Source organism: Saccostrea cucullata, unplaced genomic scaffold, assembly GCF_032062105.1.
Source record: "Saccostrea cucullata isolate Sc308-1 unplaced genomic scaffold, CSIRO_AGI_Scuc_v1 ctg46, whole genome shotgun sequence".
Classification (NCBI taxonomy): domain Eukaryota; kingdom Metazoa; phylum Mollusca; class Bivalvia; order Ostreida; family Ostreidae; genus Saccostrea; species Saccostrea cuccullata.
In genome coordinates this window covers 247-72,335 of record NW_026935190.1, presented here as the reverse complement: position 1 = coordinate 72,335, position 72,089 = coordinate 247, and the positions used below count along the sequence as shown (strand labels likewise).

The 72,089-nt window shown below is 32.9% G+C and overlaps 2 protein-coding genes across 2 annotated transcripts; one reads left to right on the top strand and one right to left on the bottom strand.

Annotated features, from left to right (window-relative positions):
• Nucleotides 1-16,159: 16,159 nt before the first annotated feature.
• On the bottom strand, nucleotides 16,160-16,969 carry LOC134242148 (complement C1q tumor necrosis factor-related protein 3-like). The gene is made up of 2 exons (XM_062724180.1): nucleotides 16,755-16,969; nucleotides 16,160-16,648 (listed from the first exon to the last, which is right to left on the bottom strand). The coding sequence occupies exons 1-2, from the start codon at nucleotides 16,930-16,932 to the stop codon at nucleotides 16,200-16,202; spliced, it is 627 nt and encodes a 208-aa protein (XP_062580164.1). The 5' UTR covers nucleotides 16,933-16,969; the 3' UTR covers nucleotides 16,160-16,199.
• Nucleotides 16,970-26,443: 9,474 nt separating this feature from the next.
• On the top strand, nucleotides 26,444-34,735 carry LOC134242145 (protein artichoke-like). Its single transcript, XM_062724177.1, has 4 exons — nucleotides 26,444-27,442; nucleotides 31,180-33,002; nucleotides 33,108-33,223; nucleotides 33,338-34,735. The coding sequence occupies exons 1-4, from the start codon at nucleotides 27,130-27,132 to the stop codon at nucleotides 34,086-34,088; spliced, it is 3,003 nt and encodes a 1,000-aa protein (XP_062580161.1). The 5' UTR covers nucleotides 26,444-27,129; the 3' UTR covers nucleotides 34,089-34,735.
• Nucleotides 34,736-72,089: the final 37,354 nt, after the last annotated feature.

Sequence of the window (72,089 nt, the reverse complement as noted above, 5' to 3'; positions counted from 1 at the left end):
CGTCCATCTGTTCTTCCGTCCGTCCGTCTGTTACGCTTTGGGGTACCCATCTCTTATCCGCAACTCCTCTCATAACACTGAATGAAATTTGATGAAACTTTCACAGAATCTTTATTACATACTGTCATTGTGCACCTCCTATTTTACTTTTTGATCCGACACATATTTTGGGTTTTCCGGCCACAGCAAAACATGGACTTTGCCATTATTACTATATGGAGGCGGGGGGTATCATTTAGTGAGCTCATCGCTCACAGTACCTCTAGTTTATTTAAAAAGAAACAATACAATTGAAAGAAATGTTTATATGTTTAACCCTCTATCTCAAATGTTTGTAACTTCTTGTCACAGATCTCCGGCGTCAATCAGAAAAAAGATCCCATGCACACAGGAAAATAAATTACAGGGGTATTTTTAACCCTTAAAAGTATTTTTAAAAAATATATTAAAACTGATCAAACTCAAAAAAAATTATTCTTTGAAACTTCCTGTATATTGTAATTTAATGAAAAACATGAAAGCTGAAAAAAGGAGCTCCCTGAAATCACGTAAACTTTTGTGTGTGCAAAAAGGCTTCTTTATTGCCTAAAAATTAATCTGTTCAAAAACTTCGAATTCAATGACTGACGATTTTGAGAAATCATATCGACTATACGACAACTTTTTATGTGGACATGTCGATCTGAACTGAACTGATTTTGAAAGAGACAGGTCAAATTTTTATCCCATACGACCCCATTTATCTTAACTTTTCAGATTCTCTCGTTACCCTGGACCAAAAATATATTTGAGAATTAGTGTAAATCAGATGTAGATACTTAAAAAGTAACTCCTAGGAATTTTGAAAAAGTTTTACCAAAATCAATAAGTTAACACCAACACGTACGACTTTTCAAAACTTCCTACAATTAGTCCCCACGATAAATTAAAGTATCAAGTTTTTGACAGCTTCCTTTTTAATATAAATTTACTTGAAAAGAAATTGTCTTTTACCCTGGCCTGAAATTCAGCATTAGGATAAAAGGAACAGTATTCACGTTAAACATCATTCAAACAATGCAAATAAGGAGCAGAGCAAAGATGGACCTCTAAAACATCAGAGGTGGGATCAGGTGTCATGGAGGAGTAAACATCCAGTGCCTACCGGTCACACTCGCCGTGCTCTCCTTGTTATAATCGGGAAATAACGGGAAAATTCGTAGACAATGCAGTGTGTAAATTTTGTCCTAACAATTGAGATGAAAGACGGCAGTCAGCATTTGATTCAATGATAGATTGTATTTGCTGATAATGTCATTGTATCGATCATAGAACTTTCGAAACGATGATTTTTAACGAGACTGTTTATTCTTTTTCCAAAAACTTACTTGTCATTAACATACCTCATTTTAGAAATTGTTTAAACAAGGAGAATGGCCTTTAATATATACCGAATCAACTGAGAGATACCCTGTATAGTATGCAGTTTGTAATGGTACCGGTATATTACTGCAAAAGTAAGGGAAGTTGACAATTGAAAAGGTTAAAATCGTTGTTAGGTGACCATTAATGTCTTTTTTTAGTAAAATATCTAAACATGAAATAGATGTGTCGGACTCTAGTATCTTGAATTACAATCTCACTGGGATATGCCGTACCGCTAGCTCAGTGATACGAAGTTCGATCGTGGGTGCGAGTCTCGGCTGCGACTGACCGATAATTTATCGCTATATCTTCCGACTTAGAATAATAAATGCAACAGAGACTGATACATCTGTTTCATATTTGGATATTTTGCTGACTATTAACAAAAAAAACTTAATGTGCTGATTTCAACTTTTCAAGATCCCTTATTTACAGTGTGTGTAAGAATATACCTGTATTACCAGCATTTGGAGTTGTGTCCGTTTTGATTTGATACTCAAAAGTATGCTCTACTTACAAACAGGTTTTAAAACGAAGCAAGTTATTGGCAAGTTAGTTAACGAAACAGTCTCCCTTATGCAAATAGGGCAAAATTTGGCTGACGAATGGTACCTAATCCCTCTTTGGACATTCATAGAGGTCCATGTTTGCTCTGCTCCCAAATTCTTCTCAAAGGTACCTAATCCCTCTTCGGATCTTTATAGAGATCCATGTTTGTTCTGTTCCCAATTTCTTCTCAATGGTACCGAATCCCTCTTCGGACCTCTATAGAGGTCCATGTTTGTTCTGTTCCCAATTTTTTCCTCAGTGGTAAATAATCACACTTCGGACCTTCATAGAGGTCCATGTTCTGTTCAAAATTTCTTCTCAGTGGTACGTCACCCTCTTCGGACATTCATAGAGGTCCATGTTTGTTCTGCTCCCAATTTCTTCTCAATGGTACCAAATCCCACTTCGGATCTTTATAGAGGTCCATGTTTGTTCTGTTCCCAATTTCTTCTCAATGGAACCTTATCAAACTTCAGATCTTTAAAGAGACCAATGTTTGTTCTGCTTCCAATTTCTTCTCATTGGCACATAATCCCTCTTCTGACCTTTATATAGGTCCCTGTTTGTTCTGTTCCCAATTTTTTCCGCTACTTATATATAAACAGGTTTTAAAACGAAGCAAGTTATTGGCAAGTTAGTTAACGAAACAGTCTCCCTTAGGCAAATAGGGCAAATTTTGGCTGACGAATGGTACCTAATCCCAGTTCGGATCTTTATAGAGGTCCATGTTTGTTCTGTTCCCAATGGTACCTAATCCCTCTTCGGATCTTTCAAGAGGCCATGTTTGCTCTGTTCCAAATTCCTTTATATCTTTATAGAGATTCATGTGTTTGTTCTGCTCCCAATTTCTTCTTAATGGTACCTAATTCCTCTTCGGACCTCTATAGAGGTCCATTTTTGTTCTGTTCCCGATTTTTTCCTCACTGGTACCTAATCCCTCTTCGGACCTTTATAGAGGTCCATGCTCTGTTCAAAATTTCTTCTCAATGGTACCTAATCACACTTCGGATCTTTATAGAGATCCATGTGTTTGTTCTGCTTCCAATTTCTTCTCAATGGTACCTAATCCCAATTTGGATCTTTATAAATGTCCATGTTCTGTTCCCAATTTCTTCTCAATGGTAACTAATCACACTTCGGACATTTATAGAGGTCAATGTTTGTTCTGTTCCCAATTTTGTCGCAAAGGTACCATATCACACTTCAGATTTCTAAAGAGATCCATGTTTGTTCTGCTCCAAATTTCTCTCAGTGGTACCAAATCCCACGTCGAATCATTATAGAGGTCTATGTTTGTTATCTTTAAAGAGATCCATGTTTTTTCTGCTCCCAATTTCTTCTCAATGGGTCGCCCGCGTGGCGCAGTGGTTAGAGCGTCTGCTCTAGAGTAGTGAAGTAAGGAGTTGACCATAACGTCACGGGTTCGAAACCCACTGTGGGACATGGAGACCGGTCCTTCGGATGAGACCGTATAAACCGAGGTCCCGTGTCGCAGTAGGTGCTAGCACGAAAAAGATCCCTCCCTGCTCAATGGCCCTAAGTGCCGAGTATAGGACAAAATTTGCAGCTCTCCACCGGCAAGTGGTGGCGTCTCCATATGAGTGAAAAATTCTCGAGAGGGACGTTAAACAATATACAAACAATCAATCAATCTTCTCAATGGTACCAAATCCCAATTCGGATCTTTATAGAGGCCCATGCTTGCTCTGTTCCTCTTTTCTTTCAGTTTCAATAGACTTCTGAGCTTGATTACTGTAAAAGTGTTCATTATCTTAATATTTCACCACGCCCATGACACAGCAACCTTTTGAACTACATATTTAATAGATATTGTTGATTAGGAAGGCATTTTAACTTTCAAGAAATATTTATTTTTAGGAAAAGAATGTATGGCACACAAACGCACGATTTTAAGGAACTCTTGGACAAACACAAAAACGCAAGATACTGAGTGACAGGGATAGTATTAATTTCAGTTTATACAAGCGAATTATCATTTTTTGAATTAAGTTATCCTTAGCCATTCCTTTTTTATGAACAAATTAAAGATAACATAGAGAGTGCATAAAACAAATAAAAAAAGGGGGGGGGGATTTAAAAATTATAATAATCATTTCGAACATTTGCCATCGGATGTCTATTGAATTTAGATTTTGATATAATAGTATCACTTCATTTTCTTGTATGAATCATTATTTAAGTCAGACCACTCTTGAAAATAAAACTCTTCTTAGATAATAATATGTCAGGAATTGTCATTTAGATTCCCATCTGCTAGGACTTGTGATGGATTGCTTGTTCGTCATGTAGAGCATGCATCACTCTGAATATTTGTTGTCAGTTCTGACATCTTGGTTTGTTGTTTTAAGTCATTGTTTTGCTTTATTTTGCCATCAAACTGAAAGAAATGCCGACTGTTAAGAAAAGCTGATAATGCACATGTACATGTATAAATGATCAAGGGGAAAATCTGATGGCTTAAACGTCATGTAAAGTTATGTCAACGCTTGAGAGACTGAGTATAAACAATTTTGCAGCATTGATATAGTTCCTCGATGATTTTTTGAAGTAGAATAAATGTATGTTTTTACATGTATTTAAAAACAAATATTTTTTAATAAAAAGACCGTTTGTAGTATTTCATTCTGTATAGAATTTGGAGTAAGCAACACAAAGGCAAATCCTTTACAGTTTTGATATAGCAATAATTTTCAGTTATTTGAATAATAAACCATTATATTATATAATCCTTTTCTATCTGAAAAAAAAAATAAATAATGATATATTTACCTGTCATAAAAACGGAGGGAAATGAGTAATCAGTTGTAATTGTGAGCAAGCAGGTCTGCATGTGTGTAGGCTACATATACTAGTATACAGATTTTGCTAAAATTAAATTATGACATTCTACGCCCACGCCTTGTGCCACAATTAGGAGCATCCCGTCAAAAACAAAAGTTTGACACGTGGGTTTAATGATCATTATGGATGTCAAGGGTGGTCTTTCGTCAAATTTACCCCAGATTTACTATAATTGCAAAAAAGGTTAATATATCTTGCAAAACATCCGATGACAAGAGCTAATGAATCTTAAATGTTTTTGCTAATTAAGTGATTTTTAGATGTTGTGCTAATTCTTAAGAGAATATCATTGAAACAATTCAGCGTAAAAAAAAACAGATTTATGAAAAAGGTGAGGATAAACAGTGAGTGACCTAAACTACAAACGCATCTGTAAACAAGGCATAACATACTGATCCCAGGAATGCTCGAAAATTGATCAGCTGCTTAGGAGGAGCAAGCATCCCCTATCGAACGAAACCACCGTGAGTCCTATACTTTGATCAGGTATAGTGGGGATATTCTTTAGTCAGATTTATAAAGAACAAAAGCCTAACAAATAGCAGGAAATATTTCGGTAAAAATACGAGCAAGTAATGGGATACATTTGTTAACAAGGTCATAATATATAGACCATAGAATTTACGAAATGCTGACTTCAAAACAGGTTATTGAATTCCCTGTAACATCAACTTACCTGTCAGTAGCCTGTCCTATTTATAATTTAATCGTATTCAAAGAATGCTTTTAAATATCTTATATGTTGACAGACATGACCACAATATGTGAAAGATGAGGTTGGAACAAGTGATCAGAAGTCATCTTTTTTGTCACACAATTTAGTAATAAGTTAAATCTTATTGTCTATATTTATTAAGAAATCCAAATATAAAACAGATGTGACAGACTCTATTGTATCTTTTGTTTACTAGGGTATCTGGGTTATATCGAGTCGACATATGAACTGAAGTAACCATTGTTAATTGATAAATACACATGTATCTGAATGTCAAATTGAAAACCACAGCAAGTGTTTTTCTTCTTCTCATGTAAAGGTATTCGAATAAATTACTAAGTATATATGCTTCAATTTATATAACAAGGAATATAAAGATTTCGAGGCAAGAAAATATCACAGTTAGTACCACGGAATTCATATGGTTTTTTGGAAGACTGGTTCTACAAAGACATTGAAACTGTCAATTTAACATATTAAGAACTCCAGCATCTTTTAATTTTTAAAATTCTAATTTAAGAATATTTGTAAAAAGTATCAGAGGGTCTTTTAACAAGAATAATTTCATTTGATAATGACCAAGTTCTATTTTTATTGAAGAAGCAGACGGTGAAAAAAATGTATTGGTATAACAAACTCTTGAATTATTTTGCGAATTCAAACAAAAGTTCTTTGGATATTTTAAGAATATACCTTCAATTTATACCACTTCGACAATAATGTTGTAGTTGTGGTTTAAATAAGCATAAATGTTATTGCCCTGTATGACTTAAGTTTCTCCTTTACAGCAGTTATTTTTTAGTGAGGAGTAAAGATAAGGGCTTGGTGGAGCATTTGCTGGATCTGGCAATGTATCTCTGTAAGGACATTTATTAATTTTCGGAATCAAATAGGCAGGGTACTTAGATCAAACTTGTCTTCCTTAATTGGAATGTTAAAATAGTATTTTAAACTGAAATACTGTATAGGGATGAAAAGTGGACAGATCTCTAGTAACCTTATGTTTGTATAACTTTTTATTCGAAATTTCTAACTCTCTTGTACCGACCTTCAAATGAAGACACAGTTACAAATATAGTCATAATTGTTTTTTCCCCAAAAATGACCAAGAGATCTAGAATAAACTGTTGTAGCGCATGTGATATTCGAATTTAAGCTTTCAGTTTACTGTGAGAACGGTAAGCACATTTACGAGTGAGCACTTCTTGCAGAGAAAAGAGTTATCTCGCCTGAACCGATCTTTCAATAATGAAATGAACGATTTAAAAGAAATCACTCGACACCGTCTGTTTTAGGATGGCAATTATAGAAAAAGCTTCAGTCAGAGAATAATTGTTTACATAAATATCCTTGACTATTTGTGATTTATAGGTTTTTTCGTTTCAAATTTGTTGGTCTCGAAAACTATATCTGTTTCTTGTTTTAAATGATTAGAATCCATGCTTTGATTATAAGCACATTAGTTTTCTTTGATAAAGATCATCTGAAGATACAAGTCTTAGAAGACCGTATATAAATTCTTTTAGACAGAGAGAGCAGGATTAAGTCTCACCTCGTGTTTTAAGTGCAGTATTTTTAAATGTTTAAAATAGCCATATTCCTTACTTAATGGCATGATACTGTGCAATAAAACATGAAATGTCCTGTTTGATGAAGATGTCATTAATACTTTATAATCTAAATGCGGTTAAAAGGCAACTGCAATTGAATATTTTTAAACTGCAATTAAAATATTTCTAAATGGCAAAAAAGTAAAAGACTGGTTAGATGTCGAAGATATTAATCAGGGGATTATACTAAGTACAATGTTATTCCGAAAAATTTGAGCCCATTTATTCACCGAAAGAGCAAGCATTGAAATTTTTCTCTCGAAAAATTGTTGCAGTTGCAAGACCACTTATGCCTTTAATTTTTAAAACGAATGTCCTTCTAAATCGGCTACCTTGTCCCAGATCAGAAAACACAAATAGGATTATCATACTTCCCTTTCCTTAACAAATGAGATTAAACATAGAAAAAAATATCACATTTTAAGAATCATTTACTTTTTAAAATATTAACAAGTTTGCTTTGTATGTTATTCTAAAGCAATATTAAATCACATAAAAACATTTGTTGAATAAAATATTTTACTTCGTCAGATAAGTCAGGTCTGGTGCAATCTATAGAAAATTTTAAAATATTACCTCCTCAAGATAACTTTACAATAAATTGTTGGTTAAATTCATAATTTATTCCTTATGGTGTGTTCTTGTAAATTTTGTTTTGAAATTATCTTTCCTTAATTTCTCTCACATGACAAAAGTTTGCTTCTATAAAAGTGGTCTTGTAAAACTTTGACAAACAATGTGCTCATAAATCATGGGGGATTTTCTGGTCTAAAAATGGGTTACGGCTTCGACAATCTAACATGTACAATGTAAACAGTAAGATAAAATTATCTTTCAGTTCTTTTCAAAGAATATGACATAATTTCTTTTAAGCTTTGTGCATTTAGAATTTTTTAATTGAAACTTTTTATGTTTCATATAAAAGCAATATTTCAATCGTTTAAAAGAGCATTATTACCACTTCCCAAACAATCGAAATAATCTCAAGGTCAAGGTCATTTGAAATCAAATACGCAGCAAGTGAGTTCATATTATGCATAATCTCAGAATAATTATAGTGTTATTGCGGTTAATATTGGAGAATATTCTATGTCTTAAGACCTCCTTATGCGTTTTATCAATACATAAACTATGTAATAACATACAATGCACATCAAACAATTTTATTAATTAAATTGCCATCAATGCATTTTTGTAGATTTGTGCTCAAATAACACCCTAAAAGACATGACTGTTACAATACAATAGAGTCCACATAGGTTGATATCGCTCAGCAAGTTATTGTAATCCCAAGAAAGAAAAATGCAACAATTCAAACATCGCGTGGGTCAAACTTATCAACACTGCGCTTTCACATCGAATTTTAATCAATTAGAAGCAAATTTTATTTGTGATTGAATTCTTTGTATAGGTACTCATTACCCTGTGGTCTCCAGGGCACAAATTTTTTAACGTCTTACGGTAAAATTCGTAAAATGACACGAACCTTTGAAAAAGTTATAATTAGTCTTTCATAGTCTGCCAAACACCACAGTTAAAATATTTTGACAAACTTTCAAGAGATTTTTTTTAATTCAACACTTTACTTTGAAAAATTCATTTATTATTTATTTAATGCTTTCATTCGACTTAATTCGTTATCAAAAGAAAGTGAAAAATTACATTCTTTTCGGATGATTAATCATAAAAGATTATACAACATTAAAACCTTATTAGATTTTATTTTGTAGAGTTTAATTTATAAATGTGCTTCCAGGTGTGAGAGAATAACAATTTTCACTTTCTCTATAACCCTGCTTTGACAAAAACACACCTATTATCCACAAAATTATTTCCATCTAATAATGCAGTTTAAGGTCATTAGTTATATTTTTCCGGGTACAACATACCGATATGTCTGGGTAATAGGTGCTGCAATGCATCCGGTCCAACACCTGTAGTACAATTACTCAGACTCACATTCATGTTGACTTCACCAAGAACAGAGATATCATTTGCAACCTTGTAACATTTTTTCTTTAGTTAGCAAAATATCTCTTGAAGCATGTAACACGTGTAAAGTTGTGTTGCATATTCCGAAAAGACAGGTGGCCACTGGATAGGTTTTCCCTTCAGACATCAAATACGGGTATCATTCTCTATCTAAGCCGTGTTGTCACTTATGTTCACAGAGTTTTGCTTTATTGTTTAGCTCGCGTTAATTTCTCGGGTAAGGGGATTGCATTTCTCTCCAAAATGACTGACACCTACATGTTATCCTAAAGCTGTTATTCTCAAACATCCCAGGTGTTTATCTGTACCCCGGTGGCAGGGAATCGAGATGTTTTGGTGGGCTCCTTGTCTTTGTCAATGAAATATTTACTATATATGTGTCTGACCCAGAACCTCTGTGCATGTATGTTTTTCGGTAATCGGTATGTGAGGACCATAACGGGAAGACAACAAAATCTGATCGCAGCTTTTTTTTTTACTAGTATACAGTCAGTACGTTTTCCAACGAGAGGAGAAGGCTTATGTAGACAATTCAGTTGTATACACATGTTCAAATCCAAACGCGTGACGCAATGGTTAGATCGTATGCTCTAGAGTCGCGAAGTAAGGAGTTGATCCTTACGTCGCGGGTTCCAATCCCACTGTGGGACGTGGAGACCGGTCCTTCGGATGAGACCGTATAAACCGAGGTTCAGTAGGTGCTGGCACAAAAAAGACCTCTCTCTGCTCAATGGCCTTGAGTGCCGAGTATTGGACAAAACACAGGCCTCTGCCGGCAAGTGATGGCGTCTCCATGTGAGTGAAAATTCTCGAGAGGGACGTTAAACAATATACAATCAATCAAATCCGAACATTTTAGATAAAGCTTTAAAAAAAAACAAACAACCGAAATTGTCAGCATAGATGTTAAATATACACTTCAGTCTGTGGATTAAGAGACAAAGCAAACAGGATTCACAAATCTACATTTTGAGAGTACATTTAAATTGGTACATTATATAAATAATGAAGATATTCTATTCAAACAATATGATAAATTCTTGATTGGATATGCTCACCAGACAGACAATACAGTGTAATAAATATTGCTGCACTTCACAACAAAAAACCTGCTACCAATGGGTAAAAGGGGAGCCCATTGTTCATGATCTCATCAGAATTGTATCTGTAATGTGTTATTTTGTCTGTAGATTGAAATTCCAGAGCTCTGATGGATGGAGATTAATGATACCTTTACGTATATATGTCTCATTTTATGCAATAATCTAAACAGGAAGTTTCCTCTTCACGCGAAATCTCCTCCAAATAATAAACAAACATCCTTAATGATTATTCAAAATGTTTTAAATATTTATATAATCAGCCTTCTCTAGCTTGTCGGGGGGTGATCGGACCCTTTACTGTATTACCTCTTCATAATTGATCTGACCCCGCAAGATCCGATGTGTCTCATCAAGGGGTAGAAATCTTGATGTGTATCTTGATTTAAGCAGGTTAATTTGTATCTACTGCCAGTAAACTATAGATGTCAAGACGTCCTATGTTTCTAGAGAATGGAGTTTGAATCAAACTGGCGCGTCTACATCTTTATACCCTGACATTTATTGGTTTCAGAACAATTTTACACAATTCTTTATTTGTACATTGAACTTTTTGTACATAATTTGTGAAAGGAGAGAAATCAAGGAGAGAAACCATCGCCATAACTTAAGATGGGGATATATAATTTTGTCTCCCTTAAAGTACCTTGGATAAGAATGTTATTTCCCGTTATCCAAGAGTACATTATCACATTTTTTTAATATTTCGTTACATGTTATGAAATCTTATTATATATCATCTTTAAGTCAGATTGTCCTTGAGGCACTGTCTTAGTGACCAAGAGAGACTAGTGCATTTACAAAAGTTAAAAGAATTCTTTTAGCGCAAAAATTCATTTTTTTTTCTTTTTAAAGTAATCACATGTACAGTGTATCTTAATTTAAACAATTTTTATTGCCTCTTAAGATCAACTTTGAAATTTTTTAATTCAATTTTTTAATGACCTTGATGTTGTTAAACGGACTTCAATTTCATATTTATATATGAAGACACTGCCATTTCCTGGTGAAGAGCTGTAATTTCTATTCGGCACCGAGAGCCAAGCCCATTGAGCACTGAGGGTCCCTTTTCGTGCCATCACCTACTGCGAAACGGGAACTCGATTTATACAGGCGGTCTCGTCCGAAGGATCGGTCTCCAAGTCGTGGATTCGAAGCCGTGACGTGAGGATCAGTTTCCTACTCCGCGTCTGTAGGGAAAACGCTCTTGCCACTGCATGCGCCACGCAAACAACAATATTGGTCTTCAATAATGAGACTGATTGCAAAAAAGGAATTGCATGTACAACATGTCTTCAAGTCACTAGCATGTTTTTTTTGTTCAAATGGCATTAAATCCCTACCTCGACAGAATCCTAGGTTACTGACAAACTTTGTTTTAGCATGAGTTCTAACACTCTTTAATACGGCCAAACTTTGTTGAATGTCGATTCGACATTTTTCACCATATTTAGATCCCACCACTTGTTGGCGGAGTGCTGCGAATTTAGTATTCCTTTGAACCGTAAGGGACCTTTTTCGTGCCAGCATCAAATGCGATACAACCCCCCGTTGATATGATCTTGTCAAGACCATAGGAAGCTGTCTTCATGGGATTCGAGCCCGCGACATAAGGATCAACTCCTTACTCCTAGAATCTAGAGCCAAACGCAATTTGTGATAAAACACAAAGATGATGATAAGCATGAGGTCAGTTTTTAACTCTGGAGTTTTGGTATAGTTTAGTACATTTATTTAATGTTAACAAACTCCAGGAAGTGAGAAATTTGTAATTACACATGGGGAATTTTTTTTTTATTTTATTTTATTTTAAGAGGCCATTTTCCCCTAATAGTAAGCCACACAGAGGGTTCATGGATGATCTTACAGTAACAACAGACACTCATATCCAAGCAAGATGGATGCTAAAATCTCTAGATGAAAAAGCATCATGGCCAAGAATGGCCTTTTAAACCTAAAAAGTAAAGATCCTTGATGATAAGGAAAGGGAAAGTTACGCAGAAGTTCGAGCTAACAATCCAAGGAAAGAATGTTCCATCTATCATTGAAAACCCTGTACATGTAAAGTGCTTAGGTAAATGGTTTGACAAAACACTTGGAGACGAAGCCAACATTAAAAAACAAACAAAAAACAGAACAAGTAAATAGAAGGATGAGGAACATAGATAAACAGAATTACCAGGGAAATTCAAGGTATGGATTTACTAACATGGCCTCTTACAACGCTAAGCCTGACCATTGATGCTCTACAAGATATCAACATCAACAGTAGAGAAATTGGAGAGAATCTTGACCTCGGGAACACGTTTGGTGTACTACCAAGCTTTAGATTATAAACGGCTTGCATAGCAAATCAGCCAAACTACAACTTCCTGTGACGTCAATAGAAGAGTTTAAGGCCAGCAAAGCAAGGCTTGTCATAACCCCATAGGGCTCAAGAGATGATAAGTTCCGATTGTCGGGAGTAATGTAGAAGTACGGACAGGGTGGAAATGGTCAGCAACAAAGATGCGGAGAGCAGATTGAGAAAGACATTGTAGGAACGGTAGCGCTGGGAGAGCAAGATCTAGGGACATCCAAAAGCAGCTTTTGGAAGAATGCTGACACAAGGGAGAGACGAAGCATGGTGCAGAAAGAGATCTGATCCAGAGAGGAAGAAAACCGACAAGCTAAATAATGCAGTGGAGATGGGAGTCTAAGGTAATGGACAAGATGGGAAATCAACCAATGGACACTATATCCTGGTCAGACATCTGGAAATACCCGCAGTTCCAACTAAAATTTCTACTACGCTCAGTATACGACCTTCTATCTATCTCCACAGATGGGATCTCGTAGAAAAACCAGAGTGCCCCCTTTGTGGAAAAAGAGAGACTCTAAAGCACATTCTTTGATATCTATCTTCCTGCCAGGTGACATTATCACAGGGAGACACACATGTCGTCGTGATCAAGTTCTAAAAGAGAGGGCAGACATATAAAGAAAGAGCAAAAGCAGACACTATAATAGAGAAAGAGCGAAAGATTAAAATCAAACAGACAACAGTAAAACATACAGATTGGCTTTGTAAAAGAAGGCAAAATACGAAGAAGACAGAAGAAAAACCACCGGATTGCTTAACCAGGCAGGCGATTGGAAGCTGGCTGTAGACGTTTGGAAGCTGGCTGTAGATCTGTGTCAGAAACTGACATTCCAAGAGACAATACCCACAAATCTCAGGTCTGATATGGTACTGTGGCCATCACATACACAGAGATCATTGTCATAGAGCAGACAATTCCCTAGGTGAATAGTAGAGTATACCCAGATGAAAGTCCATGAAAGAAAGGAGGCAAAATATGACTCACTGTTGACAGAATGTAGGGAGAAAGGGTGGTAGTCCAAGAGAGATTAGATGTAGAAGCTTCCCGACACAGTTATGCAGTTTGGAGGGATGTTCTGTGATCTAGGGGTGACATGGAGAAGCACGTATGCAGCAGTATAAAAGATGACCTAGGAGCAGCTAGGAGAAAGATCATTATGCTGGGTTTAGATAAAGATAGAGAGTAGAAGTTGGATAGTTGATACCCACCACAAACGCACAGTGACTGATCATCACTGCGCCTCCCCCCTCCCACCTGAGAGTGTACCGAGCTAGGGGTCGAAACATACAATGAGGGATGGCCTAGGCTGAAGACATTGATGGTGCAGAAGCAGTTACATCTCAGCTGTACGTAAGTAACTTAGAACAAGTTTTGACTGAGCGTCCAGGAATTATAGATTTTCAGAAATATCATTTATTTATATGTAATTATACTTCGATATATGTTTGATTATATTTATACCCAACACAACAAGCTGCGTGAGGTATAATGTTTAGGACACAATATGCAGATGTGCATATTACCGGGACTTTCCGATTCCTTTATTTTTTCCGGGAAATTCCACACTTTTCAACTTAGATTTTTAGCTATTGATTATAGAGATGAGCAGTTTGTCAGCAAAACTCCTCTTAAACCGCTGCACAGAATTTCATCAAACTTTGCAGATATTTAGGACACAGTGTGTAGATGTGCATATTACCAGGAAATTCCGATTCCGTAATTTTTCTTGGAATTTAGGCACTTTTCAACTTAGATTTTTGGACATATCTTGAATATAGAGATGAAGAGTTCGTCAGTGCAACACCTCATAAACTGCTGCACAGAATTTCATCAAACTTTGCAGATATTTAGGACACAATGTGTAGATGTGCATAATACCAGGAAATTCCGATTCCATTATTTTTCTTGGAATTTCGGCACTTTTCAACTTAGAGTTTTGGGGATATCTTGAATATAGAGATGAACAGTTCCTATAATCACATCTGGAATTAGAACTTATGAAATTTAAATATTAGTAACTAAATAGTAAATACTACAAGTGACATCCTCAAGCGTCTTGGCCTACATTGTAGAAGTCTTGAATTTGGCATTTTTGCATTTGGAAGCTTGCTCTTTTCTCTTCTTTAATCACAAAATATCTGCCTTATATTCAGAAGTTAAGATTTTAATAAATTAGTAAAAGTATTTTCAGGAATGTGAACTATGGGTCATAATTAAAATATAAGGCTTTATGCCCTCCCTCCCCCCCATCGGTATCTATATTCAAACTTCAAAATTCCACTTCAAAAGTAACACATCATATTGTAAGAGAAAACCCCTAGCGTAGGAAAACTACAGGAGAGACGACCCTCAACTGTCACCTTAAAGATTATCAAATCCGTACGCGGGCTGAACTTGATGTGGTGGTGACAGAATTGATTCTGCACGTGCACAACCGAACACCTGAAATAACACCTGCAAACTTAGATTTCCAAAGTTCAAAGAGACCCGAGAAACAAGAAAAATTGGGTATTTTGTTTATTTTTGCTGCATTAAGACTGGTCATTTCAGTAACAATTTTGATATTTAAGACATTTTAAAGTCTGTATGTATCTCATTTAAATAAAACGTTTACATTGTATCTATCTTGATCGACCAAAAAAAAATCTAGTTTTTTTTAAACTGGAATAATCGATTTCAAGTTGAATCTGAAAGTTCATCACAGGTGTAATTTTAGAAAACAGTATTAGGTAAGGTACAATACCTTTGTATCTATTACTAGATATAACAAATACACATGTACTTCATATGCACTACAAAGCCTTCGGATAGATACCTTTTATGATACTCTAAAACAAAATCAAGGGTTATAGAATTCCTGTTATAGAATTTTTTGTTTGCAAAAACATACTTGAGAGATGATTCTCTATTGAAATATTTCGATAAAATGGCCTTGCACAGTGCATTTGCATGATTCCCAGATACTTTAAAAAGCATTATAAACTTTAATCTGGGATCTTTCTATTGAACTTATTTAGAAATCTCTAATCTCCTGATATCAAAATATCACTATAGTTTATTTAATTTACAAGTAATTGACACTCTTACAATAGTGGGAATCTCTATTACTCAGTACGATGATAGTCTTTTTACTTTTCTAGTAGGAGCTTGGCCTCTCTTCTATAAAATGACAAGACAATATTTACACATTGACGTGGGAATTTCTTACAAGGGCTTATATGTTTTGTTATAATTTTAGCCATGTTGCTACCTTACTAAAACTTAACACCACACTGTTTATATAATCAGAATCTATGAACAAAATTTGTGCAGAACTAGTGTCTATCGACAAGTTTACACATTGATATTGTTCCCTCCTTTCATTATGTTAAGTCTAAAAAGATTTTCTCAAGTGCGTTTGTGTCACTAGTATACTCTAAGAAAATGTTAAGTCTAAAAGGGGCTTTATCAAGTTCGTTTGTGGCACGAGTATACTCTGCTATTGGCGGTATTTAAAGTACATGGTTCCTAGATATCGGATTAATAAAATTATAGTTTGGGAAGTGTGTGAAAAAAGAAAGGTACTCATAAAGCACATTTTAATAATATTTCGTCAATCGTCATATCAATGTGCTTGAATTAGAAATCCCGAGAAATGGCTGTGATAGGCGTTGTCAACAGCTCGACTCCCCCCGAGTACATTAACCCCCCACTGCTGACCCACCTCCAACCAAACTCTATCCCCTTTCTCGAGATCGAGTACAACAGAGCCGCCATGTTGAATCCATTCATGTTGATTATGGTCGAAGAAAATGTACATTTCATTAATTCCATTTTTCTTTAGAAAGATGTGTAGGCCGTGATCCTGGGTTTTTGGAGTTGCGGAACCGGTAAAGGCGAAATTATAGGTTCCAGAAACAGGTGCGCTAAAAGTTCCATGAAATGGATCATAAGCGTTTCCTACGTTAGTCCTGATACCGGAAAAGGCCAGACTGGTTCCCTGTGTAAGGTTTGCAAGGTCGGTAGTCAGATAAGCGAAAAATGCAATGCTCTTATCCTTTGCGTTTAGCACCGCTGAAAAAATTCAATGTATGGTATTAATTAAATTAGATGTTATCTGATGTACCTGTTAAAAAAATCTTTAATAATCCGTTTGTACGTTTAATATACATTTACTTACATATTTGATTTTTCAAGTCGCTGACATCAGTTTGAAGCCGTATGATATTCGCCATCAGTGTCTGAACTTGGCCAGCAAGATCCTGTTCGGATATTGATGGTTCGGGATTGTTCTCCAAGAAACAATCAACAGTACCAAGGAGTACCAAAAGAAGCAGCATTCTGTTGTGTTTTCTCATGAGTGAAAACGACTAGAATTCTTATCTTGTCAAGTACATGTGTCACTCCTTTGACTTACAAAGCAAAATTTATTTTTAGAGTTCCATACATAAATTGTACTTTTGTATATAAATTAATGAATGTAACAGGATTACTTTGAAATTTATCATTGTATTTTTCTCTCAGAGAATCCTATCTTAAATATTGTGATGTTACATGTATCATATATGAATTATCATAATCAAAATTGTGTTTTGGCCCTTTTATTATATTTAACCTGATTAAAGCGACTTTATTAGCCTGTCGAAAGATAACGTTTCAATGAATTTGCGACCTTTCAGAAAAGGACTCAAAGACAAATTATATGTGCACGTGCCAAATTACTAGAATGCCTCTTCCAGATCCGTATTATGATTTCTTTTCAGACAAAATTGAATCCATTCTCTGTAATTAACGCGTAGACGGCGTATCACGGCAATATTCTCTTTTCCTCCGTTAACGAAAGCATTTGGCAGATCTGTTAATCCGTGAAGTGTGTTTGGTTCAATAACGCCATTCAATGAACCTTTTATTTTAAAAGAAAGCTTTTCGAAGGCGTTGTATTCTTTTAGATATTAACCTACACATTACATTGCATGTACTTAATGATTCGTTGAACTTTGTTGGAGGTTCAAAAATCCTCGTGTTCAAGGGAGCTATCAAGGGATCGTAAAAAATAATCTGATATAATACGAAGTAACATAACAGCCTCCTTCTGGTAATGATCAGTTTACAATATACATGTACTTAGTTTATGCAATGGTCAACTTTTTAGTCCAAAAATGTACAGTGCCTGAGAACAAAGGAACTTCCACATGCTTTTAAAGATAAAAAATATTTGCAATTTAAAGAAAATATTTGTTGTTCACTTAATACTGTTTGTTAAACATGTCAGTTTTGTAAATTGGAAATCGCCTGTAAGTATGCCTGTAAGGTAATTGATTGAGATAAAACACAGGTCATAGAAAGTCCGAAAGTCAGATATAAGCACCAAAGATTAAATTCCGTTAAATAAAATTATTGCTGACCAACCAGCTACATGTTTGTATATGGCGCCTGTTATAGATTCAATTCATACCTACAAGAGGATTTGGGAATCTCTCCATCTATATCCATAATGAATTATAAGTTAAGGGACAAAATTCTTTTATATGTATATGTAACCTCAAAAATAAACAAGCATAGGTAATCCTACTCCAGAATAATACAATTGTAGAAGTTTATGAATCATGCAGTTATTATTAATCATAAGAGAAGAGAAAAAGAAAATGCTGTTGCAATCAATTTATTTTAATCATTATAAGGCAGTATAAAAATGTACATAGGCTATGTCACTGGCCTTTTGATTGTCTGTTCGTGTGTATGTGGGGCATCAAAAATCGACCATTCTCCCTCATCCACACGTAATAACCAGTTTATTGATCTCACTTATAGGTACTGAGACATAAAAGGGGGCATCTGGTTTAATTCTAGGTCCGTGGAAATCTACGGAACAGAAGTACATGATCAAAACAATCATCACCCAGCTTGATAAACGAACTGCTACTTTCAACTTTCATCATTATACATGTATCGTGTTTATTTGGTAGATAGTGATTCATTTCTGAAATTAAAATTTCAAATTTTTAAAAATCTGTAAAAACATTGTACTTTAATTCAATGTAGAAAGAATGTTTTGTGGTTTGTAGGTATTTGCATAAATTTCTTACATGCGTGTCATTGCATTAACAATTTTTGAAATTCCTCAAAGCCTGTACAGCCTTTGATGGATTCGACAGCTTTAATTTCTTCTGAGACATGACCTTAAGTTGACGAGGATGATTGAGTGCAAAAAATGAGAAAAAAAATCCTTCAAGACATCTTAATATGATTAAAATTTGGCAAATGCTGCATGTTTGTTAAGTTACCATTAATCATTTGTTGTCTTGCAGTAAATCGCTGAGAAAATGATGGGCATGACTCCAGCGTTTTATCTGATCATCAACGCTCAATCGGATTATGGGGCCCTTTGACTGTCAGGTGTATAGAGTCCTAAGGACCCCGTCATGCGAGGGGGGACCAACAGTTGATCTAGCGTTATACAGGTTTTACAAAAATATTGATCATAAAGATGCAAATCGCATTACATTATTTTAGTGCTTGACAAATTGAGTGGCAAAGAAACAAGAAAGGGTCACGGCAATACAAACCTAATATTATGACAGGTGTTTCATTAGAGGAAGGATTGGGTAGATTGTTTTTGTATGTATATATGTAACTTCTACCAACACACCGTGACGAGTCATTTCTGGTAGTGCCAGTTTTTTGGTGAACATAGAATTGGTTAATTGAATACTCTTAGAAAATACTAATAAAATTAATGTTAGTGAAAAACTAACAGCTAGTTTAAAGTTTTATTTCAAAATTATCATTTGTTAAGATTTAAGATTTAAATAATTATAATTGTATAAAAATTTATGTATACGTAGCGAAAAAAAAAATCATGTTAGAAATCATGGAAATAATTTCTTTAAAAATCAATTTGATGAATTTTACTATAAATAAAAGAGCAATAACGTGTTATTATTCATACATGTACATGTATCATATAACTCAGACTTTTTAGATTTTTAGCTTCTGGATAATCTTTCTGTAGTAAATGTACTAAAAATGTGGAAAAAAATCTTAACAGTAAAGGAAGTATATAAGCCAAACAAAAGTACTAGAAAAATGTGACTATATAAATTGATATCTAAAAGTACATGACAAATTGTCAGAAATTTTAAAGCTGTAAAATACAATGCTAGACACGAAAATCTGAGGGGAAAATCTCTAGATTCAGATTGCTATCATTGTCTGGCGCTTTACGAAGGACCAAAGGATCAAGTTGTCACATAATTTCAAAAAATGTTGTAAAGAGCAAAATTAGTTCGGGATGACACTAAAATTACCTATAACTATTGGCGGGAACTCACGCACACAGTTATGTTAATGGTGTGTTAGATTCTTTAGAGGGTTAACAATTGTTTCATACGTATACAAAACGCACTTTGGAATTTGATTATATTCATGGGCATGATTTATTGGGAGATTAGGGGTGTAAATTTTCATAATGAATCATTATTTACTATTGAGTAGCAATCAAAGTATACAAAACAACGAATGCTTTTTATGTGTTTTACTCATCGTTTGCGATCATATTTTTCCATATCAATAAATCCACTATATAATATCCATAAATCTCCCCAAATCATCCGTTCTTTATTCAACAGCCATAAATAATATTAGGATTTGTGATCATACATGGGAAAATATCTGTCATTATACATACAAATTTTCTATTTCTTTTGCATCATAATTCAAAGAAAATTATGATTGATGAATTTCTATATGGGGTCTTTTCTGTGAATTGGATCTGTGCTACTTCTCTCAGTGGGTCCCTTTGGTAATATACTTTACAACGTAGTCTATACCACTGCATATTAATGGCATGAGAGCAATTGTAGAAGCTTTTGTTGTGTCGTTTTCTCACGGGGAGACATAATTCCATTGTTGTATCAACTTTGTTGAAGAATAAGGTCAGGAAATTCGTATATCAAGTTCACCGAATTAAAACTTCCTTTTTTGTGTAGACAGGATTGTTCGGTGATGGGGCACGACCTAGAGTATTGACGCAACACTATTGACAGGTCAAAACATTATAACGTACAATATGTATATAAAATGTTAATACCAACATGCTACGATTATATATTTTTACATCTCAGCATTGGTAAAAATTTATTAAAGAGATAAATTCAAACACTTCTTGACAGATTCAGTGCTTCGATTTGAATGCTCTTGAAACCATTTGTATTTTTCCTGAATTTTAGGCCTTGATGCTACAGAGTGCGCCTTACACTTACAGAGAAAACACTATCACATATAGTAAGTTAAATCCGTAAGCCATATCATGGAAATGGAGATCTTGTTTTATTTATTAAACTACTAATAACTGGTCGACGCTAATAAAAAATTGTTTATTTGAAAATTTGAAGTAAAATTTAAGCCCGGTCCCATGGCCAATTTTCCCAAAACAAATATCATTGTGAACTATACCTAGGAATTTAGTCTTGGGTCATAAGTTAATAGAAATTTTCACTTTGATCATGCTTTAGCCGGAATAGAGTCCACATTTCAGTTTTCAAAAGACAGATATTCGTAAATTTGTACAGTGTACATGTAAAAGGTTCTTTTACTTTGATATTCGTGCTTATCTCTCAGGATCTTGATCTGTAGACACTTAATTCATGATAAAGAAGCTTTTACATCAGCATTGTTATTTTAGGAGAAAGATTATACATAAAACCCAGCCCATTAAATATGTATTATCATTAAAATTTAGATATAAACCCCGACCTATATTTTCTTTTTGATTTTGAGTTGACTCATCTGGTCCTTCCTATTTAATTACATTTACATGTAAATCCATCAAACTGGTTGTAAAAGTAACCTTTCGTTTGACCCAAAACATCCATTAATTTAGAAAAAAAAATATGCGCATGCTAATTTAACTTAAGATTTGTCGTCTATTTATTTTGAGGAAAGTTAATGATAGCAAGATGACAGTGGGCAGATCTAAGTAGAGCTTTCGGGTCAAACGAGCTAAAAATAGAAACCAACAAGTTTGAAATAAAAACAGTTGCATAACCATCATTCAAAACTAGGTATATGTAGTCAATCTACGTTTGTCTAGTTTAACACGTTCAAAATAAGCTGAAAATAAGATTTGCAATTGCTTGCATATACATCTTAGAATCCAAATTTTATTTCTTTGCCTACGTGCTCTTCCTTTCAACGACTGTCGTAAGTACAGTGGCTCCAATCTATATCCGATTCTGTTGAAGCGATTTTAATCGACAGTACTTAACCTAATAATTTCATAAATGGTCTGATGAATTGTAAATTTCTGTCGACCCTTATCAGAACTATCTGTACTTGTATCCAAAAGGAAAGCCGATTTTATTAGTGTCCATTGCCAGGTTTTACTGATAAAATCTCCTATTTTTAGTATTCTGTACTCTATCGACAGACAACAGACACTTGTTTTATTAACATTGAATAGCAATAAATTAGCGCATTAGTTTGGACAAATTTTCTTATTTATGATCATTGTTATGTAGGTACGGCACTAATTTCGTTTTAACTTCATGTGAAAATATAAATTATTTATAAAGTATTGTGAATGAACCTGTATTTTGTCAAAATCTGGGAACTTCTTAAAATTTTATTTTATCGCCATATGTATATCGAACACCGTACAATGAATCTTTAAAAAAAACTATATAAAAAAATAATAAATAAAAAAAATTATAAAAATCACCGAATCATTTTTTTATCATATTGATTTATTGATAATGACTACCGTATATACTCGCCTATAAGTCGGTATTTTGGGAGTTCAATTTTGGTCCAAAACTCTATGTCCGACTTATAGGCGAGTCATAAGGAGACTTTTTTCTGGACTGTGAAATCAAATGTAGCATTTTATATATATTTCTTCCGACTATTGAAGAACAAAGTCTGGATTATTTAAACATATATGCATTCAAAGATGATACATAAATTACAAATATTTACTTACTTAAATGGTTTTATTTTTATCTTAAGCGTGCATTACTTATTTGTTTAATGATTTAAAATTAATTGTTGACATCATTTCGAGAAAAAATTATCAAAACCAGGTAAAAATATCACTGCATTGATTTAAAATTCTCAGCCGATTCTGGCAAAAATATGCACCGACTTATAAGCGGGTCAATGGCAAATCCCTTCAAAATCACCTCAAAAATACAACCGACTTATAGGCGGACCGACTTATAGGCGAGTATATACGATAATAAAAATAATTTTACTGGACCTCTCTCAGAATGTACACTGACTTTTTTTTATAAACATAAACGCCTGGCTTGTTTTTTTTTGTTTTTTTTTTTAAATCTAGCCAATCATGCAACGGTCAGCCATTCCTTAAGCTGCCATCACTATATAAAGGAGCTTTCACTACTGGCTCTCTTCACACGTGGTCTCTCATTAATCACAAAAAATCAATCTCTACAGAAAACCCAAAAGAGAGTAGAAAGATGAAAAAATCTCCTGAACTTTGAAATAACCTTGCAAATATCCTTCACAGAACGCAAGAAATTTGTTCGTTTGTTGTTTAACGCCTATCTCCGAGAAATTTTCAATCATACATGTACATGTATGGAGACGCCACCAGTTGCCGCAGGAGAGCTGCAAATTTTGACCTTTGCTCGTCCCACAGTGGTATTCGAACCCGCGATCAACTCCTTACTCAGTGACTCTAGGACAGACGCTCTTACCACTTCGGCGCAAAGGCGACAAGATTAATAGCTCTATCCTTGAGAAAATTCGGACAGACAAAGCATCCGAATTTTCTCTAGCAGAGAGCTACATTTCTGCAGCAAAACAATCTCACGTGTATGTAAGGGGGTCCATAGAATTGCTTAAATTTTCATTAACTTGAAATTCTGAATAATCTACAAAGTCGAGGTATGTTCATAATGTTCCATTTAAGACCTGATAAAGTAATATCAAGATTTTCTTATATAAAAGTTTATTACCTCCAATTTCCAAGGTGTTCTTTGTTTATTTGACACTTAGATAGTAACACCTAAGATATCAACATTGTCACCTGTATTTACAGTTTCACAACTCATAATCATATAATGAGAAACTAAAAATATGCTAACACCAATTTCAGCATTCCTACCTATCAAATAACAGCCATTTTATGTGTTTATTACACTTCCATATCAAAATTTGAAGTGGTACTTGATGTCAATGGGGCAAAATTAAATACTTCTGATTACAGTATGTTTCATATCAGAGTGGTTTCTTCGGAGGATGCAATGCCAGCTATGGACTTTGATTTGATGAGCAGACGGTCCTCAGTCTGTCTCGATATTGTTTATTCTGATAAACCGAGATCTTTGAATCAATTTGATTATGACTTTTAATATCTTTAATCACTTTTCGGGTTCATATTAAAAGAAAACATGTTATAAATAAAATTGTAAGCTTTTTGTGTATTATTTTGACTGTCAAGAAAAAAATTCCGACTATTGAGAAATATACATGTATGTATAGCCTAATCATCTTTAGCTGTTATGTTTCTGAATGGGAATTAAAAGATATTTTTTATTCCATCCATCGGAATATTTATAACTATAAAAAGTATACCGGTGTAATATCGAGAAGATAAATCAAACAATTTTAATATCAACTGATTAAAAGTCGCTGTCAAATGTGTGCTGTTTGTCTCCAAAAGCGACATCTACACGGGCCTGTTCTAGCGGGAAATAATGTGGATGTCGAACCCGATCAACCCAATACCGATAGTGGCAGTTCATTTTGGCTTTGCCCCACTTCCCCCTTTTCCAGTTTTTTCAAACAGTTCATCAAGCTCCTGACTCACGCTGATAATGAAAAGTCCGTTGTTAGCCATTGTTATCCTTTTATAAAAAATCGTTTCAATTAAAACGTTTCATCGCGATAACAAACTTATTAAATTAATATAAAATGCTTAATGTACATGTTTTTCAGAAATTCTTTATTCAATTTACACAAAAGCTGCTTTGCTTAATTATACGACATCAGATCACATGTTAAAGCCCCAAGAAATGAATTCATCAAGGGGTACAGAGAAATTGAATGTTTTTGTATATGATATTTAAGACATAGTGCTGATCAAGCCACGTATGTCGTCGGCCTTAATTGTAAGAAGCGGCGGAAGAGAAGCACATAAAAGAACTATTAGATTTCAAATTACGAGTTCCTCCAAGTGCATTGGGCAAAAGGTCGAGGTCCCATTAATAAGTGCATTAACGAAAGTCTTTTATTTCGGTTATTACTATACAGAAGTATGAAATGAAGGGACTCGCAAATGCAGTAAGTGAACTTGAGTGTATAGTCTTATTAACGGGTTCGACTGAAAAGAAGACGATTTCGTTTTCTATGCGAATTCTGGCAAATATAATTTAATAAATTATCTCTTTTGGGCTTTTTTCTTGAGAATATTCTTCATTCTTTTACCTACCCCTCTTGTCCCTTGTGAAATAATATAAATGGAAATTGTATATAGATAATGATAGGTTGTGTGTTCAATTGTAATTCATTTTCGTGAAATGGAAAAAACTAATGACTTCGTTGCGTTGGCTTTCTATAGCAAAATATATGACGTGCACAAACTCTGCATGAGATGCTCTCGCTCAGTCCATAACAAAGCCACGCATTAGTTGTTTACATCATGAAGTGGAATAATGTATATACATGTACAAAAATAAAGGTAAAAAATGAGCAGGTACTTCAATTTTGCCTTGCAACATGCACTTTATCATTGCGTGGGGGCTTTTCCTGTATAAACTAATTTGTTAAAACAAACACATTGCGGTCACATTGGAGACATGTGTCATTTAGACTTGTCAAATTATAATAAGCATTAAATATAAATTCTAAAAACAGTGTATGATTCACCTCTCGTGTTTCTTGAGAATAATGTGTATACCTGATATTTTACAAAAAACTCAGTAAATACTAAATGTCATTAAGATTTAATACTATCAGTGTCACTTAAAATGAAACAGAACAGAGCAGGTTTTGTAGGTTTACAGAAAAAAATTGCTAAATTTATCACCAGACCTTTTTTAGGTATAAAAATAGACAAATTCGTAGTAAATGTCAGATTTATCACTCTCCTCTGCCTGTTCCGGGTATAAATGGGTTTTTCTAACAGTGTCTAGGATGAGTCCTGTGGTTTAGCATCTTTATTGCAAAATATATAATTGTCGACACTATGAATTGAAAATCAGTTTTGATAGAAGGGTAAAGGGCGTCAAATTAGTAACAGATACCCGGGGTAAGGTGTGATTTTTTGCATTCATCCGTGTATCAGGATACAATTTTCTTCCTTATATCTTAATATTGCACCCACAATCAATCCCCGGAATAATTTTCTAAATATTTCACAATTTAGAAAAGTCTTAACCTCTGAGTATATCCGCTTACAAAATACGAGTATCGTTGCAATCGCTGTGGCTTTTCTCCAGGTGTAGTGTGCAGATTTACCTTCTTTCATGTTTTATATATAGGACGAAAACCTGCTTAAGATGTCAGAAGATTGATTTGTTTATTTTTCAAAGAAAAAACCAGGAGTGAAATCAAAAAAGAAAAATCATTCATCACAAAAATTAGAATTGAACCACAGCTTTTGACATCCTCGTGTTTGAATAAATACAAATGTATGGGAATCGGTGTTTTGTGTTTTAAAATGATACGATTTTTTTTCTGTTTCTCTCGGCAAAGAGTAAACACTGCGATTTCAAGGCCATTCAGCCGAAAATAATAGAGGTTGGCTCTTGACCCATAGAACACCATAAGATAAATTTACCTAGGCTAGTATATATATAAAGCAGACAATCGTTAGGTAAATTTGATTACGATTTTGTAAACATATATTACGTTATGAGGACGATTAAAGTCGTACCCCCAAGACCGATAAGTACCGTGAATACACTACAATGGGCAGAAAATGAGGGGTCCTGTTTACCCCTTGTTTTACCGCCATCAGATTATCCGGTACCCTAGAAAGTGACGATGTTTGTCACCAACTAGTGTCATAAAAGTTTCTTATCGTCTGAACGCACCGAGTTCGACAGAGTTATGGATTTCTTATCAGCGATGCGACATGAATGATTAGAACAGGTCTTAAATTTATTTTTCTGAATGTAGGTAAAAATCAGCTCTGGGTTTTATCAATGTATATGCGTACGCAGGGGCAATCAAGCGTGTAGACGATTTTGATTGACATTATAGGTCTTTTTAATTCCAGCCAAGGCGCATTACAATTAGTCCGCGAAACGAAAAGGGCCGACACTTCCGAAATACAACAAATGCTCGCTTGCGTTCGAGTGAACCGTTGTTGATGAATGAAAACCGTAGTAGGTTTAACTTTGTTTTATAAATCCTAGGCTATTGTCAAACATGCGCTTTAACGGTGGATATATATGACATGGAGTAGCAAAGTCTGACGGCCAATTTGACTGCAGCCTTGAAAGAAGAAACAGCAAAAAAGCAATTTTCAATGTTATACCCATAGCTTAAAACTTTGCAAAAGGAAGACAATACAACAGACTTTAAAGACAATGGGTTACCTGTTGACTCTAATTTGTTTAATTTCATCGGATATTTTCTGTAACTTTGTGCATGGTTTTAGTACCTACCCTCGGAGATATAACCGGGGGTTAGATGGAGGGGGCACCTGTCCCAGTCAGTGTAGGTGTATGGACCTTAATCTTCGGGGGACTCGGGACGTTCTTGACGCCGTGGAGGGCGGGAGCAGATGGGCTGCTAAAGGATTTGAGGAGCTAACACAAATGATGAGCGATGCCCCCGCCGACACAGGAAGAACTATGGTGTGTCAGGGACTTAGACGACTCCCAACTCCAATACCCACAGGTAAATTTACAATAATTATAATCAATTTATTTTACATTCGTAAAGATTAGTGCTGGCAATAACCTCTTAAGTACTTCTTGATAGCAAGTACTATACGATTGCAAAGTGCCAATGTCTCGTTTACGTGATATAATCTATTTGGAGACTTCGATAGTTTGTGACATTTGGAAATCCCATGCAACCACACGATTGTGACCAGAAATGTTTTTACTACCATCTGACCTATATGTAATTCACACTGATGTGATTATGTTAATCAGAACATTTTTATTACGATAAATTAAACCGTGAACGCTTAAATGTCAATCGTAGGTTAGCGGAGCGAGCCTTCGTTTTCAGGAAGGACAGCGATTAGTTTAGTGCGGGAGACATGCATTTGCAGTTTGATGTAATCTTGATATTAGAATATCAATTAAACTCTTCTGGTGCGATTTAGCGTGCTAATCCTTTCTGAATTCTTCTTTCACAAATTACATTTCAATGGATACGGAACTGCAAAATTGAACACGGGGTACAAAGCCCATTCCTCCACATCTGGGATACGGGACCAAGCTAATCCGATCGTCGCGCAATTTGTATCTCCCAATGTTCGAATTATTATAAACTTGTCTGACGATTTTTCTGTTGTCACTTTACAACATGTAAAACTAAATTCTATCCCTGCTGCATAGGTATTGGTTGCAATCAGAGTGTCTGGTTGGGTTGGACTGACACGAGTTTAAACGTCCATCACATGTAATTTGATTTCAGTTGTCAGGTTCATTATTCCGGACCTGAAGAGGACGATTTAAAACATCAAAACTAGTTATATACCCATTTATTGTCTAGACGGACTTTAATGAGTTAATTTCGCAAATTTTGCACCTGTGGAACCCATTGTAATGTTCACTTAATAAATCCTGGTGTATTTTGTATGGTTTCAATTATTCAGAACACATAAACTTTATCAATTATTTCGATATTTGTTTGATTGTGTTATCCTTTCTTACCTGCAATGAGGAGCTTAGAAAAAGGTGTGTTGCAAATAATTGAACAGAAATATAATTTCAACTCGCTGTTTTTAATTCCATTTCGATTCTAAGGTAATTTTTCCCACCTGTTCGTTGTGAGAAGTAAGTCTATTAATTGAAAACCGTGGAACAGGTCCTATTGTGCAGCCAAATCCTTTAAAAGAGTCAATTCGCTTTCAACATATGTTCATCTTTTATCGCAAATCATTAAATAGAAAAAAATCTCTTTAAAGCATTTAAATAAACTTTATGTGTTCAAAACAGCAACTAGTAAACACGAATACCGGTTTCCTCAGACCTGTGTGACTGTGTGTCGATTTCTTTTCACGGATTAGCCCGAGAAAAAGAGGAGAGAAAAAATCGCATTAACTGTAAAGACAAAATTATTTCAGCATTAAAGAAAAGATATATGTCCTTTGTTGACCCCTACCTACATCATGTTCTCTAAATAAGATCTGAGGGAATCGTTTTCTCAATGGGAGAAACCCGAGAAAATTTTAAAAGATGTTTACTACGGTTGTATTAGAGATGGTAGAATGAGCGCAAACTCGGAGAAGGCTAACACTTTATGAGGCTATTTAACCCCCCGTCTGATGTGTGGCCTAAAAAAATTCGTGTATTGCACGACATATTCGTCCTGTATTCGTCCTGTTTGATCGAGTTCAATTTGAAGTTAAACATTTTCTGTATATACCTGTATATCTCTCATTCTGCCGTGGTCAAGAAGCGATATGAATCTGTATCACCCAACACCTTTGAAGAGTTGGTCATTCAAGTCACCCTGGTATTTATGAAGACAACTTGAACAAGCAGAAAGACAAACAAATGATAATCTAAGTTGACAAAAAGGTCAACATTTGGCAAGTGGTCAAGCTGGTTTTAAAAAGCGAAGACCCTTGAGATTATTTTATTAACCAATATCATTTTATCGTTTGTAATATAAAGAAAGAACTCTTCATATTTCATACATTTTAGTTATGGTAAGAAATCGTAGTCTTGACAAGTTTCAAATTAAAATAGGTACCGTTCATGCAGGCAATTTTTAAATGCAAATGCAGTAAATCTGCTTTAAACCCATCTATGGAGCTTAAGGTTGTATATCATATCGTAAAAAAAATCATTCATTGAGAAAAAAAATTATGTCAGGTGTCTTCCGCACAGGTAAAGCCTTACCTTTAAAACAGTTTGTATGAGAGAGAGCAAAGACGGGCTCAAAATCTGAATCAACAAGGGTTTGGTTTTCGGGTATAGATGAATAATCTCTTTAAACCTTAATTTATAATCGTGCGGTCTCTGTCAATATTCTTCTAAACAGGTTTTAAATCCAATATAGGTCAGAGAGAAAAAATCAATAAGACCTCAAAAGATAAGTCCACAAATATCGTCGCGGAAAAAAAAACCAAATTGAAATTTATGAATGAATTTGCCTTCAGATCATTGCGTGCCCATACTTATCAATGGGTAAGGTGTATATAACGTTTTCCGTAAGCGAAATAAAAAAAGTTATTGATAATCACTTTTAATTACAAGCAAATTTGAAAAAAGTTTGTTTATATAGTCAAAATAAATGTAGGCATGTTGTATACAGATTTAGTAAGGTCGACCTTTTCAATAACAAAGAATAAACGAGCGAACCGCACCCGCTGTAAAGCAGACCATTGCAATCTCAGACGTAAGCCGAAAAGGGTTAGATTTCTTAATAAATAATCAGAAATGTGCAACGAAACGCGTTCAACGATTAATAAGATAAAAGCGCGGCTCCTTCCTAATCCACGGATTAGACTCTCTTTGGGCATTGTTATAGGTTATTTGTATGCTCATTTTGCCAAAAATGGGTCAGAGAATACAGCTAAAAAGTACCTGAAGTATAATCACCTCAAATCTTTTCTTTGACATTCCGGTTACTGGTTTGAATGAACAGCTTTGGAACTGTCAAACCAAAGTTTGCACTGGTCTTAAAGAATACATGTATCACATGTAAAGTAAAAAATCTGTCAGAAACGTCTAGAATTTTTTTTAACCAATTATAACAATACTATCATATATTTGTCTGCATTTAAACTGAAGCCAAAAAGAATTTTAAAAAGGGGAAAAAAACACTCAGCATAAATGCAATAATTTCCCTACTGTTGGAAATGAAGAACAAAATCTTTATTTAAATAAAGAATCCTTACGATATCAGATCATGCAAAATGACTAATTCTTGAGCGTGAATTAGTTCGAATTCCGATCCCGATCATTTGGGACCTTCCGCTGTTATGTAACATTTTTTCGCGCGCCTTTTAGCCGCCGGTAGCCAGTTCAACGTAATGAACACCTTCATTTAGTCAAACAAAATGAGATCTTTATAGCATTACATAACTTTTTACCTTGTGAGTCTAGCACTTCCAGCGCACAAACGCCCTCAAATAGTTGACAAGGGTCATTAGTTACTGACTTAAGATCTTCTTTTTCATTTTCTAGATGATTTTTATAATCTTTTTGATAGCAATAATGGCTAGAAAACACTAATGCCTGACCTTAAACATAAATACAACATTAAAATAATTAAATAAGATATGCATATGGCCAGACATCATATTAGAAAAGTATGTTTAACGGAAGATTTAAGAATCTTATTATTTTACAATAAATTTATTAACATGTAAAGTTGCATCACAAGAACAAAAGCAAAATGAGTTGTATTTCTGAATGAAAAAATTATAATTCCTTTTGTTTACATTTCAGACATAACGAAGCTAACAATTTATGGCGACAGTAGTTCCGGGATGCCGGAAACTGTGGCGGACCAGCCTCGCGGCGACATCCAAAGGGTCCCGCTAATATCCGACACCCAGATACGCTACATAGAAACCAATTCCTTCCGGGACAACACGGAAATGAAAGAACTCACGATGTCCGGAAACAACGTAGGAATCCTCTACCCATACACCTTCCAACATCTACGGTCTTTAGAAGTCCTAAACTTCCCGAATAATAATGTGCGCCACCTATCGGCTGCTGTTTTCACTGGTCTTGCTTTATTGAAACAGTTGCAGTTATCTGACAATATGTTCCAATTTCTACCGAGCACTGTATTCGATGATTTACAGGAACTTAAGATTTTGCATTTAAATGGCAATAAGATTAGATATATACAAAGAAATCTCTTTGCACCATTGAGGAAGCTGGAAATCTTGGACCTTTCCAGAAACAACATCACTGATTTATTTGATGACGTCTTTACAACCAACACTGAAATTAAAGAATTATTACTGAACGGAAATCGTCTCAGGAAAATTCGTGCCAAATGGTTTGAGAACCTAACCAACTTACGAAGTTTATCACTACGAGGTAACGTAATAAAGTCGATTGAATCTCGTACATTCACAAATCTTTTCAACTTGGAAGAACTCTTACTGTCTGCAAATCACATCAGCGAAGTCAAGGACAATGCATTTGAAAGTCTAAGAGACTTGAAAATTCTCGATTTGGCCACCAACGACATTACAGACATACCAAAAATGTCATTTTTCCAACTTGAAAGTTTAGAAGAAATGTACCTGGGCGGAAACAAACTACAGACAGTAAGGAACTATACATTTTATCACATTAAGTTCCTCAAAACATTGGACATTTCAAGAAATCTCATAGAAACGATAGAATATGGATCATTTCACCAACTGCGCCAGATTCATGAACTTGATCTATCCCATAATAAATTGAGAAAAATTGAAAAGGACTTGGTTTTGGGGATGGAAGAACTCCGAGAAATTAATTTGGAGCATAACTTTATTAGTGACATCGAAGGTGAAGCTTTTAAAACCGCCACAGACCTAATGTCGTCTAAGGTTTCTGTCCTCGATCTCCAAGGCAACGATCTACGTAAGATAGGAGCGGAATGTTTCAAGGGGCTTCCTCAATTAAAATCTCTTGACATGGGAAATAATAAATTAAGACGAGTGCATAGTATGGCTTTCGCTAGTTTGGGCAACTTAAGAAAACTAACTCTCAGCAACAACAAATTAAAAAATGCCAATAATGGGTTATTTTCAAACCTCGTGCGACTACAGGAACTCGATTTGTCCACTAATAAGTTCCAATCAGTGCCATCAAATGCTTTCAGCGGCCTGGTCGACCTTGAAGATCTAAACATTGCTTACAACAGCATTCATGATCTCTCTGACAATGCCCTGCGCCCCCTGCGTCACTTGGCCCTCCTTAATTTGAAAGGAAATAAACTGCTTAACTTTAATTTCACGTGGATATCGAATCTTCCTCAATTGTCCAGCGTCGACCTCTCCTCCAATTACTTGTTTTGGATTGATGTCCCTGAAAGTGTCAAACTGAGCCTGAAGGAACTCTCGATCGCTAATAACAACCTTAAAACGGTACCCTCCTCAATAAAAAAGATCTTCGCCCATTCACCTTTTCTTGACATGACAGGAAACGCAATGGATTGTGATTGTAAGCTAAGATGGCTTCTGGATCCCGGTCTGTCAAGCACCGTGCACGTGGATAAAATGGATGAAATCATTTGCAAAACTCCAGACAGACTTCATGGACGAAAGGTTATTATTTTTTCTTTACTATTTAAAAATCTTTAATTTTTCATTATAAGGTAGGACTTTTATTTTTATTTTGCAAATAAATTGAATTCTTAATTAATTTTGTAGCTGAAACATCTTATGGACACAGATTTGGAATGCACAGACCCCGGAACTCAAAAGCACCAATCGTCGTTAATGTGCAGCGCTATGACTCTTCAACAGAAATCATCAATGTCACCAAGGTAAACTACATAGGAAAAAAATATTTTACTACTCAAATTCTGGTTGAAGTATATACTTAACTCAGATTGTAACACGCATATTGTCTAAAGCTCATAATTTCATTGATATTTCAGACTTGGGAATAAAGTTTCCATCAGGCGACATGCCACAATCTTTGACAGCAATCGTCAACCAATAGCTAACGGTATCGTTATTGCAAACGGCTGGATCCTAACGGTCGGGACAGCTGTGGAGTCAGAGGCACAGTCCACGATTAACACTAGGTTCAGCGTAAGGATCGGTCGTGGGAAGAAACCAGTCAGGATCATCAGTATCCTCTCTCATCCATTAGTACCTATGAAAATGCAGCAATATAACGTGGCACTGATCCGGTATTCCACCGGAAAGAGGAAAGGAAATATTGATTATCCATGTTTTTTAACGCAAAACCAGTATGACTCTGTCTCCAAAATTATACAGAAAGTGTCTTTCACGACTAGACTTTCCACAAAGAGGCGGTATGCCAAACTTAAACCAAAGAAAGGACGATTATCAAACACATGCTTTAGCGAAAAGTTTATCTGTTCAAAAGTGAAAGTAGGAAAGAAAAAGAAAAACGAAAGCATGCTAATCGATGGGTCGCCATTATATCTAGGGCGTCCGGGAGATTCAAAAATGGCTGGATTAGGAGTTTATATGAAGACTACAAATAAGTTTGAATATGCTTTTTTGCCTATTTGGTCAGTTTCCGACTGGATAGGGACAGTAATAAAAGAATTTGACTCGAAATGCACTGTGGACAAAAGAAGTGCAAAATGTGAAAACTTAAAGCTACCATCAATAGAAGATATGATTATGGAACTCCAACCCATGGAAGAGCATTAATACACGTGACGTCAGTCATTCCCTCCACAAACTGCAAAAAATGAAATCCGTCATATCATTAACTTATCGACAATTCAGTCATGGTCATTCACTTTTTATTCACTTGCCTCCTATACGCATTGGACATAATATTTATATGTGATTTTTAGTTCCTTCCATTTTTGTACTTGTCTCAGTCACGTGATTACTCCGCCGCAAGATGGCGTTTTGTAATGTCGGTGGTTGTTATGTTATATTTTGTTTTACAGTAATTTTGAATTTTGATGTTCATTATTTTATGGTTGTTAGATTGAGAAGTCTAACTTTTTCATATGACTGAATTTTGTCAGACATATTCATTAAATATTTTGTCATAAACGTATCCCTGCAATAGTTAGAATGGTTAGAAACTTTTTATCGAATGACTGGTGTGCATTGTAAATATTCATTAGTGTTCATTAATTTTATTTAATTTATGGCATCATTTTAGTTGAATGTTGTATTTGCTATCAGCATAGATCATAGCATTTTTATAAAATGTAAATACCAGTTTGATTCATAGTTTTTAATTAAGAGTTCATTCATTAAATTTTGCATTTGTTACCTAGCATCATAAATCAAGTCATTATTTTATTTTTTACAAGTATCAGAATGTTCAGATCTTTGACATTTTATATTTTGTTAATAAAAATTGTTGAGCTGTTTTAAGACTTCATTTAGTTATTTCAGCACACTTGAAAGGCAGGTAGTGTAAGAAATGGATTTGACCTAAATAGATTAAAAAAAAAAATACAGTACAGAGAAATACTTACTTTAAAAGTAGCTGATACTTAAGGCAGCCTACCTGTTTGATAAATGTTTTATTTGAGGACAGTGTAATGTATTTAAAATCATATACATTTCATATTTTTCTAGATTTATTTGCTCATTTGAAGGTTATTAATGATTCTGTTAAACACAGAAGTTCATTAGGAAAAAAATTCGTTCAAAATACGCAGTAAATGGGTCATTCAAAAAGTGGAAAATTTTGAGACATAAAACACATATACAAACAAAAACAAAAATCAAATAAAAAATTGAATGGCATCATCCATTTAATTTACATAGTAATCCATTACAGTCACATTTAGTTGATATATATCTGATGATATATACTTCTTTTAGAGTGAAATCAGTGAATAAAAAGTGCAACAATCTTGGCTCACATATTTAACACTAAATAAGAACCCGAAAATCACAAATAAATGTGTCCTTTCTGACATATTTTTTATCAAATTAAATCTGCCATATCGCTATAGTTTTCTAAAAATAAATCATCTTACCATAAACGATATATATTACAAAAATACAATATTGCACAAGAATCTAAGTGGTAGATTCATAAATATTTATACACTTGTTTAACATTATGATCAAACAGTTATAATCTGACACCAGAGACATATATGGTTTTACATGTCTCTGCTGACACTAAATCTGTTAAATGAAATGAATACAGTTTCCTTGGATTGTATTCCTTCGTTAAGGTTAGTGAAATCGTAAGATTTCGAAGCAGAACACACCGTTTTAAATTAAATAAGAAAAAAAATATACGTTAAAATCACTATCTATCATATGAATGTTTTACAAGTGTAGTTCTACATTTAAAAAAACCCATTAAATATCAGACTGTTTTAGGCCCGTGGACCAAAAAATTTTGATATATTTTCAGGTGTAAGTAACACATCAGCTATGTTTCTTACATTGTCTGTCATTTGGAAGGTTCCAAAGTTGCCTAAAAGAGTCCAGTAATGTGAGCATATTTCACTGCAGTAACATGTAGGTGATATACGGGAAATTTTTTACTTTTTGTTTAATTATTTAAATGCAGTACGAACCTTTTTGCACTCTGTTCTATCTCACTTATATGCTAAAATACTTGGATTAACATACAAATCTACATATATCACTAAACAAGCTCTCATACAACAATGGACATTCAAGTCCTTACAGGTTACCAGGGCACGTCTACCACCTTCCAGCCACTTTATTATACTACTTAGCTATTCAAAATATAACACCAATGTCTTTTCCCACCGAACAACTTCGCTATTTGAGCCACTTTTATACAATAAAGTTGTCTATACTGTATCTATAATTTTTATAAATCGATACAAGTAAACTATAATATCTTACTAAAGATTCTAGATCTTTACCATTCAACTTGATATTCTTAATACTTAAATTAACGGTATTGATATATTTATAACTTGGTTCGTTAGCTGCTTGTAATCAACGATATATATCTCTATCGTCAATTTGTCTACTGCTTAAATTGCTTTTGCCAATCACAGTTCCATTTAAGGCATCCGGCAAACGCTACCTGTTATGTTTACTATGCCCTAACAGCTTCAAATAAATGTATCATAATATGTTAAGTACAAATTAAGGATATGCATTTACTTTGATATTCAACCATTAAAAAGTTGCATGGTGAATAAACTTGATAAAATTTATTTAAATGCACAATTCAAGAAATGCACCAAAACTAAAGTTCAAACCTTCCGCTATAAAGTGAAGTTTAATCGTTCATTGTTGGTTTAAGTCAAGTAAGTCTACATGTAGGCTAGTACAAATGACCTCTCTATAACTTAACTATGGCACTCTTAGCCAACCCTCATTTTCTCCCAGGATACTTCTTAACCCGTCAAACTTACTTGTGCATGTAAGTTAATTCCTTTACATGCAACAGACATCTCTACTACTTAAGTTTTTTCACTGACAGTAGACTTCTTAACAACAAAGCTAACAGATTGCTTAAATGTTATTTCTCTTCCCGTAAGATGAACCACTAAGGGTGCCTTTCCCATTCAAAAGAGACTTTGTCTACCGGTAAACTTCACTATTACAACCCTTTAACTTCCAGGAAACCTCTCTACCACTACGTTTTACCCCGTAAACTAACTCTTACTCATAGGAGACCAAGCCTAATCACTAAGCCTGAAGTAAAAAAGACATCTCTATTTTAACTTATACTCAAAGTTACTTTTCTAAGGAAGCAATTCTTCAAAATCATATGTCAGTTTTGAATATTTTTAATTTCCCATACGATCAAAATGAGTTTGAATTCCCATATCTATATTGGATTCTGAAGCTTCATAAAAAACTTTTAAACAAAGATACATAGCGGGTTCCAGTAAATATTCAACCAAGCCTCTTTCTTTACTCCTTTCAAAGATCTTAACAGTAGTGAAGGAGAAACTTCAAGAGTACTGTGCAACAGTATATTCAAGAAGTGGTGTTAATAAGATGTGGATACTGAAAAATTCCAAAGAACTTTTGGACAATTTCAATCACAAGATTTTACAAAAATCAACAGCTTAAAAACATACAATTTTTCAACTTTATACAAATCCATTCCCCACGATAAAATGAAGTCCAGGCAATTGGCAAAATTGTTATGGAATGGTAATAAACACTCTGATTGTACACACAAGTACTCTTAATATTTAAAAGATGCTTGAGTATCTGATTAATAAATATAATTATACGGAATTCGTGAAGATTAGGTCTTGGGTGTAATTGTGGTCCATTGTAAACAGACCTTATTTTGTATTGTTATGAAGAATAATTTATTTCAAAAAACGGATACATGAAAAGAAGAAATACTTGTAGTGCCCTTCAATTTGACACTCACATTTAGATATATCGAAGATGTATTTTTGATTTAAAATAGTTACTTCCATTCATACGTCTTCATACTCTTTATATCCCAGAGAGTTTGTATATTAATAGATACCAAAAAGTCTAACAAATATGTTTCATTTTTGTATATTGTACTAGAAGAAGATGTTAAGAGTTATTAAACAACCAAGCTTTGTAATATACGTGATGACTTCAACCTTTCAATCGTCGACTTCCCTTACTTATGATATATATTGAAATAACGAACAATATCAAGCTCTAAAGTCCATTTAACAATACAAAATAGGAGTAGAGCAAACGCGGACCTCCAAAACATCAGAGGTGGGAACAGGTGCCATAGAGAAGTGTGTATCCCCTGCCGACCTGTCACATCCGCCGTGTGCTCCTTGTCATGATCGGTAAATAACGGTAAAATCCGTCGTCAATTTAGTATGTAAATAATGGACTAACAATTGGTATGAAAAACGTCAGTCAGCATTTTACTCAATGATAAATTGTATATTCTGAAAAGGTCATTGTATCGACCATAAAACTTACGAAATAATGACTTTAATCGAGACTGCTGATATTCTTGTTTCATCAACTTGTTTGTCAATAATTTACTTCGTTTTAGAAATTGTACATACGTAGAACATGCATGTCGAATCAACTGAGAGATATAAACTCCGTATGCAAGTGATGAAGGTATATTGCTCCACAAGTAAGGAAGGTTGACGATTGAAAAGTTAAAGTCGTCATATCATAGAGCTTGGTTGTTAAATTACCATTAACTTTTCAAATAAAATATTCAAATACGAAACAGATGTTTCAGACTCTGTGGTATCTTTTATCTCAAGCTCACCGGGATATATCATATCGACATTAGAATGGAAATAACCATTGTTAATTGACAACACGTCGTCGATATATCAGTAATGTCGAGTTAAAGGCCATAGAAAATGTTTTCTTCTTTTCACGTTTAAGATTTTGGACAAATTCTGCCTCATATATATACAAAAATAGGTCTACTTATAACGGGGTGCAATTAGTACCCATGTAGTAAATAGTAATATATGTATACTCTTATCAGATGCATATAATGTTTATATCTCTAGATTGATTCGATACACAAAAAGCATGCTCTACGTATGTACATTTTCTATTAATCGTCTCGTTTGAAGTCATTATTTTTTAGTCGATACATGATCTTATCAGCAAATACAACCTATTATTGTGTCAAATACTGTTTTGTGTTGACTGACTTTTTTTTCATACTAATTGTTAAGCCATTATTTAAACACTGAAATATTTACAATTTTTTCCCTGATCATAACAAGGAGAACACTTCAGTTTTGACCGTTCGGGAGAGGATGTTCACTCCTCCATAGTACCTGATCCCACCCCCGACGTTTTGAGGTTTGAGTATGCTCTGCTCCTGATTTTATTGTTTGAATACTGAGCTTCAATACTGTTCGTAATCTATATATATTTCATTTCAATTACATTTTCTACCACTATGATTGACCTCTACGCTTATCATTTTACTTGAATGATATATCTCTGCCAAGAAAACTCCAAGTTGAATAAAAAATAGTAAGCAACTGTTCCTTCTCCAAGCGCTTGGCATTTTGAAGTGCAGGTTGCGGGTCTTTCGGGTGAGACCTTAACTACATGTTCTGAAAACTCTTGTCACAGCGTTTGCACAATAAAGTTCCCTCACTGTTCAATAGCCCTGAGTGTCGAGTACAAAGTCTAAATTTGAAGCCCTTCAGCAGTATATGATGACGTCTCAATTTAAGTGCAAAATCTCGAATGTGACGTAAAATATCATTCAATCAACCAATCAATCTGTCAAGAAACTCTTCAAGCATTCCATTTAACCACAGTAGCTTCAACAATTAACTTCTCATACATTTTTTTCTCATCTTTCACTATAATACTTGATTTTTTGCACCAACTAAATAAGTGAAATTTCTCTTTTTTCATATTAGAGAGTAACTCATTTAGTCCTTAGCATTATCCAAAATCGCACTTATGACCACGTGTATCTGATATTTTATTATACTTTCTGCAGATAACTTAGGCAAACATTAAGGGCGTGGACGCTTTTTTTTTTTTCATATGATCATCTCATCGAGGAAATAGCAAAACTTTAGCCCCATGTCTTTTGATGTACCAATTTAATATATGCTCAGAAATTTAATTTTGTGATCTTTCAAGCAAGTAAAATATAAGAGTAGTTTTATATAAAGTTTTGAAAAATGCTTTGGCGAAAATCATTGGATTCAATGAAAGCAATAATGCATGATCTTTTTATACATGAATAGTCGTAGTATCTAAGACACGTAATATTTAACAAGCCTCTCTCAAGCAAAGCTTCGCATAACATGGCTTTTGGCTGAAAGAAGTGAAAAACATTTTGATATCTAGTGTGAAATAAGAAGAAAAAAGAATGAACAGGTAGCATTGATTAAGCTTTCTTTTCTTGCATGGAACGATGACAACAACTAATAAATTTTGTAGCAATTTTTCTACTTAAATGAAAATCAAATTTACTCAGATCAGTCCAAGAGAAAAGCTAAGAACTGTTTGTTGCATCCCTGCCTACGCAAGATAAAAAAAGATAAATTAAACCATAGTTTTGTAATTATGCTACGAGAATCATTAATATTTTTTATACCGTTATACTTAATATCCGACTTCCTGAGGCATCAATTGCTTATGTTCTTATGTTCTACATTCATTGAAAAAGAGCCAATTACCTGAAAACCTTGGCTGAGAAAACTTTATTAATCCCTACCTATTTATTCAGAATATGCAGTCTTCAACATTAATTAAACAATATTAAACCTTGCGATGTGAACCTCTTAAATTGATATCATTTACTTCACGTCATTTGCACAAATGTTATTGTCGAATGCAGAAAAAAGTAATTAAAACTAATGGAAGCTTCCATCCTTGACATTGCTTCGGAAAACATTAAGACTTAATCAAACACACATCTTATAAAAACTGAAGAGTAACCGCACAGATAATCGACAGGGTGTTGGCTCTATTGAACACTCTGTAAAAGTAATGCCTAATTATTTCAACTTTTGTTACAAATGCACTTTCCGGTGATGTGATTAAATATTTGCTAATTCTGAGATGCTTATTGAGTATCTAGCATACATTATTTTTGTACATATAATAAAATATTTATCTTGATTTTGAATAGTTTTGGGTTATTTGCCTCGTTGCGGTGCAGTATTAATTAAACAATGTCAATATTTGATGCAGTGTGACTTTTGTATCACCGACACGTATTTGTTTTATACTTGAATCCATTCATCTACTTCCACTGCTAAGAATACTTGAGGATACATAATCTTCTTTCTCTTGTTGAATTGAAACTTTAATCAAGATAGGCCCATATTCACTATGGTCTATTTCTTTCATACCTACACGCCCTCCATAAATTTGTACTTTATAAGTTCTTATCCATTTTACGACAAAAGCTGTTAATGTATTTATATAAATAAATGGACAACATAATATTAAAGTCGGTTTTTATTATATGTAAGTTACTCAACGGACAATAACTGAACCCTGGAAATATTTTGAATTTAAATAAAAATAAAGTGGTTTTTTTTAGAGAATAGAAAATTGAACTTACTGGTATATTTCAAGTTTACATTTAGTAAAAAAACATATATTGAGCTTGACATCCAGAAAAATACTATGTATTATATCTTGAATGTAGCAGTATCCCAAATGATGGTCTTTTTCTCTGCAAATATTTCTTCGAATATTTTTTCCCATCAAACAGATTTCCAATGCCTTTAATAATGTTATGATATTTTTGTATACAAAATTGTTTACCTACAAAACATGGAGATAATGAAGAGTATTTAAGACCAAAGCCTATTTAAATAAAATAAGTAGGGCAAATACTGACCTCAAAAGCATAACATGTTGGACAAGGTGCTATGGAGGAATGAGTATCCCTTTTCGACCGATCGAACCCGTCGAGTACTTCTTGTAATGATAGAAAAAAAATAAACAGGAAAATCAATTTAATGTGTAAACGTCTAGTAAAATATCCAAATATGAAATAGATGTGTCAAACTCCTTAGGCATCAAGGTTTAAAGAATCAAAGTATCTTCATTGCTGTCTCATTTCCATAAAAAATGCCAAACTAGAAGCTTCTCCAATGTTATTTTTTCCTGTGTGTCTTGAAATTTCACTATTGTCTTCATATGGTCATTAAATCATGTATTCGAGTATGAGCAATTTTTACACCGAGGCAGACTACGGACAGAAGTTTTGATTTAACGAGGCTTTCTGCAACGTATTTTAATGTTAAGATTTTTCAAATTCTGGTTGTTATTACATTCTTGTTTGTTCTGTATCGTTTGTTTCAGTTTCATACCAATTATAGGCATATATTAGACTTCAGATTAATCTGTTTATCTACTTTATACATGGTAACCACGGTCAATAAGTGATGCTCACTCATTCTGCTTCCTGAATCTCAGGTCTTTTTTTAGGAAACAACAATTATTAGAATAATAATTGTATTTATGTATTGAATGCGATAACTTAGTTGGAGGTGTCTGGTAGGATTAATTTTGGTAAAATGTGAAAATTCTTAGATCCACGCCTTGGTTGATGGATTACGTATGATAGAAGGTGTAAGGTCACGTGGTCAGCTCAGCGAGTCATTCAGTTGTATTGTGATAACCCGCTTGCTGACCACGCTAAAATAAGGCACGTATATTTTGAAGACCCTCCTCCACCCCTCCATTCCTACCCCTTAAAATATGTATAATTGTGTCATGTAAAATCATATATTTCATTAGTTCTGACTCGATTTGTTTATACTGTTTTTATATATATTGTTTCACTACTATCCTTGGCCTATTTTGTTTCGATGTGCCTTCTTTTTGCTAACTGTTTAATATGATGTTTTGATTCTTTTTGGCCTATTTTGTTTTGATGTGCCATCTTTTTGCTAACTTTTTCATAGGAAGTTTTCATTGTCTTGTCTTACAGATACCTTTTTTTCTAGTCAGTTTTGGAGGATCAGACATTATCATATTTTAGGTAACTGCTAATCAAAGCTTGTGAATCTGATCCCCTTCTTGTTTGTTAAATTGTTCACATTTAAATACCGTCATTTTAATAAATGACGTTATTCATCTCTATGAAAGTGTTTATTTGACTTGTACAAAATTAGCAAAAACAAGCTGCGGTGAGCTTGCATATAAGCATAAGAATACATAAATCCGTTTTTGTCTTTTTTCACAATTCTATTCATTTCAAAAGTTTATAATTATGAGACTGATTACTGCTTATTCTTTGCACATTTTTTTCCTTGGTCAAAATGGCAGAAGAATGGTACTTATATTTGTGTATAAAAGCTTCAAAAACCTTAACAGTATTAAATATGCAATTAAGATGCATGCATACACACGTACATGTTTTAAAAAATTTCAACAAGGAAACAGACTGCGTGTATCTTAATTATTTTGAAAACTTCAATAAAATTGACTACCATTCCACTATATCGCCCGAATTATTTCTACTTTAAAATAAATTAAAATTAAAATGAGACAGGTCGTAATTTGTGTATAACTGCAATGGTTAAAGATGTATTCAGATTTGACCACACCCCAAAATATATGTAATTTTGTTATTTGAGACTTTTCCAAATGAAAAACAAACTCTACTCAAATATCAGACTATTTGTAATAAACCTGATGTTTTTGAAAGATAATTGAAATGACTTGCTTCTAACAATACCTTTTGTTTGAAAAGAAAATAGCAAAAGATTAGAATTGATTTGATAAAGTGCGAAACAGCTTTGAACATAATGGTTGTTAAGTATTCTTTTGTGACTCTGAGTATTGCACTTGAAAGTAATTTTGAAAAAAATGTTGATTAAATATGACAATTTTAAATTTTCTAAACATTCTGCAAAACGTACAAAGATGGGTGTGAGAAATTTCATATTCAAAGTTTTCATTTAAGTATAATAAGAAGTAACGTATAAAAAAAGGCTAGCATAGACCTGTAATAAATTTTTAATTTCAAATTGTTGAATTTTCTTATGTATTTTGAATACCAAGTTATTTCTTTTATCAAGGTTACAGTAACTAACTATTCAATTTTCTTGATAAAAATATATTTTAAAAAAAATCAAATTTAATAGATAAAAACGAAAAAAAAATCTTCAAATCAAAGCCTTGCCCAAAATTATCCAAGAAAAAGCTTTTTTAAACTGTATTAGTCAGAAGTACAGGTGTGCAAATTGTGTATTTAAGGGGGATGTACGGCCACCTTTAGTGCAGTGAGAGCAAAATGTAAACATTTCTTCAAATGGCTAAAATACATAATATTTTGATCAAATTTTAAGTCTTTTTGATAAAGATACAATAAATATGCATAACCGAATGCATGTTGTGCATATATAATCTATACTTTTGCAGAAAAATGCTTTTGATGTGCTCCTTAGAACTGCGCAGCTACAAATTCAGCAGACCTTAAAAAATCCAAAAAAATATATTGCATTTTTCTTCTAAACCATTTGTTGAGAAAATGTCTAAATTTTGACTTTTAAATGATAATTTCAAGTTAAAACAAGGTACCATTTCTTCAAAAAGAGTTAAAGAACCATAAAGTAGTTCATGGATAGCAACGTGGTCATTTTTAGCACTAATCTTGTTTTCCTAATTATTAATATGGAGGGGCATAACACTCTTTAAATGTAGAAGAGAATTATATCCGGTTGTGTAAAGTTGCATTTCAAATATCGAAACTTTTAAAAGAGGAAAGGTGTTAAAGTGTGGCTTGAAGTAATTTATTTAGTTTGAACATAATTTTTTTTTTCTATTTGCATATTTCAAAATTACAATTGTACAAAGTAAAGAGAAAAAATCAACCTATAAACATCTTTAAAATGATGTTTGGTGGTCCACCCAACTCAAAAAATTATTGGGTCCGTATTTATGGTGAGAAAAAAAATTTAAAATTTAAACAGAATTGTTTACGGAAGAAAAAGAAAAAAATTCGTTAATGGAATGTTAAAAAAATGAGTCGGGCCATTTCTACAATTTCTAGGCAGTATCAGAGAGGGCAACCAAATATTTTTATAACAAGTGGTATTAAAGGCTAGTACATGTTCCATCACATACTTAGTAATGCAATTTTTTTTAATCTTTGAACTATTTTGAAAAACAAACAAAGGATTTTCGTCACTTTTTTTGCGATGTTAGACATAGCATATGCAATGGACCTTTCATTGCAAACATTGTGCTCGCTTCTAAATTTCATAGAAACAACTCATTATATTTTATCAATTTGTATGTAATGAGCGAGAGCTTACAACGTTGTCAACATAATGAGACATGATGCGTTTTTGTGTCAAACTGACCCCATACAATGTTTGGGTCATTGCAAACACTCTAGTTATTTATGTGAGGTGCCCGAAAAAGGAAATCCTATAACTGCCTATTTTTTTCTAACTTATAAACAAAATAGAATATGCACCAATTTTCGAATGTAAAATATGTAATTACAATTTATTTTCCATGCACTGCATTGTTTATCATTTTCAAATTAAATGCTAAGCATTCCTTGCAGTGCCCCATTTGAAAATAACTTCTATCGCAAATCTAAAAAAGGTAAACACATATGTTTAGGACATTTTTATCTTTTTTTTGCATATTTTAAAGAAACCAACAAATTATAAGACTTGTTCCATAAAAATTAAATATAATCATGGTAATAAACGGATTTATCCAAGCAGATATATGCACATGCCAACCATGTGCTTAGTGGAATAATATTAGCGAGGATATTTCGATTTCAAACAGTTTTTCCCGATTTGCTGGAGTGATTAAAATCGCATTTTTTTCTTAATCAGACGATGCGATGCAACAAATAAAAGTAGTAAGTAATATAACCTAATGATTATTACTTAGTAATTTCTCATGGTGTTATTAGGTCGCATTTATTCTAAAATCATTGTTATTCGAACTCTGTGTGACAGAGGAATGGCGGACGAAATAAAACATGGCCTCAGGAAGACACCCATATGAAAAATCAAATTTTCAAGAATTATGGAAAATGAAAGAAAAAAACGAAACAAATGGTTGTAGCCATATTATCTGAATCAAAAACTCCATTTTCAATGCATTTTTCATCTCATGAATGCTGTAGCTGCGCAGTTCTTACATGATTAATTTTCTTCTAATTAAGTTTCAAAATAAACTTAATTGTTTACTTTTTGGTCTCTAACAGTAGGTAATTAGTGCATATAGCACTTTGAGTCACTAGCTAGTTTAGTAGAGTATTAAGCGCATTCTTGGTATTTCTTAGTTTACACCAAACTAGATCCAATATGGCTTGTACATCCCCCTTAAACATCTCAAAGGTCCCCTCGACAATTACCTGAGAAGCCCCGTGTTCACAGATGCTATTTACCCCTGTGATCATTGTTGCAGATGATTGGTGTCGACATACAACTTACAAAACTAGATATCAAATTATATCCATTATCTACCCTCGTATCCCTATCACATAGCTGTTAGAATTACATTTATATTCAATAATCAAATGAAGGGTCACTAAAAATTTTAAATATTGCACTTTATTGCCAAATTACTACATTCAGTTATATTTCGGAACGAATTGCCTGAAATATCAGATTTAACAATCTTTAACTTAATGACATATGTTCATAACTTTATTATTTTCATAACCTTAAGAATGATCAAATTTCATTAAGTTTAAATAAGAAGGTCAATAGGGTAGAATATTAGAATTATGGAAACCCTTTATATCTTTGAATACTATTTGGGCTGTCGAACTTGGGCTTAATTCTGCAGGGGGACAGATGTGTTTTATCACGCAGTGGTGTTTTGTGCCAATTCTTCTGCAGAAGCAACACCCTGATATGCAGTAACGCTATTTTTTGCACTGTATATTAGAAAGCCTGAATAACTCTCATCATACAGACATTTAATTGCAGTCAAGTTCATTTAAAAGGTCGAATCCTGTAACATAATTTAAATTTGGTTTTTCGACCAGTCTGTCGATGTAGGTGGCCTACATTTGTAAAAGAAACTGTTAATATAAATTCATTGATAAAAAATAGAATTAATTACCCAGCTAAGAAATTCCGTCATGGTACGGTTTGTACTGAAAGATTGTCTGTGATGGCGTTTGTGTCTTAGTATCAACCAAGTGCCTTCCGTAAGTCATCTCGACATCGTTCTTGAAAGATCACTGAAAACATTTATTATACATCAATGCAAATTCAAAAGTGTTAGAAAAAAGTTCAAACAGTTACGAAAGGGGAAATTATGAAAATTTAGAATTCTTAGAAGATGAAGAAAAAAAGAAAAAGATTAATTGAAATGTAAGTTGTGTGTTTTGGTGCTTTATAAAAAAAAATTAACTCTTATTAAGTAATAGGGAGAAAGAGAAAATGATGAAATTGATTTTATGCCAAAAACGAGAAAAGATTTAACACCAATTATAAAAGAACTTGCTGTACAAGGGTACACAAAAATCAAATAAAATTGTCTTTTTATTAAAGTTTTTAAAGGCATTACTATTTTTTTTAATTTTGATAAATAAATCCCCATATCGATATGAGTGTAAATTTTGAACATAAAAAAATGAATAAAAAACCTAGTGAAACTGATGAATGCTCAAATAAATATAAATGACATAATCTGTTCAAACAACCATAAAGGACACTGTAACAGCAATAAATTGTAAATTTCTCAGACGTAAAATGTGTCTTAGTAAGCTAGTTAAAGTTAATGAATTATTCTGAAATGTCTTCAATTAGATTAAATGCATTAAAAGTCACAAATGATGGTGTGTGTCAGGGGGGACATCAGTGGTTAGCCCCATCTCAGAATCAATTAATTTCTCCCCAAATGAGTCATATGTTACACCTGCTTCATTCACAATTGTAGCTACTGTTCAACAGAAAATGAATCAGATTATTTAACGTCATACGAATTTCACAAGAGCATAGGTACATATTCTTTAAAGATAATTTACAGTACGGTGATATACATACTGCGTTATGTCAATGGTGTCTCCTTGCAACCCTTCTGATAAATCAAGGGTGTGTTTTATTTCCTTATCTTACAAATGTAAATTACTGTATTGTATATACTTTGTTTGCAACTGATATCCTGCAAGATACAGGTAAAAAAATTGAACAAAGTTTACATAAGGATAAGATTTTTTTTTAGCTGTCAACTTTCAAAATTTTAACATAAATAACCCCCATATTGATTTATTCCATTTCTCTCCAAGTTTTGCTGTTAATAAAAATTATTTTCTGATTTCCTTTTTTATATTTTTTCTTAGAATAAATTTAACATAATTTGTACTATTTACAGAATATCCTCTTTAATTAGGAAAAATTAAACACAAATAAAAGCTAAGATTGTCACTTATGCTAATTTCATTCAATTAAATTTTGTCAAGTTTTTATTGAATAATTCAAATCAAAAGTCTTCCCTTTGGCATAATTATATAATATCAATGATAACGATTGCTAGCAAAGTAAACCAATTGAAAACGAATAACAATTTTCTCCGTGTGCATTGTATATCTAGTCATCTGCAAAATTTAAAACTGTATTTTTATTTTATATATTTTTATCATTATAAATATTTGCCTAAAATTATGGATAGCGAACAGTATAAAAAGTGTACAAAACAGGAGCATCTAAAAACTTTTAAAAATTATCGTCTTTCAATCAAAATCAATTCCCTTTAAATACAAGTTAGGTTTGACTAATACTGCAATTTATTCGCTGCAGGATCCTGCTGAGCAATATGGCTAATTTACTGCTGCTGATTTTTATATTCTCCAAATTTTATGTTTTAAGACCATGCATGTATACGATTTGTATTTGAATTTCCCAAAATTTTCAGGCTAAGTACTCAGAATCTTTGAACATGTTTATTCCAAAAGTAGTTCTTTCTCTAAAATGCATGTGAATCAAACTTGCAATGTCGCCGAAAAAGGTACTTTTTTTTTGTCAAAAATTGATGGCGGAAGTGATGTTAGTAAACTTTGTATATAGAGATTAACATATGCTTAAAATAAATTAGTATACATGTATCTAGGAAATAATTCATATTCAATATGTATTTTTCAGATTAACAGCTTTTTGATATGCACATTTTTTGATTATTGATTGATTGAATAAGTAATGAAATATCCTAGGCTATTGATTGGTTCATTTATTCACCTTTTGATTGTTTGTATAATTGATTGATTGATAAATGCACTTACACTTCCCAACTTTTTTTTTACGTATATGGACTTGTCATCATCTCTTCCTATCTTTGAACTACCAAAGTACATGTATATCATGGTGTAGGTCAATGCAGTGATGTTCTTGTATCAGCACTGACAACAAGGCTCAAAACCATATACTGAGAACATACATACATGTAAGCTAAACTTTTGATTGTCTCGAGTTCTATTTAACATATATTTACCAATCTTTGCAGGTTCGTTTAATACTATACAAGATATGCTAGCAGATTTTGTCCTGTTATCCAAAGATTTAAAGATTAATATTGATTTGAAATTTTGACTTCATTCTGTTTTCAGTTTATGGTCTTGGTCTTCATAGCCTAAAGAAGACACACTGACAGAACATTTTATTTTCAAATTCTCTCTAGCTGCTTTGATTTTCGTAATAAAAGTTACAAGAAAGATAAAAAAAATCTGAAACCAGCTAAGAGTACATAAATATAAATTGATTTACTTTTACGTTTGACATGTTCATCGACTAGTATCATCTTTAAATGCAAAGAAATAAAAATATATATTTCGTTTTTATTACCTATAAATCAGATAGATTTCCATATCCATATGGGCATAAATAATATTGAAAATAATCAGGCTTTCACTTTAATACATAAATAACTTTTAATGTTCTGATGAATTTTCGAATGACTGCTTTCTACAAATGAAAACAAACATTCAATTTGGTTTGAACATAAAGAAAAAATGTAGAGTGCGTGTTTTTATGCTAGTTACATTGTATATATGTGGAAACACTTCAATGTCTTTTAGAATACTACGTAGTTGAAAGAAAATTTAGCAGAGCAAGCGTCATATCATTAATGCAAAACACCATGTACACCGTATTTAATTTTACAAAATGCTCTCAATAAAACATTGCAATCAGAAAATCTAAAATATCATGGATTTGTTCAAATGTTTAATATGAAAATTTGAACAGAATATACCGGTTAAGATTTGCATATTGTCAAAAAAAACCACCTGGGCTGCCTCTCAATCATCGTTCTATGATGAATTATCAGACAATTTTACAAATAATTTTTGGAAACCATCACTCTTCCTCGGAATTTATAGAATTTGAACTTCATACATTTTGCAACACTCCTTTTGAGTGCAAAATTGTTTTTATTTCATAGTGTACTATCCATTAAATTTTTATTTGTAAAATTAAAAAAGGCAGCGATAGCAATTGTGTCTCTATTTTCATTGTTTGGTTTAAGAATTATGGGGAATATTTTAAAGGTTATTGATCAGAATTAAAAAAAAAATGGAATGCTATGTTTGAATTATTATTCAAAATGGCTAGTTGTAGATTCCAAAAATAATATTTTAACACATCTAGATTAGAAAATATCATCATAACATATTCCACATTTTATTAGATAGACGCAATAGTTTCTCCAGTGTCAGATATGTAATGCTTACTCTCTATAACATTTTTAAAAAAAATTATTCTAGAAAAAAAATCTTTGCAGAAATACGTTTTCAAAGGTGTCTAAGTCAAAAGATGATGAGTGTGATCACAATGATCACACTCAACAATTAAACAAATCGAGAACAGGGAAAAAAACAGAAACCTAGATAATTGGAAGGTGGGATAAGGTGACTTGTAGATCGGTCACGCGCTCATTGCACATTGTTTTAATTACAAATGTAGGTAAGTGGAGTTTTAGTATGAAAACATAAGCATTACAGTTAGTATGAGATATTTTAGTAGGTCTGACCTAAATAAGTTGTATTTGCAAACAAGGTATAATTACATCCACAACGATAGATTTTTTCGAAATGTTGCCTTTGAGAGAGAATTTTCCGTTACACCAAATAGGGAGACATGGAACATGCCTCTAAGTGCCGAATTAAAGATATCAATGAATATTACCATATAAATTTGAAGGGTAAAAATTGAAATGATGATAAAGTACCATTTTGTTTTAAAAATATTTTAATTGTTTTTTACCATCAACGTCTGTATTCAGTAAAACAGTCGAATAAAAAGCATGTGTTGCAGACTTTATGTTAAGTACGCTGGAATTAAGCAAGTCATCAAATTTTTAAAATTATTATTTTAGTCTTCAATGGAAAACCATTGTATGCATCCTTTTTAAACAATGGTTTCAGCATTGAAAGGCCGTTATTAGCCCTTAATTATTTTATATTAATTTTTTTGTATTTTTTCAAAGAAAATGAAAAAATTCATTTATATCCAAATAAGTTGTTTTCTTGTCACTGGTTAAAAGTTTGCTGTAAAAAAATGAATGCATCATATGAATATCTTATTAAATATGTAAAGAATATATTGGCTGGTTAGACTTTTTTTGTATAAAAAATTATTTATGAAAAAAAAGCACTAAAACACATTATATTGTGTCAATTAACAATTTTTTCCAACCATATATCCCGTGGTTATGCAAATTATCCCATGTTTCCCACTATTGTTGATACCCTGACATACCCTCCTAACCAGACAGTGATTCCTTTAATATACATGTACTTTCATCATCTGCATATGGGGCTGATTCGATACGCGAGAGCATGCACTACGTATGAACAGTGTCTAAAACGAAGTAAACTATTGTCAAACAAGTTGTTGAAACAAGAATATCACTAGTCTCGTTTAAAGTCATAATTTTGTAAGTTCTATGGTGGACACAATAACATATACAATTTATCATTGTTAGCAATATACAATTTATCATCATGACAAGGAGCACACGTCAACTGCTGACAACTGATCCCACTTCTGATGGCTTTTTTAGCTCAATATTTTGTACTATTTGATTTTTGTTGAATAGGTTATCCATTATATACACAGAGAATTGTTGATTTTGATGTTGTTGTAATTTTCCGTTATTACGGATTAGTTGATGCAAAAGGCATTTTAACAACTCTTTGAAAGTGGACTTTTCTTAAACTCTGTGGTAATGATCTTGTTAGCAAATATAACCCATCATTTTGACAGACTTAGTTCATATCAATTGCTAAGCCATTATTTAATATTTTATTTGACTGAAATTTCCCGTCATTACATACGGCTCACTGCGGGTGTACCCGATCAACAGAAAATTTTTACTTCTCCTAGGCAACTGATCAAACCTCGGATTGCCAGGGATAAGTGTTTTATGCTCTCTTCAAATATTGATATTGTTTATATGTGTTTTCTTTTTAATTAGATCTCTGTTATCTTCATATTTTTCTCATGCTATACATGTATTTACGTATTTCTTTTATACAAAATTTCACATGCTATCTCTTACATCAAATCAATAATTGTTTTGGCTGCAAACCATGAGTTCAACCTGTATTGCATTTTGGAACCTTAAACTAAAAGACGCAGTGTTGCAATTTAATAACATGTACTTTAAAGCACGTAAAACTTCAGAAAGGTTACCATTAACACAAATAATTAACACCTGTTTTATAATGCAGGAGGTATTGAAACATATGATCTAGGGTAATTGATCACTACTTAGGCTGTCGGGGCCACTACTTTATCAATGTTTAGTTACCTATATTGCCGGTGATATAATTACTACTAAATTAAATGAATGAGGTTTACATTGCGTGTCGTGAACATTTTCGAGTTTGTGAGATAACAGCTATTATTTAGGTTTAACTTGATTCGTAAATAAGTATTGTTAACAGGTGCTGTAATGTACTTTTAATACCACTTAGATTGTACCCCCTTCCTTCCAAATTACTATATGCACGTAAGCATAATCTCCATCATGAAGTCTGAAATGGGTGTTTTTTTTTAAACCCGTCTTTTTAAGCTCTCTGGACAAATTTAATTCATAAAATTCCAACGATTTTCCGTATCAACGATGTTTTATGATTTTCTTTTACATTTTGGTGTAGAACTTTGGATAACTTTACAACATATTTTTTGCAATAAAAATTATAATTCATGTATTTTAAAAGGAAATTTTAGGATTCGAAGTCTGCTGTAACACAAAATACCAATTGAACCATAAAATAATAAATAAATTCAACAAATCATTGAGTCCTATTTTGCTGACCTTTTTTTTTAATACCAGTTGTTTGGCCTTCTTTTGTACTGAATTTGACACCGAAATCCCGTGTGTCTGATCTTTGTGTGTATATATATGTATTTGAACAAATTTGATCCATAATATTCCAACGGTTTTCGTATCGACAATGTTTTATGTTTGATTTTTCGTTTACCTTTTGGTGTATAACTTTGAAAAACTTAAAAAAAATATTTTTTGCAATAGAAATTACAATTTATATTTTTTAAGAGAATATCAGCGGATTCATAGTTTGCTTTTACACAGAATACTACTTAAACAATAAAGTTCATGGATCCAATATCCTTTATTTAGATATTACTTTATGCAAGACAAAAAAAGTAAAAAGTTTTGTTCTGTTAAAAAACAGACAAGACCTTGGAGAATTTTCTAATCATAATGTGCCAAAAACAAGCATTTAATTAATGTATATGCTAACACCGTAAGGTACGTAAAGTCAAACTTAAATAGATTCTGCAAAAGGTTTACTATTAAGCATAAAAAATCATTTTATGATTTAATTCAATATGCACTTTGTTAGCAGATTATATTCGTGCCTGGGCCTCTGCAGAGATTTGAAGAGTTGTGTCATTCAAAATGCAAAATAAAAAAATATGCCTTACTCAGTAAATTAATAAAATGACAATAAAATGACATTGACAACCGTGACTCATGCTCGGGTAAGTGCATTTCCGATAGACAAGTTTTATGCACATACATAATAAGACGATGCACATTGAGATAACACATATCTCTTGTCTTTTCGCGGTATTAGTTGACTCAATAACTACAAAGGCCCGCTAAAGAAAGGAGACCATAGATAAGTCTACATCTGGACAAAAGAATAATTTATGAGACCACTCCTGAAACAGGAGATATATAGACTTGTGATAAATCGGATTTAGGTAAATCAAAATAAAATGATGTATTTAGCATATAAAATATGATAGCCATTTATCTCCATAAAAATTCATCATAACCGTCAAAGGTTTCTCGTAGGTAGGTTTCATTCAGGAGTCTCGAATGAGTCATAGTGCGTTTGACAGATTGTCAATACAACAGAAAAAAACTTAACCAATTAAAAACAGAAGGATAAATCGCCGTGTTAAATCTCCGTGTTAAAGGTTGGAACATGGGTTTTAAGAGTAAATAATGTTATCTATGGCGACGTGAGGTGTCGTATTCTACCTCGGCGACACATTGAGCAGCAAGACAACATTTATGCTTTTAGCATACATTATATCACGTCAGATAATCGAAGATAAGAAAGCGCCCTCTTAAATTTAAATTTTCTAAGCGTCCACATAAGTATATAACCGCTCCCTCTGTTTTTTACTTAAACACCAACAGGTTTCGTCCTCTAAAGATCAAAGTGTCGAATTTTAGTCAATGGCAATTTTTTTTATTGACGGCACACAAAACTTAGCGTATGTATAAATGCTACGCTTTTCAGTTACCTGAGATAGGATTAAATCATGCCTGAGTTGTCAAAGGGACCGCGTCTGTTAATGAAATCAATATACTACAAGACGATCAGTTTTTCTCTATGCCGTCTTTGTATATCTATCCTCATTCATAAAGTGGTGAGAAAAATGATATACAAGAAGGTCTTGAATCAAGACTTTATTCATAAGAAAAGTGGTGGTTTCGAATTAACATTTCCTCTGAAAGATCTTCTGACGCAAAGAGTAATGGGGTTAGATCTTAAATTATACATGTCAAACGCTTAACGATATTATACTATTCAATGGTCCATCCCTTTCCAATTGAAAAAAGTTTATAGTTTATACCTTTCTTTGCACAAACTGTCTATTACTTTTACTATGTTCCAAAAATGGAAGCATTTTGAAAATCTTGTCTTTTGAGAAGGTGCATCCTTTTAACTACCCTAACTCTTTTTTATTCAATTAAACCCTATTCAAACACTATTTTACTTAAAAATCTAAATGCATTTTTACGTTAAAGTGCAAAATGTAAGGAAATAATTGTGGTTAGTTCATTTAATCCAAAATTCACGCGATTTTCCCAGGGTTTTGCAACTTAACAACTAAAATATCTATTTCACATATTAATTCTAAATGCGATACACTGTGTTATCCTGTCAAATCTATCCAAACGTACCCCCAGACTTAATCCCATTACAAAATGACCAAAGAAACGCATGGGGAACGTTTTCATACGTGTTGTAATATAATCCCCAAAGATAAAGCATGATTGTAGATCTTAATCTTTCATTCATAAAATTTGATTGACTCTTATGCTCTCTATAGTTTACACATGGTTAAAACATATTGTTCAGACAAACAATTAATTTAATATTTGATTAATTTGAGGGAGTGCAACTAAAACAAAATATAATTAAAATGTCGATTCATTATTTTTGTAATTTGAATTGTTCCAAAAGAAATATTGCTCTATCATCATGATATCCAGTCTTATGGATCCTATAGGATTGTGACAGGATTGTTATTCTGATAACATTTATAGCTATGGCTGATGAGTCTTGTATTGTGATCGAAAGATTTTTTGACTTATTGCATAATAAATTAAGTTGAAACACGCAAATATTGCAATTACAGGTAGTGGGGGGTTTATGTTATAGATTTAAAGAAATTTAATCGAAATACATAATTTTACAAGGTCCTTTTATTGTGATGAATATAAGCCATGAACAAAAGGTTTTTTAAGGAATTATTCTCATTTCTCTGAAGTTAATATCTAAAGATGATGGATTTCTGTACATTGAAATGTGTAGTCTTATATTCCAATGACAATTCCCGTACTTACATTGTTTATGAGATTGATTTCTATTTGTTATATTCACTTTATTTTCAGTTGTCCAGTAAGTATGTAAACAGTGCATTGACACGGATCCCCTGAAAATACCAGGGATGGGATCAGGTGCCTTGGAGGAGTAAACGTCCCATTTTCACCGATCTCATATTCATCCCACGTGAGCCATATGAGTTGATCAAGTTGTCAAATTTAGAGCAAAAGAGAAAGTTCTAACAATTTCTTTGAAATTAACAAGTCAGCCGTCAATGTATATTCCTTAGGCTTGATATTAAGCATTAAAACCTATGATTTAAAAAAAATACTTTTGTTTCAATCTGATATTGAAACTCTAATTTACTGATCATATATTTATTGAAATTTCACTTTTTCTCATCTGTTTTTGAAAATTAATTTTACTACACAATAAAAAAGTAATGAAAATTAGAAGGTTTTGAATCTAAAATAACGTAAATGCAGTTTATTATATTTTTACTTGCACAAGTTAAAATAAACAAACGTAAAGGTAGAAAAAAAAATCAAGGTAGCTTAATCTTAAATTTGCTAATTAAGGGAATTGAAAGGAAACAAGTGAACCACCGATTTATTTCTTTTCGTGGTGTCACAAAGTTCAAACATTAAATCCGTAGATTTACCAAAACAGCGTCAATTACGGATGTCGCGAGAAGCAGAAAAAAACCATATATGTTTGATCTACGACAACAACATCCAGTTAGTGCCTGTCGCCATTAGACGCATTTTGAATGAATTCCAATGATTTATCGAGATTAAACGTATACATAAACGTGAAATCTATCTGTGAAGACACTTATTATTAGCAGAAAAAATGAAGAATGATCTCTCTAACTTGTCAGGTGTATGGCTTAACACCAAGAGCACTTACTGCAACAATTTTCCAAATTAATTTGATTTCTTTTTTCAGATTGAGATGTTGATAAGAAATCAATTAGAAAAGTTCACGCCTGCTAAAGGAAATTCTTCAATTGTGAATTCGAATATCTTGTTACAAAATATATATGTTATTAGAGATTTTCCAAAAAATGAATGTCCCACTTACCGATTTAAAACTTTATCAGGTCAGCCTTCAAATACGATATACTATATGCATGTGTCAAGGGAAAAAAAACTAGATATAAGAAAAGACCTTTATTGTCATGGATAGTAGTAATATTACGTATAAACAAATATAGTTTGTAAGTTTCTTCCTTGTAAAGAATTTAAGAGTCTAATCAGAAATATTCCTTAAAGAAATATAAAAATACTATCACTTTTAGGAATTGAGATTGCATCGTCAAAATGTCATTAGAATATATAAATTTGTGAACAAAACCTAGGAATTCAGTATAAAGAGTAACTTTTACCCTCTTTGATAAGAAATGAAAACGAGGATTGTGATGAATATTTAATTAAATTCTGATTTACGATACTCAGAAAAACATAACAATTATCAAATGAGTTGGATAACGTATATGTTTTGAAACACATTATTCTACATATGGAGATGTTAATATGACTTTTGTCTGTCACATATTCAAAGAAAAAAATAGTTTTGACAAGATTCTATTTTAAAAAATATTAACAACTTCAAAGGTTTAAATGAATTTTTTGGAATAAATTTTAATTATACCTTAATACATGTACAATCAAGATTTTTTTTTTCTGAGATTATGATGACAAATCGATGTGAATATGATGACAAAACATTCCAAGTCAACCAAGATGTGTTCGATCTATCCAAGCAAAGATACATTGCAAAGACCAGCAAATGATCCACCAGCCCCCTATCTTTACTACCTAAAAATATTTAATTGTGAATTGCATTTGCTGAGAAGGTCATTGTATCGACCATAGAACTTACGAAATGGTGACTTTGAACGAGACTGTTGATATTCTTGTTTCATTAATTTGTTTGCCGATAACTTAACCAGAGCATGCTCTTGCGTATCGAATCAACTGAGAAATATAAACTCCGTAAACATGTGATGAAGGTATATTGCTGCATATCTAAGGGAAGTTGACGATTGAAAAGTAAAATTCAACTCCTTTATCATAAAGCTTTGTTGTTAGATTAACACTAACATCTTTTTCGAGTAATATATCCGAATATGAAACAAATGTGTCAGACTCAGTGCTATCTTTTATTTCAAGCTCACTGGGATATATCATATCGACATTAGAATGGAAATAACCATTGTTAATTGACTATACGTCGTAGGTATGTCTATATGTCGATTTGAAGGCCACAGCAAGTGTTTCCTTTTCACGTAGGATTTTGCTTCATATGCATACAAAAATCGGTCTATTAATAAGGGGTCGCAATTGGTATTCATGGGAATTTGTTGGGAGATTGTTGGAAGACCCGGTCCCCAAAAACTACACAGTGTCATTCAGAAACTCAAGCATCTTTTTGATGTCAACTTCAGAGTACTTATGTGTACAATACAATGTTTTTAAACGAAATAATTTTGAAAATGACCAACGGCAAGGTAATTAATTTACAAGTTCCATTTTTATTGAAAAAGCGACTGTCAATGATATCAAAAAGCCTGGACTTTAATTTATAGTGGGGAAGGTTGGATATAAAGTTGAGAAGTCGTTAGTTTTTAAGTTGTTGATTTTGTTTAAATTTTTTGATTTCAAAAGTTCCTGGGAATTTTTAATTATCCAAATCTTATTTACACATTTTTTCAAAGTGTCAAACTCTCACTTGCATGTGATGTATACTTTTTTCCTTCCATGATACTTACAAGCACGTCTTTTGTACGATTTTTAAACCAGAGGTAGTATATTGACAGAAATTTAACAACTTCGTTAAAAGTAAATATTTCGTTAATTCTCTGACCCTAGCCTATTGTTGGGTTGTATTTTGGCTAATCTCTTTTATACAATTGTAAGCCATTGTTTTAATACATTTACTAAATCTTTCTCAATGTTCAATTTTTCTGAATAAAGAAGACACAGGCAGGTGTGACCGATCAACATGGGATGATTCATTCTCCCAGGCACCTGATTCAACCTGTGGAATTTGTGGGAGTTAGTCAGTTTTGCATTATATAAAATATTGTTGGTGGATTTTTTGGGATCACTCATTTTTACAATAAAATCACATTTTTACATGTATCTATATGTATCTAAAAAGTATCCATGTAATAAAAATTCATTCATTGAAACAGTTGTTTTTCAGTATATTTCTTACTATTTTGTCAAATTGAAAGAAAGAAAAAAATCTCTGACAAAACATAATTCTTAACCTATATATACGCTTATTAAGATAACGTAAAATTTCACGACTTAATTGAAATGTCATCTTCTTTGATCCCTCCGCGGTTTTGAAATGTGATGTTGAAACCAACTGAATCTTATTTTAAATCTTATTTTGAATAGGTTAAAATGGAGAGGAAATAACGTATAAAGGGGGATAAGCACATCTCTTTTTAGATAGTACAGTCAAAACTGCCATAGCGACCCACTGTATTAAGCGACTCACTGTCACATGTGACCTTAAAAATTCCCCCCCAACGCTTTTCCCTATATATTCTACCTGTATTAAACGACCACCTGTCTTACGCGACCAACGACCGTGATTTTCCTGACCATTATTGGTCATTTCAAGCAATTTTACCTGAATTAAACGACTACATAATTTCCTATTCCTACTTTTGATTTCGGTCGAGCATGCTTCGTTTTTGGTTCAAATCAACTACAGACACGTTTTTATTTCATTTAATAATTACACAATGCGATTTAAAAATGAATATTTTTACTTACGCTTTGATATTTATTGAATAAACATTAAAATCTAAAACATAAACATCACGTTTTTTCTGTCCAGTGATCTAGTCTCGTTCAACCAGACCCTCGGCTGTCTCCGTAAATCTCCGACCACCCAGAGGGTCTGGTAAAGATACGTAATATCGTTTGTAACGCCAAAACGAGGCTTACCAAAATTCTGGTAAAGTTTTTGATTGGCTGAAAAGAACACACCTCCATAATTTAAACAAATACATGATGGTAAATCGACAGAAAAATAACTTAAAGTATTAAAAGTTAAATGTCTAAAGGTTAAAGCAGAAAAAGAGGAATAATTTTATTGTTTACGGTAATGTCAACGGGTTAAAGGTAAGTGTGCTTTATAAAATGTCTTGCATTTTTTTTCATTTCCGGAAGTTAAAGTGAAAGTAGTGCAGCTACCTGCGGAATACATATTTCTTCGATTGATGTTGTAATTACTCGTTTTATGTCCAAAATTAAAGATCAGTTTATCAATATAAACTCACAATCTAACAGAAGAAACATGTTAAATATTCGTTTCAAAAAAAGGTCATCAAAACATAAACAAGATAGCGCCCTCTGACGGTAACAAACGCTTATGTGACTCTTTACCAGACTCTCTGCTGGTCGGAGTTTACGGAGACAGCCGAGCGTCTGGTTGAACGAGACTATCCAGTGATCGAGCGCCATTTTGAAAGTAAACGTTCGAGGTCGATCCCGATATCATTTCATGTTAAAGGGGCCAAATGGATATTCAGCTATAAAACCTGCCTGTTTAACTTTAATTAACAAGAAACTAAATCCTAGATGTTTATTTAAGTGCATTGTGTCACCAATGGGTATGTAAACACACGCTAGGTAGCACCCACACCATGTGATAATTGAAGTGTTTTAAATACAAACAGGCAATTAGATACGGTACTTCAGTAATGAAAAAAATAATTAGGTTAATGAAATATTTCAGTCATAAATAAAATTTAATTTGATACCAAGTGCATAACAAAAATCATGATACAGTTTTTATTCTTAGATATATGCAAAACATACGAAGTTACATGTATATATGCTATCATGTAAATAAAAAAAAAAAAAAAAAAAAAAAAAAAAGAAAAAAAACAAAACAAAAAAAAACTATTATTAGGGGGAAAAACTTTGCAGCTTTTTTATACTGTTATACTGTATGAAAAATATTAATGCTAGTATTTTCAGATGTTCACAATATTTCCCAATATTCAAATGACTTATAATCATGTGCGGATCAAGATTTTTTTTTATTTCTTAACAGGACAATTGTAAAAGCATTTTAGAGTTGAGCAGTGCCTATTAAAAAGTGGTAGTAAACATAAGGTGTTGTAAAATACATTCAACATACATTTGATATTTCCAGCATTGTATATTTGAACACTGCAGAAAATAAGCAACCTGTATTAAGAGACCACCTGTCATATGTGACCTTTTTTCCTTTCTCCGTTGGAAGGTCTCTTAATACAGGTTTGACTGTAATAACGAACGTGTTGTTGATGAATATGTGTAAAGTTATCAAGTGGAGATGAGCAGTGAATGTTATAAGTTTATATATTTGTTTATAATTTCAAATCATGAGAGATCAATGAAAGAGCGGGAATATTTTTTAAATCATCGCGGATGGGAGAAAGAGAATACATGTACCTGTACTATTCTCTATCCAGAGTTTTCGTTCCCACTTCGCTCCCACATACACCACTGTAATAAGGCTCGTTATACAAAATTCTTGGAAAAATTTAAAATGATTAAGAGTTGTATTAATATTCGTTTTTAATTGTATTTCTTATTAGAAAACATTTTTTATTTTAATTTTTCATACCTGAAAATGATTTTTTAATTAAGATTTTAATTTTTTACTCCGCAAAATAGTTCCCTAAAAATTTTGAAAATAAATCGTTTTTAGGGATTATAGATTTAAAATAAATGATGAATTGTTGTGAGCATAGCGAAAGACAACCCTGAACAGAGAATGTACTTGTACGAGTACATGTATATGATTTCAAATCATGACAGATGAGAGAGAGAGAGAGTCGTTCAAAAATAATGCAAACTGTCATCTAAAAACAAGAAAAGTGCGAAATACATATTCTTACTAGTTTTAAATCACTCGAGACATTCCCTGTTACTCTGTTACTCTTTATACATGCCTTTGGTCCTTGTAGCCATGAAGAGAAAACCTCAACATTATCCATTATTATTGGGATACCCCAAAGACACTGATAAATATCATATCCTATGGAATTTCTGATATTGTACAATCTTCCTTTGCTTGTTTTCATGCGTTTTTGAGAATATGGGTGATGGAAAAGCTCTGTTTACTTTCTTTTATTCACAATATTGTTTATTTCTCTAATCCTATTTGCAGCTGCGTTTTCAAGTTTAGGACAATTCCCTAGGGACCGGTGTTTGGACTTCCTTTGTAGGGAATATATTTATCTTTCCTTTTTGCAATTTGAACATAAAAGTTACCATTGCTAGTTCTTAATTTGGACGTGTGTAATGTTTTACTGGACCTCTTGAGATACACGAACACTAATAAAACATGTTTGAGTCCTTGCTCCTCATTACTATAATGAAATACCTTTTTCTTTGACTCCACATTTTTATCAATTTTCTTATTTTTCGGCTATAAAAATGCACTTATGTTTCATCATCCATCAAGCAAGTTTATCAAACTCTGTATTTTTTTTTGTTATTAAAACAATTCTTTTTACTAGACCGTTGGCACATTTAAAACGTGTTTACCCTGAGACAGTTGTAAGAAAATAGGGCACTTATCCGATAGAATTATTGTAAAAATTATATTTTATATTATATTTTATCCTTGCGAGGACAAAAGGGAAAATATTAGGGTTTCTAATATTGGGAGACGCTTACTATAATTTTTTCTACATTTATTATGATATATTGTTTTTGCATTATACATGTGTATATGTGTGTGTTAGGATGAATTTTCTCGCTTCTACACCCATTACAAATGCGCTCTGGCGTAATAGTAAATGTCAGAATTATTTGAAATATTTAGGAATATGGATCTGAATATTAACATACCCGGTATTTATCAAAGACCTATATATAATAAACAAATGCTAAGTATTTAAGTTTAATATTTTATTCGAGTTGGCAGGTATTGTCCACAGTGGTCTACACAACAGTGGGGCAGCCGGCAAACTGGCATACCCCCAACATCAACATAAGTTGTGCCCTCCCTGACGGGAAAAGTAGCACGCTGGGTTGACCTCATTCGTGCTACGGACACATTTCAACACAAGTTGTCTTTTAATTATATTATTTTGCTTTAGATTTACATTGTACATGTACATGATATAATTTTCAAAGTCAACATCACATATATCAACATCAACCATCACATATATCAACATCAACCACAAAAAGTCAACAAAATCAACAGTTCAATGGTTAAATTGAAGGTGACGATTTCGCCAATACGACCACTGTGAAGTATAGTCTACTGTCTTTCCCCGAACTCCTCGAAATCATGGATAATTCGCCAAGTTGACCCTTGTCACGCATGGTATTCGGCCAGAGATCATTCCAAAAGTCCTAGATACGGAAATAGCAGGCAATTTTGGTCAGCATCGTTAGTCGCCTTCACCGAAGCCCGCGCGCATGCGCATGCTTTCATGAAAATTTTTATATATCATGCCTTCACCGAAATCTCTAATACCTGAAAAGACAAAAACAAAAAACCCACAGCAGAAAAAGATTCTCAAAAGCATTTCTACAACTTTAATAAATTGGGTATAGCTAAATCATATAAAACAATGTAAACGTAATTTAAACAAACAAAAGGAGAAAGGGTATATACTTAACACCTAGCTCAAGGGTTGAGGTGGGAGGGTATTTCATAATACAAAAAATAAATCGGATACTTTCATCACCCACCTTTCACTTTCATTGATGCATAGAAAAGGGGAGATAACCCGTAAACCTAGTGACTAAGTACCGACACTGTATGGATGGATAAATAAATTCCGGCTTATCTCATTTATTAGTTTTTTCACAAAAAGGAGGTGAATGATGACATATAATATTGAGGATAGAGCTTTGATAACGACGCATATTGTGAGATGAACTCAAATATGCGGTATTATCAAAGACCTATATATAATAAACAAATGCTAAGTATTTAAGTTTAATATTTTATTCGAGTTGGCAGGTATTGTCCACAGTGGTCTACACAACAGTGGGGCAGCCGGCAAACTGGCATACCCCCAACATCAACATAAGTTGTGCCCTCCCTGACGGGAAAAGTAGCACGCTGGGTTGACCTCATTCGTGCTACGGACACATTTCAACACAAGTTGTCTTTTAATTATATTATTTTGCTTTAGATTTACATTGTACATGATATAATTTTCAAAGTCAACATCACATATATCAACATCAACCATCACATATATCAACATCAACCACAAAAAGTCAACAAAATCAACAGTTCAATGGTTAAATTGAAGGTGACGATTTCGCCACATGGGCACCGTAGGTGCCCACCGCCACCTGGTGGGGGTTGGCAACTTCAATTTAACCACCCACCATGGACTCCTAGCCTACTCAAAACCCTCAGCAACCCATCCATCGTGGACATCACTCTCTCTCATTTCCAACCCACTGTGGATCTATGTTGCATTAAAATAATTCTGGTCTCCCTTCAAATTAATCGTGCCTAACACCCCCCCCCCCTCCCGATTTTATATCTTTCAAAGTTATATTGCTTTGGGTCTCTATTTCTATTATTAATATCCAGTTATATTACTGAGTCAGCAAGAAAGAAGTGACTGAACTAATGTAAGAAAATAATGTAGGAAATATGTTTTATCTAGATTTACCCCCCCCCCTCTTTTCTTTAAATTTATATGTTTATTCATTTGAATTTTATTTCTTATTTATTCATTTTTTAGGTGATTTAAAAAAAAAAAAATAGTTGTAAATTATTTTCCTGCAAAGATTACAAACAAGATGAATGAGCACCTATACTCTTTAACCCCCCTTTTCCCTTTCAGCATGATTATGCTGTACCTGTATTGTTGACAATAATCTTAAAAGTGTTCACATTCCCAATTTGTTAACTGCAGTACATGTTTTGTGATACATGTATTTTAATGTATCCTGCCAGTTCTGAAGGAATGAGGTTATACAAGTACCACTAATTTTTGAAACCAAGCTCTTCCAAGAACCATTTAAAATTGATTAAATCTTCTATATACTAATTACGTTGCAAACCATGAAACACAATATGGGACTTTGTATTTACCCCTAAGCATTTGTAAATGTAGATGGACTGCACCAGACATGTAAGGCACATATGACTAAAACCTTTATTCTAAATCCCTTCCCAGCTGATGCTCCATCAAAAAGGAATGATCTTACTTCCTACTTTGTGAATTTTAAGGGGACCCCCCCCCCCCTTGCAAAAATATGCTGTGGAATAGGTTATCAAAAATATAGACTTCAAAATTCTTTTTAAGGCTGTGAAAAATGGATATATGATATAGAGCATGAAAATTAATATGCTAAGTCAGTGGAAACCTATCCTTTATCTAATACCCTAAAATGCTGTAGAAGTTTATCTAATCTTAGTACATGTGTACTATGAAACTTAAACTCCAACACACATGTGGATTTGTATTCGTGTCCTCTAGCTAACCTGTATTTTACTCCAGCATGCTAGCGGTTCACGACGAGATACTTTTGACTTGGCTCCGAGGTAGACAAGGAGCGTAAGGACGTTAACCAAGGCTCTTACTTGTAGAAGTAATCTGTATTTGTACCCGATAGCTATGCATGAATGTAAACTACATGTACATATGCACCGACTAATGCATCTTAATCCCATATGAGATTAAGCGCATACTATTAAAAAGAAAATATTGTAGGCGATGGATCAGATTGTAACCTAGCCTGTGGCACAATGTGTGTCTAACAACCTCCCCCCCCCCCCCCCCCCCAAGAATTTGTATCTCCTATGCTGTTAGGTAATCTCGCCTTAAGCGTTTTTTTTTTATTTTTTGTTTGTGTTTTTAATTTTATAATTCCCGATAAATAAAGCCAGTCACCTAAACAATTTACCCTTTGTGAATTTAAAATCTGTGAATATAGAATTTTAACTGAAGCAACTCTTATCTGTGTGTAATAGCAAATCTTTTTATTTAACAACTTCGAGACACTGCAGAAACCAATACTGACAAAAAATTAAGCCCCATTTTAAACCTTATAAGTCTCATTATAACCCGTTTTATTTTATTTATTTATTGATTTATTTATTATTATTGCGTGACCATTCATACATGTACAGCATATGCCATAAGGAAAATACATAGAAAGAACCAGCACTGTGAGCCTTATCCAAATGAGCCTGCATTGACTTTAGCACCTGAAGAACTCTGTAATTTGTCCCTCATCCCTTTGTCAAACTGAATAACTTGAGTAAAATTTGTAAAAGTTCAGGGACTTTAAGTTGTATTTCCTATTTTAAGGTTCCCTAATGAGAAAGATAACTCAAAGGAATAAATGTTACCCAAAATTCTCTTCTTGTATAAATATTAATAAAGAAGTGACTAGACCCATATTTTTAGAACATTGTCAGGAAATAAAAGCCCATGCTGAAATTAATCTCTGTGTGAATAATTGACATCTTTGAAATAATCTATATAAAAATTTTAGTGATTAATCTGTGTGAATAATCAACATTTGTAAAATAATCTATATATTAATTTAGTAAAATAAGTTTACCTGATTTTTCATGTTATCATAAGATGGTACAAAACTTTTCATTTACTAAACACAAATATATAAAATACAAGGTCTTTATGCAGTTCAGGGGTGAGAAGACATTAAATGTATGTGTCTTTATTGTGTTATCATGATATCATCAAACCTACTCAATTAAGGTACAGGCCCTGTTAGAGAAATTCATAATTATGTTCATGTACATTGGATAAGGCTTCCAAATGAATTATCATGAAAAGCCTGACCTTCTTTTATTTTCTTTATGTATAATTTTAACTAAACCAAACAGTTTACACAGAAAATATAAGCAAAACATGCTTTGACCCCATCTCACTTCCACGTAATTTGAACCCTTTGAATTATATAAACCAGCAAAATATTAGCTAGCCTTGCTAGATATCTACATGTAGTTAATTAAATTAAAATTTGGGGAATCCTGTCTATATCAACTAGTGAACCATTGAGGTCCTAAATTACTATGCACACCTTGTTATTGTTCTGGTTGAGTCTGAAGTTGTCCCCCTTGTCAAGCCCCCTAAGAGAAGAGATATCCCAATAGGTGAGGATGCTGCTGGTCCTAATATAACTATTATGTAGATTTGACAGACAATATACAATTCAACTCGGGTGCATGGAACCTATGCCCCCTAGATTTTACAGCCTGAATTGTTCATTGTAATGCTTCTATCCAACTGAAATTTTTTGACTCGAAATCTATTTAGCCATCATTCATATTTACTTACCTTGAGTTTTGTCATAGCATGTGTACAACTGTAAATTTGTATAAACAAATACACCTCTTACTTGATGCTTAATTCATATACATAAAATGCATTATTGTAATATAACATTGAAAAGCACCACAACTTGTTTTGTATTTTACTTTGAACTATTTTATTTCACAATTGATTACTGCCTTTGTCCCAATTCCACATCTTTCATGCCTCTCTTTGGCCCCTTGTTAAAGCTGAATGGCCTTGATTGAAAATTTATATACTTTAATTAGAGTTCTGTTTCTTTGTAAATCTAGCTAAATAACATTTCTAAAGACATGATGCAATAAATTTATCAAACTTTTATTAATTCTCAATCTGTATTTTTTCTATTTATTCAGTTTTAAGGAAAAAGGTAGTATGGCGCAGCTAGGGTGGCCCTGTCCTTGAACATTTATTTTATTTAATTATTTATTTATTTATTTATCAACATAATTATCACAAATTATTTTAAATAAACTGATAAAATGCAACAAACCCAAAGCTACAAAAGCATACTTATAGTCATATTGTAAGAATTATAATTATGGATATTCCCATTATTTTCTAAACCCCTGAAAGATATCCCAAGGGAACTAAGTATCTAAATATAGGCTACCATGTACATGTATATGGATGTTTGACCAATGACCTTGAATAACATGGACCGAATAAAGTTGGAGTTCATTGCTATTTTTACATTAGCTCATTTTGTTTAAATAATATTTCACTAAGTACGCTTTTCTTCATTCAAAATCTACTGATGAAGTTGGTTATTATTACCATATTGTTACCTCTTGTACCATGTGCCAAAGTTTAAAGTATGGACGGGTGGCAAATCGATCTGTTTCAATCCAATGAAATATTTGCCATCGAGCAAAATCAATGTTAATAAGATAACCCATATTAATTCTTTGACTGAAACTTAACTTTAAAAACTGGAATTATGATAAAATATTTCATAATACAAAAAATAAATCGGATACTTTCATCACCCACCTTTCACTTTCATTGATGCATAGAAAAGGGGAGATAACCCGTAAACCTAGTGACTAAGTACCGACACTGTATGGATGGATAAATAAATTCCGGCTTACCTCATTTATTAGTTTTTTCACAAAAAGGAGGTGAATGATGACATATAATATTGAGGATAGAGCTTTGATAACGACGCATATTGTGAGATGAACTCAAATATGCGGTAATATATTTTGTGGAAACTTTATTACGAGAAACGAGTTGTCTTTCTTACAATACACCGTACATGTAGTTCTTGAATTGTGTTTTCCTGGAAAATAAGTTTGATGCATTGAAATATTTTTTTCTAGAATGTTCAAGATTATATTATTTTTGTTCTCTTAATATTTTGTAAAAAAATATATATATATATAGAGAAAAATAGGCTATAAGATATCACTTATTAAACACTGTAACATAACATCTAAATCAGAACGGTTGTTATCTCGCTTTGCATGTACGTTTATTACATTTAATCTTTACTGGAAATGATATGGAATTAAATATGTGAAATTCTAAAAATTCTAATAAATATAATTTTATCGTTTCTTTTTGTCTAGAATTCTTTTTTTTTGAAACCATACATTACAATACAAACATGGAGAATATATTGAATTTTGAATTGTTAAAACAATATTCTCATTTAAGATGATGTATTTCATTTGGTCGAAAAGACATAACTGAAAAAAACAACGTGTCGTGGCACACTAGTAAATGTTTTAAATAATGAAGAAGACGGCAGACTTTGGATGTGTTTTTTGCAAAATTTGACAATTTTTAAAAATTTCTTTTACGGTGTCAATGCATAAATTTTTATTTTTTATATCAAATGATAACATAATAGTTGTTGTTCTAGAAATAGCTTCTATCCTTGAATACATTTCCTGAAAACAATTTTTAAGGGTCTCCTTTAGTAATTATGATATTTTGGTGTGGCGAAAGTCGATAAGAGAGTCTGCTCTGGACTCGAAAAGCAAGGAGTTGATCCTTACTAACTAACCCTGGCTTGTTGACATTTCTTAAAAAATATTATGCTAACATTTTCACACTGAATTTTGTATGGATTTTTACGTTTGCCCGAACTTGACAGGTAGCACAAGGCAAATTTTAGGAGTGAACAGGGAATACTAAGTAAGATGTTGGCATTTGAATCAACATCTGATGTTTTCAAGGTCCGTGTTTACTTTGCGATCACTTTGTATTGTTTCTTGGTTAGGTATCTCCACAAATAATTATTTCTTGTAATTTTATTATGATGGTAATCTAAAAACCAAGCTCCATGATAAACGTGATAACTTTAACTTTACAATCGTCAACTTCCCTTACATGTACTTATGCAGCAATATACCGTCATCACCTGCATACGGAGTTTATATATCTCAGTTGATTCGATACAAAAGAGCATGCACTACGTATGAACAATTTCTACAACGAGGTAAATTATTGACAAACAAGTTGATGAAACAAGAATATCAGCAATCTCGTTTAAAGTCATCATTTCGTAAGTTCTATGGTCGATGCAATGACTTTGTCAGCAAATACAATCTAATTACTAATTGTTAGGCCATTATTTACACACTGAATTTTTGACGGATTTTCCCGTCATTTCTAGATCATGACATGGTGCACACGGTTGATGTTACCGGTTGGCAAGGGGTGCTCCATGGCACCTGATCCTACATCCGATGTTTTGGAGTTAAATGCTGACTGACGTTTTTCATACTAATTGTTAGGCCATTATTTACACACTGAATTCTTGACAGATTTTCCCGTCATTTCTCGATCATGACATGGTGCACACGGTTGATGTTACCGGTTGGCAAGGAGTGCTCCATGGCACCTGATCCTACATCCGATGTTTTGGAGGTCCGTGTTTGCTCTGCTCCTATTTTGAATTGTTTTATGAACTTTTGATCTTGAATACTGTTCGTTATCTCCATATGTTTCATGCATTATATGCATGTTGTACTTTCAATGTCTTCTGTATTTAGAAAAAGAAAAGGAACGAAATCGTATCTTGGTTAAGGAGTTATCAAGACATATGAAACATGATTTTAAAAAGAGCTATATTGAAAATGCACAATGGTAATATAATTATCTCTTCCTGTTTCGGTTAGATCAATTTATTTTTTGTTTATTTTTTTTTTAAATTCACTTCCTTTCCTAGTAGATTTTAAATCACTCATGCGTATCTATTTTTCTTTTGCTTTGAAAATTAATTATTGAAATATTACCTTCTTCAGAGAATCCATCAATGCTGTCCCCGCTGGTGTTTCTTATGATACCAAAAAATTATGTTGTTTAAACCCTTAAATGATAAAAAGGTCTTTGATCTCTTAAAGTACATACATTTTCTAAATGCAAATTACATAATGTATCAAAGGCTAAAAACAGGCAACAAAGGAACATATATACAACATATAGATCATGCAGTATTATTGCGTTCTTTTTTTTTTAACTACAATCATTTTATCTAGGAAATTGTGACTACAAAACAAATAAGTGAAATACAACTCCCCATGGATAGAAGAAAAACACGATGCGTGATAAGTAAGAAAAATAAAAACATTAGACAAAGAGTTTGAAATATATCTTTTAAGTTGAAAAGTGGTAAGGGCGTGAGTAGAAAATATGAAAATCCCTCCGTTATCTTTGTGATAAAATACATTCATTCAGTAATCTCCCTGACTTCCATTCAATATATATCACAAACACCTTATTTAATTATGCCAGAAATAAATTGAAATTGTTTCGACACATGCATGCACAGTTGTTGCTTAGTTATGCATATATTGCTTCGTGTAATATTGCTTACTAGAATAGATTAATTTATATAATTTACGAAAAAGGATATTCTAAAACAATTTCTTAGTTTGTATTTTTTCTGTAAAGTATATAAAATTATATATGGTAATTTAATCACTTTATTATTTTGGTTCACTTAATTTCACAAAGATAAGGATTTATAAGAAATGAAAAGAATTAGTTTTAACTGCTAGCTGTATCTGCTTTCGTATTTGAAAACATACTGGATATTGTCAGTGTTTCGTTTTTTTTATTAAAATTTTATGCAAAATATCTGCCATTAACAATCCCAAAGAAAGAGGGGTTTCCTCAAATTATTGGAAAACACGTTCAGAGGAGGAAAACTTTGCAGTCAACATAAAACAAATGTGTCCGTGACAGAAGAAATATGACCACAAAATCTTTTCTACAAAATCTTGACATACATTTATTTATTTAGTTGACCTACTAACTTGAATTTTAGGTTAAAAGTACTGTTTGAAACATAATTTTGTGTCAATAATATGATATACAATCAAAGCCTTTGTAGTAAGAATCATATGACTAAATTTAAAAGATTTTTGAATATAGACAATGCTGTATATGTTAAAGAGGGATACAGAAGGAGATAAAATAAAGTGAAATATATATGTCAATACGTTTAGTATAAAATGCATTTTCGATAATGTTTGAATTAATTATTCTTTGGTCTTTTCCACAGTACTGGATGTGTCTATTTTGCATATTGAGATCAATTTTTGAAATACTATACTAAATTGCCTTGAAACATTCCTAAAAAATGTGCCATCTTTTATCAAAAGCAGATTTTTTATCAGAGCAAAGGTAAATTGTTAGGTTACAGAGATGGTAATTATTGAACTATCAATTTGAATTTGAATACCGAACATCAAACAAAAGTGTAAGACCACTTTCCTGATATTTGAACTGATTTTAAGTACCCCAACAGTGTTTTAAGATTTATTCTTTGTAACTGTTCAAATGAAAGTTTTATTCGTATTTTCTAATAATTCTAAAAGCATCTTTTTAAAATACAAACAATAAATTATAGAAGTTGCTGGAATTCCTCTTCATATCCAGGTAGTACTTGGAG

What these genes read in the sequence shown, in the direction of transcription:
- LOC134242148 (XM_062724180.1), bottom strand. Translation starts at nt 16,932, where the DNA reads ATGAGAAAACACAACAGAATGCTGCTTCTTTTGGTACTCCTTGGTACT. An exon ending in CGACTTGAAAAATCAAATAT is followed by an intron (nt 16,649 to 16,754) that starts GTAAGTAAATGT and finishes GAATTTTTTCAG; the next exon opens with CGGTGCTAAACGCAAAGGAT.
- LOC134242145 (XM_062724177.1), top strand. Translation starts at nt 27,130, where the DNA reads ATGGGTTACCTGTTGACTCTAATTTGTTTAATTTCATCGGATATTTTC. An exon ending in CCCAACTCCAATACCCACAG is followed by an intron (nt 27,443 to 31,179) that starts GTAAATTTACAA and finishes TTTACATTTCAG; the next exon opens with ACATAACGAAGCTAACAATT. An exon ending in AAATCATCAATGTCACCAAG is followed by an intron (nt 33,224 to 33,337) that starts GTAAACTACATA and finishes TTGATATTTCAG; the next exon opens with ACTTGGGAATAAAGTTTCCA.